General features: G+C 38.8%; 3 protein-coding genes across 3 annotated transcripts; 1 reads left to right on the plus strand and 2 right to left on the minus strand.

The window, feature by feature from the left end:
* Positions 1-17,366: 17,366 nt before the first annotated feature.
* Positions 17,367-45,272, plus strand: LOC143635354 (protein NUCLEAR FUSION DEFECTIVE 4-like). Its single transcript, XM_077103210.1, has 3 exons — positions 17,367-17,675; positions 38,760-39,619; positions 44,828-45,272. Exons 1-3 carry the CDS (start codon positions 17,367-17,369, stop codon positions 45,270-45,272), a joined length of 1,614 nt encoding a protein of 537 aa, XP_076959325.1.
* Positions 45,273-45,524: 252 nt separating this feature from the next.
* Positions 45,525-47,021, minus strand: LOC143635370 (uncharacterized). Its single transcript, XM_077103223.1, has one exon. It carries the CDS (start codon positions 47,019-47,021, stop codon positions 45,525-45,527), a length of 1,497 nt encoding a protein of 498 aa, XP_076959338.1.
* A 13,996-nt stretch (positions 47,022-61,017) lies between these two features.
* On the minus strand, positions 61,018-61,389 carry LOC143635371 (uncharacterized). Its single transcript, XM_077103224.1, has one exon. It carries the CDS (start codon positions 61,387-61,389, stop codon positions 61,018-61,020), a length of 372 nt encoding a protein of 123 aa, XP_076959339.1.
* Between the last annotated feature and the right edge of the window lie 10,700 nt (positions 61,390-72,089).

Consider the following 72,089-nt stretch of genomic DNA (forward strand, 5'->3'; position numbering starts at 1 on the left):
ACGCACTGGAGTCGATATTTCAGTGTTGCCCACACCGCGCACCGGGAGCTCACACTTGAGTTGTACTTTGCGTTTTGTGTTAGGTATCTATAAGTTTTTTAGTTAACTATGTTATGTAATATTATATTATATAATATTATTTTATATTATATTATATTATTCAATATTATATTATAATATACTATATTATTATGTTTCAGGATGCGCGCAGCGGGTACGGAGGAGATCCGGATGAGGCAGCCAAGTGTAGATGTTCGTCATGCGGAGATTTATTTTAGCATGTTCCGGGACAATATCCACCTCTCTATGGAGGATTTCGCCGTGGCACTCGGTCTATACACGGAAGCGGAGGTACGGCTTCCTCTTTACACAGAGAGCATACACAAATTGCCGGACGACGACTTGCGGATCTGGTGGAGCACGACTAGCGATGAGGCTTTCTAGGCTAAGGCCACGAAAGCGAAGGTTTCCGCCATCAGGGACCCATTGCAAAGGTATGTGAATGATGTGTAAAAGGTAGTTATATACAAACATGCTAATCTAGACACTAAGTAATAAATTCTAGACTCTTAACTTAACTAAAACTACTAACCGGCAAGTAAACCGGTCGACTCTAGTACAACTAAGTAAGTTCAGATATCGAACCCACGAGACTCTTTAAATTATGTAAACTAGCTAACTAGACTCAACTAATACTGGCACGACTATTTGTTTGTTTAAAAGGGGGTTTTGTTTAAAATACTAAATTAAAACTAATTAAGAAAAATAAGTAAAATAAAAGAAAACACAAGTTTGATTAAATCAGATGTTGATGAGAAAACTACCTAGGCTAGAATCCCCCAAATTTTAGTTGTTAATTAACCGGGAAAATATTTAGTTATGGACTAGGATCATACAATAGACACTTAAGAGAAAACCCGAACAGGACCCCTGACCCTTCTCAAGAAGACACCTATGGGTTTCAATTAAGTTTTAACGCACACCAGTATTAAAAATCAAGTTTCCGTACGGACATCTAATTAATTATGACTTAGTTCCTTTATACGAAATCCTACCTTACAGCGCGGAAATCAAAGGCAATTTAATATATTTAATTGATTCAATAGACAATAATAAATAATCAAGCCTAGACGGACTCCTTACGAAGAACTAAATCTAGCAAGATTAATTAATAAAGATCTATCAATAACCTAGCACTTTACAGATTTTAGGTTAGAAGCACACTTAGGCTTAATTAATTAATTAATAATTATTATTCTATGATCTTAATGCATATCAATCATAAAATAGTCAAAAACACAAAGTAGATGACCTAATAGCAACCTATCATAATGACAAACAATAATCAAGGCAACTATGGAATAATAACAATCAATCAAACAATCCTAGCATCCATATGCATCAATTTAATATGATTAAACCTTTTACTAAATCATAAAACCATAAAGATAAATAAATCCCAAATCAAATCACAACGTCAAAATAGGTTCATCATAAGCCAGGGCGGTCTATAATGTTTAGCCTAGCATCATAAAGTCGAACAAAACAATGATAAAGGAAATCATGGTGAAAAACAAAAGAAACAAAAGATTAAAGGCGATAAAACCCGTGGTCTTCATTCTTGAATGATAAGCACGTCACCGAATGATTCCAAGCCTTCAAACCCTCCAAAATATCACCTATTGAGCTCCAAATTCATCCAAGTTGGCTAGGGTATTCAAGTTATGTTTAAGGTTGAGTTTATGGGACATTAAATAGGAAAAAATCAAGCCCAACCCCACAAAAACGAACATTCTGGAATATTTGAGTGGCCGCACCGTGCGACAGGCTCTTCTCCTCTTGGCCCCGCGGCGCTCCGGCTAGGGGGGGCGCCTGGTCCGGTCCGGTCCGGTTCACTCCTGATTTGGTTTGGTTCGTTTCCTGATGCTCCGGTTCGCCGGTTTAGCTCATTTTTGCTTGTTTTCCACTCTCTTTAACCACGAACAAGTCCTGAGACCTATATTATTCAAATGTGTTAGTAGTATACAAATTCTAATAAAAACCAAAAGAAAACTACTAAAATATTATATTAAATATACAAGGGATTTATATATATTTAGCCTTATATCAGTGAACATGTGTGTATTGCATTGTATTGTATTGTATTGTATTGTATTGTATTGTATTGTATTGTATTGTATTGTATTGTATTGTATTGTATTGTATTGTATTGTATTGTATTGTATTGTGTTGTTTCATTTTATTTTAATTTATATTAATATTATACAGATATCTTCATAGACTACTTGCGACGTCTATTACGGGGCGTAGTCAGGGAGCGGAGCACCATAGCCTCCGTGACCTATTTTTTTGCGGTGCCTATTGACCGGCACGGCCTACAACCTCGCTCGGGGGTTTGCAGACTAATTTGTCGGGTGCTGTCGACGGCAGTCGCGAGGGTCTTTGCTAGGTGGCCCGTATGTCACCCAAATTGCGATCTCATTGGGGTACGGAGAGCAGATAGATGCTTTACCTATTCTAGGGATCCCTCCGTGCCCGCTGGACCGCAGCCATTGCTCAAGCATGCATATTGTTCTGTCGTTTGAGGGGCCCAACAGCCCGTACGACCGTATCGTGACCAGGGTTGGGGCACGCGCCCCTTACATCTCAATGCCTTTAGTCCAGCCTCCCCCACTCGTGGCAGCGGAAGTGCAAATTGTTGACCAGCTAATCGAAGACGGTGCTGAGGCGGGGGTCGGCGCGGATGCGGATGATGGTGGGGACGTGGCTCCTGATCTGGACGCACGTGAGGTACGTTTATTATATTGTTTTTAGGGTTACATTGAATTTGTTTAATTATTAAATGTTTTATTATTGTTTGATATTAAACGCCGTAGTACGTTCCCCGTACTTATCGCACCATGCATTTGGATAATAGAACTGATACCCGGTTACATCCTATTGAGCGGAGGATGCTACAGATGTAGTAGAGGATGCTACAAATGCAGCGTCAGATGATTTGGGTCGTTAGTTACCTGGGCGCTACTATAACATCCCAATTTTCATGAGGTATTTAAAAGAATCGAGTTTAAACAAATTACAAAGGATAAATGTAATTATCTAATGTATGAGGGGATTAAGTGTCATTAGACGAAAAGTTAAATATGAAACCCTACCCCCTTCCTATAAATATAGCCACCATCTCATTTTATAACAATCTTCACCTCTAACCTCCCTCCTTACCAAAATCCCGTTTTTGTGAGAGCTACCTGCAAAGATTCGATGATTCCCGAAGATCTAACCATCGGATCAGTCCCAAATTTTAACTGAGTGTTTATATCATATAAATGAAGATTCCCACCAATAAGATCTTTGATCAGAGGTTGGAAGGTCCAGTTTGTATCAGCAAAAACGTAACAGTGAAAAAATGAAGTTTTTCGGAAACTATTTGGGTTTTCCGGAGACGGTGGCAGTGGATTCCGGCAGCGGCAGAAAGAGGCACTGGTAGAGCTCGGCGAACCGGTAGCTTGACCGCTTGAATCACTCAATTCCGAGTTCGTCCGATATGGTTTTGGGCTATTTAAGTGATTTCGAACTTAAACCTCAAAGGTATGTTTTTATTTAAAAGGCTTACTTTTCGTGTACGGATTTGCATAAAACTTGGTAGGATGTAGATCGGGCCACGATTAGTGATAAAGTAATGAACTTGTTAGTAAATGGGTTAGTTGGTTCGGTTCGGGTAAAATGAGTAGCATTCGGTTCATTAAAAGGACGGGTAAACAAAGTCGGTTTTGCATGAAATTTGAAGAGAAAGTAAATCGGGTCTTAAGTAAGGACCTCGGAGGAATATGGCTTTAAAATGGTTTCCATGAGAATTGTTTTCATGAGAATGGTTTTCATGAGAATTGTTTCCATGAGAATAGTTTTCAAGAGAATGGTTTCCATGAGAATGGTTTCATGAGAATGGTTTCATGAGAATAGTTTCATGAGAATAGTTTTCTTGAGAATGGTTTCCATAAGAATGGTAATTTCCATGAGAATGGTTTCCATGAGAATGGTTTCCATGAGAATAGTTTTCATGAGAATATTTTCCATGAGAATGGTTTCCAAGAGAATGATTTTCATGAGAACAGTTTCCATGAGAACGGTTTCCATGAGAAAGGTTTACATGAGAATTGTTTACGTGAGAATTGTTTTCATGAGAATGGTTTCTATACGAATTGTTTTCCCATGCGATGCGATTCGTTAGGAACTTCACTAACCTAGAAGAATGATAGGGTTAGAAATATTTAATTAATACTATAAATTATTAAACAGATAGACGTGGGCAACTAAGGAGAAGTGTTACAATTAACTCCAAGAGGAACAACATCCAGGTGAGTTCTAGACCCTTTCTCTGTGACGTTTTTCGGGGCTGTGTGCATCCATCTAGGTGATAGTTAACACTCTTATATTAAGTGATAAGCGTATGATACGTGTATGATTATATTGAACGTTATTATTATAGAATGTCGTATGAATGTGCGTATATATAATTGTCACATATGCAATTGAAAGATATGTGAAGTATGCACATATGATAGTAAACGTATGAAATAAACGAATGGATGATAGATAGGACTTGTATAATCGTATGGTTATGCGAAGTAAAAGGGACCAGACCCTAATCATATCTGAGATAGAAAGGATCAGACCCAAATAATATCTGAGATAGAGGCAGAAGAGACCAGGCCCAAATAATAACTAAGATCGAGGCAGGAGGGACCAGACCCTAATAATATCTGAGATCGGAGGGACCAGACCCTAATAATATATGAGATTGGAAGGACCGGGCCCTATTAATATCTGGGATAGAAGGGACTAGTCCCTGCAAATATCTGAGATAGAGGGACCAGACCCTAATAATATCCGAGATAGAAGAAGTAGGATAGTTCACGGTATACCATAGGGAATTATGAAAGAAAGTACGTAAGCGCGTATGTATGTATGTGTGTATGTATGTATGTATGTACGCATGCATGCATGCATGTATGTATGTGTGTAAGTATGTATGTATGTATGTATGCATGCATGTATGTGTTTGTGTGTGTGTGTGTATGTATGTATGTATGTATGTATGTATGTATGTATGTATGTATGTATGTATGTATGTATGTATGTATGTATGTATGTATGTATGTATGAATGTATGTATGTATGTATGTATGTATGTATGTATTTATGTATGTATGTATGTATGTATGTATGTATGTATGTATGTATGTATGTATGTATGTATGTATGTATGTATGTGCGTACGTACGTACATATGTATATACGTACGTACGTATGTATGTATGTATGTATGAAAGAAGTAATAGTAAGTAAAGTACGAAATACGTATCTTCGGACACGTATGAGTAAGAATATGAATGTAATGTATGTTAACTGATTAACTAGAACTCACTTAGCGTAGCTGACTTTTAGTATGCACGCAGGTAAATAGATTAAAGGAGCTGGCTTGAAGATGACACATGGTAGGGATTGGAAGGCTAGCATTTTGAGAAGAAAGATTATGAAACTTTTACGTTATGTTTAAGACAAGTTAACCTTTGTTAAGACAAGATGTGTTGTTTTGTAACATATTGATTGATGTTTTGAGTTATTCTGCGAAAGTTTTAATTCACTCTGATATTTAGAACTGCGTTTATGAGTAAATCCAACATCCAATGTAGGTCACCGGGACCGGGGCCTTACAAGTTGGTATCAGAGCATAAGTTCGAGAGAAATAAGCATCCTACATGCTTAGACTCGAACAGAGAATAGGACTTAAGGAAGAAAAGAAGGATGATGGCAGTCCGAGAAAGCCTTGTGTCGCTCAAGCAAGCTCGAGAACAGTAAAGTACATGATTAGGTTCATGTAAAGATTTAAGAACATATGTATATGCATGTTAAATGAAACTAGAAGAATGTATAAATTCTAGCTTAAATTGCTAGAGAAGAATGTGTGTATGTTAGCTTAATTGCTAGAGAAGAAGGTAGGTGTGCTAGCATGATTTTTAGGGATAAGAATGTAGGTTATTTGTATGTTTGCATGATTAAGTAGTAGAAACTAGCACAAGTGGAATCATAAAGGGAAGTATCTAGGACCTGAGGAGTAATGTACAGAGTTAATTGCACCTGGCCACTGTCATTAACTACTTACCTTACAAATCATGTGCTAAATAATTCCTGGAGTGATAACGTTTGTGTTTCCTTAGAAATAAGATAGGACGAATGTTGAAAAAGGGACGAGCACGAGGACGTCGTACTGGATGCTATGGAAGGACACGTGCCAACCAGAAACCTTTTGAAGGAATGTGTGACAGAACGCTATACGGATGCAGTAGGATTACAACTGCAGAAAGTAATGAAAAAGGATTACACTTCGAGCTTGTAGTCAAATACACTAAGGGAGTTGCTCAACCGTTTCGCATTTCAATGCCAACAAAGCTTACTGAAGCATTAAAGGCTACCCAGATTAGGAATCCAAATGGAAGAAACATGAAAGAAATAGAGATAAGTCAAATAAAATGAGCTAAAACACATAGTATACCTGCAATAGTTAACTTTATGAGGGAACTTGTTGGAATCGTGAGTGATAAAGCGAATGTTGAGAAAGTATAGATGATCGAGAATTACAAGTGACTGTCAAGGAATTCTAATTGAAAAGGCATGAAAGGATGAGGCTACATGGTGTAGCGAGTGTGAAAGTAGAACACTAGGAAAAATGTAGTTGTGTACATGAGACTTTTATGTTGAGACTACTAGCGATACCTCCGTTAAAATTACGAGAATGATTAAGAATTGTAAGAAAGAACTAAAGGGACTCGATTTCCCTGCTATGGTTTTAGGAGGGTTCGATGCAGTTTGGAATGAATTAGTTGTCTGAGTTTGAGGCTCAGATAAGAATAAGTTGGTAAGATTAAAATTTTTGGATGGTAGTACGGCGACGGTATACGGTGATAAAGAAAGTTTATGGCTTAACATTATTTCGATGATAAAAGCCGAAGGTTTAACAAGGCGAGGGTGAAGTGCCTACCTGGCGTAGTTGTCAAAGCTACGACCAAGACAAAAAGATTGAAAGATGTTCCTGTAGTTCATGACTATCCAAAAGAATTCTCAGGGAACCTTCTAAGGTTCCCATCGGAACGTGAGGTAGAATTTCAGATAGAGTTAATACCAGGAGCACAACCGTCGCAAAAGCGTCGTTCCGTCGGGCGCCATCCGAGATGAAAGAGTTAATGTCCCAACTTCAAGAACTCCTCGATAAAGGTTTTATAAGGCATAGTGTTTTTCCGGTGGGGTGCACCGGTGATGTTCGTGAAGAAGAAAGAAGGAAGCATGAGAATGTGTATAGATAACCACGAGTGGGTAAGCTTACAGTGAGGTATAGATATCCGCTGCTACGGATTGAAGATCTGCTTGATTTGTTGCAAGATGCTAGTTGAAAGATATGTGAAGTACGCACGCATGATAGTAAACGTATGAAATAAACGTATGGATGATCGACATGACTTGTATGGTTGTATGGTTATGCGAAGTAAAAGGGACCAGACTCTAATCATATTTGAGATAGAAGGGACCAAACCCAAATAATATCTGAGATAGAGGCAGAGGGACCAGACCCAAATAATATCTGAGATCAAGGCAGGAGGGACTAGACCCTAATAATATCTGAGATTGGAGGGACCAGACCCAAATAATATCTGAGATTGGAGGGACCGAATCCTATAAATATATGGGATAGAAGGGACCAGACCCTGCAAATATCTGAGATAGAGGGACAAGACCATAACAAATATCCGAGATAGAAGAAGTAGGATAGTTCACGGTATACCATAGGGAATTATGAAAGAAAGTACGTAAGCACGTATGTATGTATGTATGTATGTATGTATGTATGTATGTATGTATGTATGTATGTATGTATGTATGTATGTATGTATGTATGTATGTAAAGTATGTATGAAAGAAGTAATAGTAAGTAAAGTACGAAATACGTATCTTCGGACACGTATGAGTAAGAATATGAATGTAATGTATGTTAACTGATTAACTAGAACTCACTTAGCGTAGCTGACTTTTAGTATGCACGCAGGTAAATAGATTAATGGAGCTGGCTTGAGGATGACTCATGGTAGGGACTGGAAGGCTCACATTTTGAGAAGAAAGATTATGAAACTTTTATGTTATGTTTAAGACAAGTTAACCTTTATTAAGACAAGATGTGTTGTTTTGTAACATATTGATTGATGTTTTGAGTTATTTCGCGAAAGTTTTATTTCACTCTGATATTTAGAACTACGTTTATGAGTAAATCCAACATCCAATGTAGGGCACCGGGACTGGGGCCTTACAGCCACTTAGTGTAGTGAGATGTACACAGTAACACCCCCCCCCCCCACCTAGTTTTGACCATGAGGCGAGCACTTCAGACACAAACGAGGCGACGATGTGGACGACACCGATCAGGGATCGGGCATCAAACGCAGGGGAGACGACCACGGCAACATTCATGATGCGGCGTTTACGGGCAACAACGATACCAATGGGCTTTTGTATAGATTTTTATATTTTGTTTTATTCGTGGTTTTGTATAAAGTACATGTCTTGGTGATATATGCATTTATTGTTTTGGTGTAATGTGTTTATTGTTTTGAACGAACTCCTAGAAATCGAGCTGATTGTTAATAACAACTATTTAAAATTTATTAATAATAAATCAAAAAACAAAAGTGAAAAAAACAAACTTTTTTTTAAATAATTTATTATATAAAAACAAGAAAAAATGGAAAGGAAACAAACAAGAAAAAAAACATAATAAGACAAAAAAATGTGGATTTTTGCTATAAAAAAAAAAAGAAACCCACCAATACGCCGCGTATAGAATTGTACGCGACGTATTCGTGAGATTTTTTATCAAAAACCCACGGTGTCCCTAGAATTTCCATTTAACAATACCTCGACTCTCCTAATCTAACACTTGCCTTTAGTACCGAATAAATTACCCACTGTCAGACACGGACGAGGCGGCGACATGGACGACGCGAGTCAGGGATTGGGCGTCAAACGCAGGGGAGACGACCACGACGACGTTCATGATAAGGCGTTTACGGGCGACGACGATACTGTCGATGGGCGCTTATATAGATTTTTATATTTTATTTTATTTGTACGAGCTCTTTGTTTTGTATAAAATACATGTTTTGGTGATATATACGCTTATTGTTTTGGTGTATATATGTGTTTATGTTTTGAACAAACTCCTAGAAATCAAGCTGATTGTTAATAACAACTATTTAAAATTTATTAATAATAAATAAAAAACAAAAGTAAAAAAACAATTTTTTTTAAAAACTTATTACATAAAAACAAGAAAAAATGGAAATGAAACAAAAAAGAAAAAAAAAAACATAATAAAACAAAAAAGGTGGGTTTTTGCTAAGAAAAAAATAAGAAATAAATAAACCCACCAATACGCCGCGTATAGAACTATACGCGACATATTGGTGGGTTTTTTTAGCATAAACCCACAGTGTCCCTAGAATTTCCGTTTAACAATATCTCTGCTCTCCTAATCCAACACTTGCCTTTAGTACTGAATAAATTACCCACTGTCAGACACGGACGAGGTGACGATGTGGACGACGCTGTTTAAGGATCGGGCATCAGACGTAGGGGAGACGACCACGGTGACGTTCATGATGCGACGTTTACGGGCGACGACGATACCGACGATGGAAGTTTATATAGATTTTTATATTTTGTTTTATTTGTACGAACTCGTTGTTTTGTATAAAATACATGTTCTGGTGATATATGCGTTTCTTGTTTTGGTGCCTATATGTGTTTATTGCTTTGAACGAACTCCTAGAAATCGAGCTGATTGTTAATAACTATTTAAACTTTATTAATAATAAATCAAAAAACAAAATTAAAAAAAAAACAAACTTTTTAAAAAAATTATTATATAAAAACAAGAAAAAATGAAAAGGAAACAAAAAATTAAAAAATTAATAAGATAAAAAAAGGTGGGTTTTTATTAAAAAAACCCACCAATACGTCTCGTATAAAACTATACGTGACGTATTGATGGGTTTTTTTTAAACAAAAACACATGGTGTCCCTATAATTTCCGTTTATCAATACCTTCACACTCCTAATTTAACACCTGCCTTTAGTGAAAAAATTACCCACCGCCAGTGGTACAAATTTGACCAAATGGTAATAGAACTAAGGATTTGTACCAAAAAATAATGATTGAGATTGATTTGTAGAAAAAAAAGTAATTCTTAGAAAAATTAATATAAAATTCATAACTCAAAATATAAAAAAAATAAAAATAAAATAAAATGTTTTTTCCGTCTTCCTCGTTCAAAAAAAAAGTTAAAAAACACACAATCACTATAAGAAAACTGTGTATTAGCGGCGACATATGTCGCCGCTAATGGTAGTAAAAATCACCAAAACACACAATCAAAAGTGCCATCATGTCGACAATGAGCTTTCCTAAAAACTTGGATCTCGTTCAGGCGCTATATAACATTAAATATTAATATGCAGACAATAAATATATATATATAATTTTTGTATGTGTGTGTAAAAATATAAATCATTACGTTTTTGTAGCCATAGCTACTATAGGATGCCGTCCCCCCCCCCCCCCCGGTTTGTGTATTGCTGCTTTTGTCGGTTTGCTGTGTTGACCGACGACCGGTTTTCATGTGACACGGTCTGGAAAAGGTCGACAGATTTCTTCCAGTTTTCTTCACTCATCTCCATCTCCGTGGGGGGTTTGCTCTTTGTTAAGTCTATATTAGCATTTCCACCCACAGCCTTATAATGGCCTTTTGCTTTGCTTTTTTGATCTCTATATCGCTTTGAGATCACAAAGTCAATGCCACCCTTTAGCAGATATTTTTGTGGATCTTGCTCTATCTCTTGTAAATTGAAGTATCGCTAGGAAACAAATAAAAGAAACTAGTTAATTAAGCAAAAGACAAATAATTAAATGAAGAATATTCAAATTAACAAATCACTTACACCAAGATGCTCGAACAAAGCATTTTTCTCCGCTTCAGACACATTCGCCCAACTTTCCTTGTCAAAGGCGATGTTCCTCCCCATGTATATTCCTACCTTGCGAATAAACATGTTGGCAACCTCACCAATCGGAATGAATGTAGCACTCCTTTCAAATATGAGAGACAAAGGCCCCCCATTTTTCTTGTATGCAGCTGCCAATTTCTTATTTTTGGCAGGACCTCGTCCCTTACGTCGAGCAGGTAATGCTACAAATAAAATTAAAATCTATTAGTCACAACATGTATATTTATAACAATATATCTATTTATAATAAATGAATAAAATATAGTAAATAAATAAATTATACTAACCCTTACAATCCTCCTTGTGAACATCTCGCCGAAAACCACCTGGAGGTGGCGGATCCTCGGCACCATCGCCACCATGTCCTCGAGGCATGACGTCCGCCATGATCTGAAAAGTTATAAGATATGCAATACAAATATATAAATACGATTCAAGTTTTCTATTGCTACATAAAAATACAAAGTTTTCTTATAACCACATACAAATACAAATTACAACTATTATTTTAATCAAACTCTCCCTCGGATTCTTCAGTGTCTGCCTCCGATCCCTCCGTGTCGTACTCAAAATCATCCTCGTCATTATCACTCTCGTCATCAGACAATGTATTAGCGGTAACCGTTGGCGGATTAACTTCAATTGACTTCTCACCCACGGTGACATGAGAAAACGTGTTTAACAAGTATTGAGTAAAGTCAATGGAAAGTAAACAATTAGATGAAGAATTGTTATGAACAACGTCAAGATCTTCTACTAAGTCATTGTCAACATTTTGAGCATTTTCAACGCGGCCATCGTTTAATGTAGGTAGATCCCAAATTTTTCGATGATTAACATTCTCGACAACCCATCGGTGGTTATTATTTTGGTTTCCTCGACAAGGTTCTTGAATGTAAAACACTTGTTTAACTTGCGAAGCAAATATGAGTTGATCTTCTTTGTCCCATTCGTGCTCTGTGTTGATACTGGTGATATTATTATTATGTCTAACACCCCTTCGAGTATCAAACCACTTGCACCGAAATAGGACAGTTGAATACCCATTTCCATAACACAACTCAATCATCTCTTCTACTTGGTCATAGTATTTCTCATGGTTCACTCCTTCTGCTAGAACCCCAGATTTTTGCGTTGTTTGTTCTACGTCACGACCACGCACCATAAACCGAACACCGTTGACTATGCAAGCATTGTAAGTAAAGGCATTTATTTCCGCACCCATTGAAAGAGCATACAACTCTGGGTGGAATTCAGGAGAATTTTGTACTTTCATCGAATATAACTAACAAATATAGAATAATGTATTACTTCATTAGGTAAATGCATAACTAAATGAAAAGAGAAATGCCTAACAGATTATATGGATTACCTTCTCGAGAAACCACTTCGGAAATTTAGTTTTAACATCATCTTGGGGATGTTCATATTTGAATTCACTAAGTCGACGACAAAAATATAGACCCAATAAAGAAAGAGAAAATACTTAACAGATTATAAAAAGTTAAAGAAATGAGCACTTACTTCATATAGTCCCTAACTTCTTGACAGCTATCGAGGACAAACCATTCGAAATTGAGCTTCTCGTTGATAGTAAGATATTTGATCTTCTTTGCGCTAGTCGGGCGACATTTAGACTCAAACACCCACAACTTAGTTTTTTCGACAACGGCATCTTCGTTTCTGTCGGGGTGATATAGCCTCTTCAGCAACATAACCTTCAGCTATAGAACCTTCTGGCCTTACCTTGTTTCTGACATAATGTTTTAGTTTTTTCATATACTTTTCAAACGGATACATCCATCTCATACAGACTAGACCTCCACGAAGTGCTTCATCTGGTAAATGCAAAACTAAATGAACCATAATGTTAAAAAGGCTGGAGGATATATCAACTCTAACTTGAACAATATCAAAAGAATGGCTTTCTTTGCTTTCTTCATATCATCTACCAATAGTGTTCTTGAACAAAGCTGCTTAAAGAACGTGCAAAGGTCTACTATAGGCGTATAAATATCTTTGGTCAAAAACCCTCGAACACCAATCGGTAACAAGCGTTGCATGAGAATATGACAATCATGAGATTTCAACCCAGTAATGTTAGAGTTGTTATCTGTTACTCTCTTGCTAATATTAGATCCAAACCCATCCGGCAGTTTAACATCCTTTATAAATTGACAGAAAAGCTTTCGATCACCGACCTTTAATGAGTATTTTGGGTGGGGCCTATAAAACTTGTTACCCTTTCGTTCCAACCATTGTGTTCTTCGAATATTTAGATTTTTCAAGTTGACTCGTGCATTTGCCGTGTCTTTGGTTTTATCGTTCATTAGAAGAGTACCCAGTAAACTATCGCAGACATTTTTTTCGATATGCATTACATCAAAGTTGTGCTTCAGCTGGAGAGAGGACCAATACTCAAGTTCAAAAAATATGCTTCGTTTGTTCCAGTTCAACTCGAAATCCTCTCGCTTTCTCTTAACACCTCCAAAATCGGGATGCTTGCCCAGTACACGATAAAGTAGACGACTGAGTTGATCTTCTATGTCAGCAGCACTAAATTGTTTCGGAGGGGATCTTGTCTCGGGCTCGCCGTTAAAGTCCAAACTTTTTCTCCACACATGGTTAGCATGTAAGAATCGGCGGTGACCGACATATACGACTTTATTTGTTACATGCATTAAAGGAGTGTCTTCATTACAAGTCGGGCATGCCTTGTAGCCCTGCCCGCTCCAACCAGATAGACTACTACGAGCTGGAAAGTCGTTTATGGTCTATAATAGCACCGCCTTCATTGTGAAGAATGTGTTTGTCGCCGCGTCTTTAGTATGTACGCCTTCTTGCCACAAATACTTAAGCTCACACACCAAGGGCTTAAGGAAAACGTCCATGTCCTTTCCGGGTGATTTAGGGCCAGGAATTAGCAAGGATAACATGAATGAGGACTCTTTCATGCATAGCCATGGAGGCAAATTGTATGTGGTGAGTACAACTGGCCATGTGCTATGAGCCTAAGACATGTTACCAAACGGATTGAAACCGTCAGCTGCAAGCCCTAGGAGAACATTTCGGGGTTCCCTCTTCTGATCGTCCGGTACTGTGCCATATCATTTCTTTTGCCGTATGCCTTGAACAATACAAACGTCTTAGTCTGGGGTCAAAGGAAAGTATCGTAACACCTTGTGAGGTACCTTTTAGCCCTTTGTTTTTGTATCAACCCACCGACTCTCGTTACAAACAGGACAATTCTGCAACGATTGGTGTTCTGCCCAGAAGAAAGCACAGTCATTTTTGCACAGATCTATCGACTCATACCCCATGCTAGTCTTCTTTATTGTCTTTTTCGCTTCATAATGCGAAGCGGGAATCTTGTTGCCTTCTGGATGTGAAGATTGCAACAGCTCGAAGAGCTCATCAAGCGAACTGTTAGTCCATTTGTTTTTCACCTTTATATGCATAAGCTTTGCTAAAAAGTCGAGGGAAGAAAACTTGGTACAACCAGGATATAATTCTGACTGGGCTTCCTTTAACAACTCTTCAAAATCATCACGGACATCGCTACTGTCTGAACCCGAGTCCCTATCATCAACGTTGGTATCCTCTTCCCTACGCTTATTCATAACGTCTTCGATAACGTCGGCCATATCGTTAGTTGGCGTAATCTCGTCTACAATCACAACTGGAGGAATTAAACTTTCGCCATGATAGATCCACTCAGTGTACGTCCGGCAAAATCCATATTCACGCATATGACCTTTCATAGTTTTGTAAGGTATTACTAAAGAATTCTGACATTTTGAACACGCACATCTTACAAAGCCTCTGCTATCAACTTGGTTTTTGCACATCTCCATAAAAGACTGGAGTCCTTGCTGATACTCAGTTGATCTAATTCTTGGATTAGTAATCCAATTTTTATCGGCGGCCATGATCATACAACTGAAACATAATTTAGGGTTTCATGCTACGGGAAAATATTAGAAGATTGTTTGGACGGCCGATTAAGTATTTACAAGGGTAGGCTGCTAAACCCACCTTTTGAATATTTTATCTCATATATGAATATATATTACACGATTGTTTGTTTAAGAACAATTCGGCAGCATTTCCCCTTAGCTCCCAAGTATATATATATATATATATATATATATATATATATATATATATATATATATATATATATATATATACTCGAGGAGCAAAAGGAATATGACAACCGAACCTTTCTTAAATGAACAATCATGTAATACACATTCACATCCTAAATGAGATAAAATATTCAAAAGGTAGTCCCAAAACGGGGACAACCCTAAATTGATTTCTAAATCAATTTTGGGCGGGTATTCTAAGTTCGTGATGATTAAAATGAGTCAGTTTAATCTTCTATTTTTTTATAATAATTTCATTACACTAGTAATATTTGAATAATAAAATTATAAATAAACTTTGAATACTTGAATAATAAGTAAACTTTAAATAATCGGCACCATTGTTTATAAAATAATATTTGAATAATAAAATAATAATATTTGAATAATATTTAAATAATAAGTAAACCGTGAACCAAACCGTTAATCACGGTTTTTTATTATAAAAACCGAAACCGAACCATTGAATTTCATAACTGAACCAAACTACAAACAATATTACAACACAAACTACAACCGTGAAACCAAAAAAAATGTATATATATAACCGACCGACCAAAAGTTAACAAAAAAAAAAAACAACCGTGAAACCAAACCGTGAACACCCTACTAATTAACACCACATATTAGTCCTAATTAACACCATTGTTCAAACACAAAAATAAGTCCTAATTAACATGTTAAAATAAACAGATATGCTCACTAGCTATTTATAAAATAAGCAATCTCAAAAATTATAAATATACAAAGATTAAAACATACATTTCCCGGTGTCGGAGTGGTGGACGGAGTGGTGGCTAGAAGTGGTGGTAGCATCGGAGAGGTGGCATCGTCGGAGTGGTGTCTGGCGGGGTGGTTGCATCGGACTGGTGCACGGAGTGGTGGCTGACGTCGGAGGTGACCTCAATCACAAAACAAACAAGAAAAATGAGATATAAAACATACCTAAGATGCCGGAAAGTGAAATAAAACATACCGAAATGGAGACGACGGGTGGAGACGACGGCGACGAGTGGCAGCGTCGGAATGGAGACGACGGAGAGAAGAGAGGGAGTGGCCGGGAGAGAAGAGAGGTGTGGACTGTGGAGGCTGCAAAAAGAGAGGGAATAGGGTTTTGTTTTCCCGCTAACACTATTAGCGGCAACGGTGGTAACAAAAAAACCCCAGCTGTTGGATCAAATCAATTATCAACGGCCAAGATTAAAACAGACGCGGATCACCAAATGTCGTCGTTAATGATTATGTCGCCGCTAATAGTGTCGCCGCTAAGAATCATTTTTCTTGCAGTGAATGTTGAGGTAAATGATCATTGTGTCTTTTATTTTATTATTGTGGTTATTGTTTATTTTGTAATTTGTTGTGTTTTTTTCCTTAACATTGTGTTTTTTTTTCTTGATATTGTATTTACTCAACATAATGTTATATTTTGCTCGAAATTGTGTTATATTTTTTTTACTCAACAAGAGAAAAGTATTATTCATTAATTAAGTATTATGTAACTAAATATATTTACTGTTAATTATTTAAAAAGTTAAAATGCAATAAAATTTTATGGCTCGGTTTGGTTCAGTTTGATACAGCCGGGTTTTGGTATAAACGGCAAGCCAAACCGTTTATAGCAGTTTGAACCTTTTAAAGTGACCGACCGAAATCTAAAAAATAAATTAATCGTTAAACCAAATTGATGACAGACTTAAACAGTTTCGCTATTTTAAATCGAATCGTGAACAACCGTGGTGTCAAATATGTAAAGATGGTTAAATATTATATTGTATAGTATAACATTTTATTTGGTAAAACAGGATATGGTGTTCAAACATAAAAAATATCTCAAAAAAGTAATGGTATTTGATTATGATTATTGTTCAAATAAAAACCTCTAGCTTTCTTAAGTTTAAGTAATAAAAATTGTGATTGGCGGTTGAATTGTGATCGTCTATAAATAAGGCCACGTAGATTTCATCAAAACCAACCAATTACCAACTACCATTCCCGCAAATATTCCTTACCTTAGTTGCAACAACCATCATCACTCTACCAGTCAATACAATACTCAACAACCAATTAATACTTATTAAGTTATTATCATCATCTATTTCTATTTCTATTATGGCTGGGCAATCTCGGAAATGGATGATTCTGATGGCTGTCATATGGATCCAGGCCTTCACCGGCACCAATTTTGACTTCTCGGCCTACTCGTCTGAGCTAAAGAAGGTGTTGGGAGTGTCCCAGATGCAGTTGAATTACTTAGCCACCGCCTCCGATTTAGGGAAGGCGTTCGGTTGGTCATCAGGGTTGGCGCTCATGTACCTGCCGTTATGGCTGGTTGTCTTCATCGCGGCTTCGATGGGCTTGCTTGGCTACGGGGTTCAGTGGCTCCTAATTTGCAGATTTCTCACTTTGCCTTATTTTCTGGTCAGTTACGTCCATCAATGCATCATGCATGTATCTTCATTATCAACAAGTTCAAGTCAGTTTAATTGGTAACCGAATATCTAATATATAATGGTTATATCCAATGTTTCAAAAACGGGTTTTTGAACCTAACTTGGTTGGGCTCATAAATGGTACAAGACAGTTAACCCTATAACTCCATAAAGTTACAATTTCAACTCAAAAGGACATAATTTCATGGTATAGGAAAGGCTGCTAGGTTAGCCAATCTTACAATGGGAGGTAAATATAAGCCGCTTAAAGTCTTTAGTCTAAACAATATAATTTACCTTAGGCTTAAACTGGTGTGTCTGTATGTATTGGTAATACCGGCGTTTCAAATTACAAACAGTTGGCATAAATTACATACACATGGCCAAAACATATGGGCCACTTGCCTAACATCCGGTATAGGCTGGTTTTTTAAACTTATTTCTGAAGTTTGATTAACTTCTATTGCGTTATTGTCTTGCATTTGGTTGTTTAAATGATCAAAATCTAACTATCAATTATTAATGCTACTGTTTGGCTGAAATCATGTGCCAACAAAAATATAAATACTGAAAGTAGTCTATTCTGTATTGCCGGGTTAGGAGTATACAGGTTAGGTTATTAACCGAAAATCGGGTCTCATTGTTGGTCTGGCTGTGCAAACCCTTTAATACCTACCTGCACAAAGTTAAAACATTTGGTCCTTTTTAAGGCTATTATTTTACTAAACTTGAGAATATTTAATGGTAAGATTTTATGTTAAAAGCCCGACCCATACTAAAAATCCACCAAGACCACCCCTTTTGGGTCTAGTCTGGTCCAGCTCGTTCGGTTTAGTTTTTTTTAAGAAACATAAGAACCATTGTCACCGCTCATTAGTTCGACCCAAAAACTTTCTCCAAATTATATTTAAGTTATTCATAAAAAAAACAATATGAAAGTTGTTGAAAGGTAAACTTATTTAATCAACTAGATAATTGCACATTTTGATGTGTCATTGTCTAATATCAAGAACTATTTTTCTCTTCATGCCACATAATCGTGTTAGTGAATGAAGAGATAAAGTTCAAGTTCAAATTTTTGTTTGTATAATGATATCGAGCATTAAGAGAATTGAACATAAATTGTATTACTTTATTTCTAATGATATAAACAAGGAATCAAGCTACAATATAAAGACTTTACAAGGCATAAATATGGAAATATAAGAGCTGTCAATGGGCTGTGATTGTGGAGGACAAACAGTTCTTTAGGCCCTTTATTTTGGGAGATGATGCATGCTCATAATAAGTTGATCTCTTGATTACCAATCAAATATATTTTACTTTTTAACACTCCCCCTCAAGTTGAATAGTGGGATCTCAAAAATTCAACTTGGCTAAACACTTTGTTGAAAGCTTTTTCGTTAACGGCTTTTGTCAGTATGTCGGCTAGCTGGTCTTCAGATCGAACAAATTGAAACTTTATGATTTCTGCTTCTAGTTTTTCTTTAATGAAGTTCCTGCCTACTTCCACCTGCTTTGTTCGATCATGTTGTACTGGGTTTTCTGAAATCTGAATGGCTGCTTTATTATCGCATATAATACTACTAGTTTCTTTTGAGAAGAGACCAATTTCTATCAGGAGTTTTCGTATCCATAAAGTTTCCTTTACCCCCCGTTCTATTCCTCTGAATTCAGCTTTGGCACTTGAAAGCAACCACTTTTTGTTGTTTGCTTCTCCAAGTAACTAAATTTCCACCGACCAAAGTGAAGTAACCCGATGTTGATCTTCGATTTCCCTTGTCTCCTGCCTAGTCTGCATCAATATATAATTGGGTTTTTAGATGCCCATTTGATTTAAAAAGAACTCCGTGACCAGCCGTTCCTTTAAGATATCTAATAATTCTTCGAACTGCTTCCATATGGGAAGTTTGAGGTTGGTGCATGAATCGACTAACCACCCCTATTGCATAGGCTATATCTGGACGAGTGTGTGAGAGATATATCAATTTCCCCACAATTCGTTGGTATCTTCCTTTGTCAGCTAGTTCAGCTCCTTCTTCCATATAAAGTTTTTGATTTGCCATCATGGGAGTTTCTGCGGGTTTGCAATCGATCATCCCTGTTTCGGCTAATAAGTCTAAGACATATTTTTTTTTTTTTTTGACAAATAAAAATTCCTTGTTTTGACCTTAGCACCTCTATCCCAAGGAAGTACGTAAGTCTACCCAAGTCCTTCATCTCAAATTCAGTAAACAAGTTTCCCTTTAGCCTTTTCATTTCTTTTTCGTCATTTCCTGTAATTATCATATCATCAACATAAATAATTAAACAGGTTATGAGGTTACCTCTTTGTTTAAGGAACAAAGTGTGATCTGAGTTGCTTTGTTTGAAACCATATTTTTTCATGGCTAGGGTGAATCTCCCAAACCAGGCACGAGGAGATTGTTTCAATCCATATAGGGATTTTTTTAGATGACACACTTCTCCTTTTTTAAAGTTTCCCGTGAACCCAGGTGGAGCCTCCATGTAAACTTCTTCCTTTAATTCCCCATGTAAGAAGGCATTTTTAACATCAAATTGATGACGTGGCCATCCTTTATTTGCAGCTATAGAAAATAGAACTCTGATTGTGTTAATCTTAGCAATCGGAGAGAAAGTTTCAGAATAGTCGATACCATATGTTTGAGTATAGCCTTTAGCGACTAGTCGAGCTTTATATCTTTCAATTGTACCGTTTGGTATATGTTTCACTGTGAAGACCCAAGGACATTCCACTGGTTTTTTTTCTGATGGAATAACACATTTTTCCCATGTGTCATTTTTAATCAAAGCTTCCATCTCTATTTTCATTGCATCTTCCCGGTTCCTTATCTTTAAAGCTTGTTCTACATTGGTTGGAACGTTTTCTGAACAGATAGAAGAGACAAAGGCCTTCGCTTCGTCAGAGAGATTTCCATTGGCTATATTGGCCATAGGATACCTAGATTTTTGTGATTCTTTTTGTGGAGACTATCGTTTGGGAGGGATTCCTCTGTTTGCTCTTGGTGGTAGCACATACTCTCTTGGTGTTTCTTCTTGTGTTGGTTGTTCCTAGAAAGGTTCAGCCTGTTCTGTGGTAATATGATTGGAAATAGCAGTATCCTCAATAGACTCAGTATGAGAATCAGAAAATTGTGAAGAGTGAGTATTACTTACCTCGGGTACCAGGTTGGGAGCCTCATTGGTGGCACTAATATTTAGTTCCTGAGTTCCATGAGTATTGATGTTTGGATCTTTTGTTGTGGGTGACTCATTCTGGGTACTGTGATTGTTCTCCGTTGAGACAAGTGAAACATACTTCAATCAACTCAGTGTGTCAAGGCATTCCTTCTCCCCCTGACCACTGTTTTGGGAGGTGTAATAGTATTCGGTCTCAAGAAAGTCACAGTTCATTGTGGTGAACATGTGACGTGTCTTTGGATTATAACATCGGTATCCCTTCTGATTTACTCCATAGCCAACAAAAACACATTTTTCAGCACAAGGATCAAGCTTGTTTCGATGTGCTTTTGGTATGTGGACAAAGACTGTGCAACCAAAGATTCGTGGATGGAGGGTAAGAACAGAAGGAAGTTTAGTATATTCGGATAACGTTTGTAATGGCGTTTTTATTTTTAGAACTTGGGTAGGAAGTCGGTTGATAAGGTAAGCGGCAGTAGCAAGGGCTTCAGGCCAAAAAAACCTTCGGAACTTGTGATTCGATTAGAAGTGCCCGAGTTATTTCTAATAAAATGCGGTTTTTTCGCTCAGCTACACCATTTTGCTCCGGATTATGTGGGCAGGAAGTTTGGTGAATTATTCCTTTGGTTTGAAAGAATTGTTTCATAGGGGTGTTAACAAATTCTCCTCCTTTATCAGATCGAAAAAATTGAATGTTTTTTTGAAATTGAGTTTGAATCATTGCATAAAATATGGTGAATTTATCAAGGACTTCAGATTTGTTTTTCAAGAAATAAACCCACGTCATCCGAGTGCAATCATCTACAAACATTACAAAGTAACGAAAGTTTTGCCCTCCAATGATTGGAGCAGGACCCCATACATCAGAGTGGATTAATGAAAAAGATGAATCCACCCTTGTGTTAGTTGGTTTAAAGGTTTTTCTATGGCTTTTAGCTCAAACACACGTTTCACAATGTGACGTACAATTGGAAGGAAATAATTTAGGAAACAAAATATGTAAATAACCCGTAGACGGATGTCCCAATCTTCTATGCCATAGCCGCGCTTCTCGTTCATTTGTTCCATGAGCTAACATCACAGTACCGCTTTGAGTCACCTTGTCCACATAATACAGCCCTTGTCTTTCAGTGCCACGCCCAATGATCGCTCCCGTCCTGATATCCTGTAAGATACAAAACGTTGGTTGCATAAGTACTGAGCAATTTAGTTCTTTTGTTACGTGGCTTATTGACAAAAGCTTATGGGATAGAGAAGGAGCATAAAGACAATTGGAAAGTTTTAGAGTTGGGGAAATCTCGATGGTTCCCCCTTTTTTTACATTCATTCTTCCACCATTCGCGGTTTGTATATACATTTTCTTAGGTTTAGATAAATCAACAAGATCAGATAGTTCGTAGGTCATACTATCCGTAGCCCCACAATCGAATATCCATGACTTATCTTGTTTTTTGTTATAGATTTGAGCAACGTTTGCCCTTCCTTCAAATTTTGGATTGTTTTTGCAATTTTTAAAACTCTCCTTTATATAAAAAACAAATGAGGTGTTTTTAGATTCATTTATTTCCAAAAGGTTAAAATTGAAATTCTGATAAGAATAGGGGTCTAAGGTTATCTCCACAAACTCGATACCTGTCATGGTCTCCTCTCCTCCATCTTCTGCTGCAAATTCACCGAAACCATCTGATGTGTGATAAGTGTGTATATAATATTAATAACCAAGTTTTACCGAATTCACCTAAAAACCACACAATCGGCAAGTGTTCCGGTCGTTATGTAGCTAGCAAGTAAAAACGGATATCGAACCTAGGACACTATGGGTAAACTCTAATTATTAAACCTAATTAATTACTTATCTAGACTCTCTTTTGATTTTTTTTTTAGAATTTTTTTAACTATTAATTAAATTAATATTACTTAACTAATTATAAACTAAACTAAAAATGAAACTTTATAAAAATTGGGTTTTAACCAAATGCAAGAAACGACTACCTAGGTGATGGAATCTTACTAGTTAAATTAATAGCTAACGAACTTGACTTGGTTGAAAAACAATATCTAAAAAAATATGACACTAAAGACCAATAAAGTATGTTAGATCGCCTCCCGGCCTCACCAACGACACTCTAGAGCTCTAATGACATGTGAAGCTCAATTGTTAAAGTTTTGGATCACCTCCCGATCTCACCTTACCTAATAATACTATGGTACCCCAAAATCCAAATCACCTCCCGGTCTCTTCGAATACAATATAGTAATATAAAGGGGATATTTTTAATTTATTTGAACACAACTTGTATCACAATAATCTAAAGGAACCTAGGCTAACTCACTTCCGTGCAATTAGTACCCAAACCCGCAAAAGACAAAGATGACACAACACTAAATTGCCTCCCGGCCTCTCTAGAGATAGAATAATAAAATCTAATCTGCTCTCTATAATTACTCCTACGATTTTTTTCGACCATAAATCGCAAACAAGTTGAAAACAAAAGTAGACAACCTAATCATGCATCTAACAATCACCAATGACTATCAAACACAAGTGGAATAATTGTTAAAGCCAAAATCGGATTCAATTACGCATATATATTGTGAACAAACCAATTAAAAACTTTACCATAACACTAAATCAACCAACGTCAAATACTAGTTCGTCAAACCATTAATATAACATAGTACTCAACCAAAACTTAGGTAGTTCAAAGTATTTAGCTACTCATAAAAATATATGAAACAAGAATTAAAAATGTAAGTTATAATTCATAATAAAGAAAATAAGAAAATAAAAAAAAATAGTTGCCTGCTCCTTATCTTGGTTTTTACTTTCTTTTGATCTTGATTGGCCGTGAGATTGGATTGAGCAGCTTGACTTCCTTTTTTACTTTATTTGGCCGTGAGATTTCACCCACCATGTACTGTTCCGGCTGCTTTTCTTCTGTCCTGATGTGTAAGTTCTCTGCTACCTCCCTCCGTATGATATATTTTTTTTTCTTTTTCTTTCTTATATAATAATAATAATCTTCTAGGGTTCTTGTTCTTTTTGCCCACAATAAAGCCTACGGCCCATGAACTAGTTAACAGCCCAAGAGTAATTCATGTTAGCTCCATCCATCTACAAGTCCAACCAGATAAGAAAATAAGAAAACCGTATTGATTCAAATAACTTAAGTTTAGGTTTCTTTCTTTTCTTTCTTTCTTTGTTTATACTTTATTTTAAATTACTTGAAAGCATGAATTATTGGCATTATGTAAACTTGGGTTTATTATTATTAAAATTACTATTTAAATAATCAGTTTCAAGTTTAGTAAAAATTGCTCTAATTTAGCTCATTGTCTCTTAAAACCTTAAAAACCCACATATGAACCAATTCGGAGTATATACAATAAAAACATGGCTCAAAATACTTGAAAGAATAGGAATATTTATATAATATTATATATATTTTTAGACCACATCAAATATCCCCACACTTAAACCTTTTTCGTCCCTGAAAAAGTAGTCTGCACAGGATCATAACCGAGATATACAATATAAACCCACAACTCTTGAATTTTTATTTTTTTTTATTTAAAACTAGCAAACACATTAATCACGATTTCTGATATACTTATCCGCTTTAAACCCTGACAACTACACAGCTGTCCACTTATCGGAATTCACCTAATAAGATAAATCTGGTCGATTGCCAGTATTGTTGTCCACTTAAACCCATGTCCTTTAATACTTACCGAGACAAGTAAGATGTGACAAGTTTATTAGTTTAAATGATTTAGTGGGACCCACAATTAAAAACAATTTCACACGGTTTTACCGGACCCAAGCCACCCCAACTTGATTTAAACCTTATATCCAGTTTATCAAAACATGTTATGCCAATATAAGAATAGCTAAAGACGATCAAAGATATTGTTTATCCACCTAAGCTTAAGCATTAAGGTCTACCCGGCAGCCATTAGATACGATTAAGGTATGTATTAAGTAACTAACTAGTAAGTGTTCCCCACTACATGACATACCCCCGTTATCAAGCAACACCCCAAAGTCCCTCTCCATGGGTGAGTATGCACGAATTCATCTATAGGGCTTACATATGGCGTGTCCCTTGTGGTCCGTTTCTTAATGGTATTAGGACGCGAGCAAGGGGACCCCATATGACTAACAGCGTGGATGATCAAGTCAGTAGTGTATTTGTACTTTGAAGTACGTGATGATCATGTTTAATGACTTATATATGGCAGAAAAATTGCGGGTTTGCTCTTTGAGCTCTTTTAATATTCATAAATCCACTTAGAAGATATGAATACCCAGATGAAATACCGCATAAAGACCCATGGTGTCCGAACCCCAAAACATCCCATCAATACAAGATTTAAGGTTATAAAACCATACGCCTATGAAGGGTTAACCACTAAAACTAGAAGTATGAAATTTATGTTTATATCACAGGCTACTTAGGCATACCCTAACGTTAAAGCTCTCCAAGCATCGTATGATTAGTCTATTCAGATTTCTATAAAATTTTTAATTTTTTTTTACGATCAAACTAAACATAAGGCTTGAGTATGGCCCGAACTTTCATCCCATTTTCTATAGTCTAATATGTATCCCACTAAAAATCAAGCAATTTAAGTTCAATTAAGTCTACAAGCATAGTGTCCTTTCATTCTTAAGGGGCTAAGCCTACTGACACATCAAATACAGAGTCTACCTGTTCAGTTAGATCCCAGTATATGTGTTGATTAAAAACTTCTTTTTTTTTCATAAAAATTTTCAAGAGTGTTGTCAAAATTCATCGGTAAATTAATATCATCTCCTGTTTAATGCAGAAAAACAATTTCAAGGACAATTTTTATTTATTATTATTATTATTATTTTATTTTATTTTTTTACATTTTTTTTATTATTATTTTTTCTTTTAAGAAAAACATCAGTTTCCCATTCCCACACTTAAAATCTACATTGTCCCCAATGTAGGAATAGAAAATGACAAAAGAATAAAGTAGTATTAAAATCTAAAACAAGTAAAGTGGAACAGACTCCCCTGGTAATGATGCAATTCTCTTCACAAGTGTTGTTCCTAGGCGACCGTATAGCATTTCATTCGCGGCCGCAGCTTATGGGTGTCCTCTACAATATGATAGGCTCAGAAAAATCCTCATCCGAATGAAGATTGCGTACGTACGAGACAATTCAATCCTGCAAAATAAAACTCAAAACAACCCAAAGCAGACATCAGACAGACTCTAAGGACTAAAACAGACTCAAAGGAAAATAAAATAAAATAAAATAAAATAAATGAGAATAAAAATAAAAGAAACTAATGCAACTAAGTTTTATACAAACTCTACAACTCGGGCAAAGTCCCGAGTGTGCTCTCATCCTCTACTCTCCAGGCGGATCAAGGTAGATCGCCTCCTCCTCGCGATCTCTAAGTGGACCTCCAACATAATGCTTCAGTCTATGCCCATTCACTTTCCAAGAATGTCCATCATCAGCCTCTATCTCGACCGCTCCATACGGAAATGCCTCCTTCACAACGAACGGACCAGCCCATCGGGATTTCAATTTACCCGGAAACAACTTCAACCGGGAATTATATAAAAGAACCTTATCCCCACACTTAAATTCTTTGGCCCCTTAATATGCTTATCATGAAGTTCCTTTGTCCGCTCCTTATACCCCCAACTTCTTTCATACGCCTCGTTCCGTAACTCCTCAACCTCATGAATTTGAAGATAACGACTCTTTCCCGCCGCAGATAAATCAAGATTTACGGCTCTTAAAGCCCAATACGCACGATGCTCTAACTCGACAGGAAGATGGCACGCCTTTCCATAAACTAGCCGAAAGGGAGTGGTCCCGATAGGCGTTTTAAATGCAGTACGAAAGGCCCAGAGTGCATCATCTAACTTTTCAGCCCAGTCCGCTCAACTGTTCCCCACTGTTTTCTCTAAAATCCTCTTAATGCCACGATTGGTATTTTCCACTTGACCGCTAGTCTGAGGATGGTAGGCTGTAGAAAGTCGATGGGTGACCCCATAACGTTTCAGAACCTTATCCATCTAAGCATTACAAAAGTGGGTACCCCGATCACTGATCAGGGCCTTAGGAGTACCGAATCAAGCAAAGAGTTTCCGAAGGAATCCCACTACAACCCGTGCGTCATTTCTAGGTACGGCCTGAGCCTCCACCCATTTTGACACGTAGTCAACAGCAACGAGGATGTATCTGTTCCCTCTGGACATAGGGAACGGACCCATAAAATCAATACCTCATATATCGAAGATCTCAACCACCTGGATGGGGTTCTGGGGCATCTCATTTCGGGATGAGATGTTACCAGCTCTCTGGCATGCATCGCACGAACGAACAAACTCATGCGCATCTCGAAAAATAGTCGGCCAATAGAATCCCACATCAAACACGCGTTTGGCGGTATAAGTCGCACCAAAATGGCCACCAGTTGGGCCCTCATGAGAATGTCGAAGAATGCTTCGAGCCTCATCACCAAAAACACATCGACGAATCACCTGATCTGCACCAATACGGAATAAGTACGGATCCTCCCAAATGTAGAACTTGATATCTGCAAAGAACTTCTTCTTTTGCTGATATGTCAGTCCAGGAACTAACTCACCAAAGGATAGATAATTAGCAAGATCAGCAAACCATGGAAATCCCTCTTCACTCGCTTTTAAGTACAGTAGAGTCTCACCTGGAAAATCATCACCAATCCCCTGTTCCCGGGTCTCATCCATGTCGGGATTTTCTAGCCGCGATAAGTGGTCAGCGGCGACATTTTCAGCTCCTCTTTTGTCTTTAATTTCTATATCAAACTCTTGAAGCAGAAGAATCCATCGAAGGAGTCGGGGCTTCGCATCTTTCTTAGCGAACAGGTAACGCAGAGCCGCATGATCAGAGAATATGATAGTCTTAGAAAGCATGAGATAGGAACAGAATTTATCGCACGCAAAAACAACTGCAAGAAGTTCCTTCTCTGTCGTGGTGTAATTCTCCTGAGCATCGTTAAGGTTCTTGCTAGCATAATAGATGGGATGGAAATGTTTCTCTCGACGCTGCCCTAACACGGCTCCAACAGCAAAGTCGCTCGCATCGCACATGATCTCAAACGGAAGAGTCCAATTAGGAGCAACAAGAATAGGAGCACTCACCAACCTCTCCTTAATCAACTCAAAGGCCTTCAAACACTCCTCACTAAAATTAAACGACCTATATTTCTCTAGAAGTTGGGTCATCGGACGGGAAATCTTCGAAAAGTCTTTAATAAATCGGCGGTAGAACCCCGCATGACCTAAGAAACTACGAATAGACTTCACAGAAGTGGGCAGTGGAAATTTTGAAATGGTGTCTACCTTAGCTCTATCGACCTCAATCCCCGCACTAGAAATCTTATGACCTAAAACAATACCCACACGAACCATAAAATGACATTTCTCCCAATTAAGCATAAGGTTTGTCTCTTCACACTTAGCGAGCACTCGATCTAAGTTACGCAGACAGTCATTGAAGGAATTCCCAAAGACAGAAAAATCATCCATAAATACTTCCATGGAATCCTCGATAAACTCATGGAAAATGGCCACCATGCACCGCTGAAATGTAGCAGGAGCGTTACACAATCCAAATGGCATGCGTCGGTACGCAAATGTACCAAAGGGACATGTAAATGTGGTTTTCTCCTGATCTCCCGGGATGATGGGGATCTGGAAATAACCGGAAAAGCCATCAAGAAAACAATAGAACTGCTTCCCTGATAAACGCTCAAGCATCTGATCGATGAATGGAAGCGGTAAATGGTTCTTTCGTGTGGCCTCGTTAAGTCTGCGGTAGTCGATGCAAACTCGCCACCCTGTCACGGTCCGTGTCGGTATGAGTTCATTTTTTTCATTCGTGATAACTGTCATACCGCCCTTATTAGGGACCACCTGGACTAGGCTAACCCATTCGGAGTCAGAGATCGGAAAAATCAAACCAGCATCAAGCAACTTAATAACCTCCTTTTTAACAACCTCCTGCATGTTCGGGTTAAGCCTCCTCTGTGGCTGCACCACAGGTTTAAACTCGTCCTCCATAAAGATTTTATGCGTGCAAAACGACGGGTTTATACCTTTGATATCCATAAGCTTCCATGCGATGGCATGCTTATGAGATTTCAGAACAACCATCAACTTCTCCTTCTCCTCCGTCTCCAAACTCGAAGAGATGATGACGGGAAGTTGAGACCCCTCCCCTAAAAAGGCATACTCGAGATGAGATGGTAAATCTTTCAGCTCTAAGGATGGGGGGTTCTCAACAGATGGTTTTTCGATCGGAAACTCTCTCTTCAACCGCTAGGACATCAGAAAAAATCTGAGAACTCATGATCGGCTCGTGTCCTCCTGACTCAGGCAACTGCTGCTTCTGATCAAAATCAAATACTGTCATCTCGACTAACTGATTCTCCACATCGATGATCTGAGTGTCGGATGTGTCTCTCTCGCAGAACTTCGTAAGATAATCGCCTACATGCGTCATGAAAGTGTCAATGAAGTAGAGAGTGTCATCCTGCTGCTGAGTATGTCTCATGGATTTCTGCACGTCGAATGTGACCGTGTCATCATGAACTCGAAGAGTCAATTTTCCATCAGCAACATCAATAAGAGCACGTGCGGTGGCTAAGAACGGACGGCCGAGGATGAGCGGAACATTCGAGTCCTCATCCATATCGAGAATGACAAAATCGACGGGGAAAATGAATTTGTCCACCTGCACCAACATGTTCTCCACAATGCCCCTTGGGAACTTCACAGATCGGTCTGCCAGCTGGATGCTCATTCGGGTGGGAAGCAGCTCTCCCACGTTAAGTTTGGCAAACACAGAGTAGGGCATGAGGTTAATGCTTGCACCGAGGTCGGCCAAAGCATTGCTAACATTAAGATTACCAATCAAACAAGGAATGGTAAAGCTGCCCGGATCTGTCATCTTCCTAGGAAGCTTGTTCTGTACGGCGGCAGAACACTCCTCACTAAGAGTAACAGTCGAAAGCTCCTCAAGTTTCTTCTTATTAGTGAGCAAATCTTTAAGAAACTTGGCGTGTTTGTGCATGTTCGCTAGAGCTTCGATAAACGGAATGTTCACATGGAGATTCTTAAGCATTTCGAGAAATCTAGAGTACTGCTCCGAATCATTCTTCCTCACCAGACGACCTGGGTATGGCGGTTTTGGGTTATAGACGTGCATCGGTACCTGCTCAACCTGCTTCTCCTTCTCAACTGACGCACCACCTGACTGTGAGGTTCTTGCTGGGTCTCGCCTTCGGTTCACCTTGTCAGGTGGCGTCTCTAACTCCAACTCCTCATCAACTTCCTCCTCCTCTCTTGGTGCGCTGCTGACAACTCCTCTCTCACTTCGGGTGGTCACTGCCTTGGCATGAGCATTTGGAAATGGTTTAGAATAGGTAGGACCGGGATAAGGGACGGTGTCACTAGGAAGACTCCCCGAGGGTCGTTGATCAATCTTTACGGACAACTCACCAAACTTGGCCTCAAGATTCTGAAATGCAACCTATTGCCCCTTCATAAACGTCTCATGCTGCAAAAGAGTGGATTTTATGTTGGCCTGATTCTGTAAGAGCTGATTTAACAATTGAGATTGGTTAGCTAATAGCTCCTCGATCTTGGAAGTATTATGTGGCACAGGAGCAGGTTCGGGGGCGGGTTCTTGGAACAAATTCTGGCGTTGCTGATAACCGGAGTTACCTGCTCGCCAATTAGAGTTATTGTTTCGCCACCCGGAATTGACAAAACGATTTTGATTAGTAAGAAAATCTACCTCCTCCTGAGAATCAACGGGACAATCGGCTGTCTCATGATTTTTGTGACAAATCTCGCACTTTCATTGCAGCTTTAAATCTCTAACCTCCTTCGTCAACTCCTCCAACTGTGCCGACAGTCTCGTATTCTGATCAACATGATGCACTCCACGGGATGATGCGATAGCAGCGGCCTTGGCAGCCGACACGGACCTTCTACTCGGTGTATGCTGGTCTGCTAACGCTATGCTCTCGAACATTTCTTCAGCCTCCTCTATGGTGAGCTTATCGAGCATGCTTCCTCCAGTGGCGGTATTAAACAGCTGTTGAGTTTCGGGGGTAAGACCATTATAGAATTTTTCAACCACAGCCCAATCGGATAGGTCATGTTGAGGACAACGGTTTAGAAGAGTTTGGAAACGCTCCCATGCAGAAAAATAGGACTCATCGGGGTCCATGTGGAACGAATGAATTTGCTCGCGGAGACGTCCGGCCTTCGACGGAGGGAAATATTTTCTTAGGAACTTGAATTGAAGGTTGGCCCATGTGGCGATTGAGGCGTTTGGCAACGATTCGAACCATGAAGCAGCACGACCGGAAAGTGAGAATGGAAACAACTTAAGATGAATGACGTCGGATGAGATATTATTAATATTAAAAGTTTCGCAGATCCGAACGAATCGGGACAGGTGTCCCGGAGCATCTTCGTCATCCAAGCCGTGGAACTGAGCAGAATTGGTGATGGAATTCATGACGTAAGAGGGGATTTGCCAGTTTTGGTTATTGGTCGTAGCTGGCCGGACTATTGCAGATCGGGCTCCCACGATGCCATCGTTGGCTTTAGCATGAACGGTCTGTCTCAGTGGTGGTGGAACGGCGTCACCCATATCTATTCTAGGAGCAGGGACGTGTACCTGGATGTCGGGTATAGAACTCACGCTTCCTCTAAGCTCCTTAAGCCTCTTGCTAAGATCTCTCTCGGGTTCTTCTGATGCAGAATACGGAGGTGGTCCTTGTGAACGAGTATGGTGCATAAACTAAAAATTATTAAAAATTCGATTATTTATTTATTTATTTATTTTTATTATTATTATTTATTTTTATTTTATTTTATTTTATTTTTTTTTAAAGAAACCAAACCAAAAGGCCCAAATAGCAAGTAAAGGCACCTAAAGGCAACTAAAAAAACAAATGAACAAATAAATAGATCAAATAATCAACTCAGTTAAAACAAAGAATTTACTAGTGTCCCCGGCAACGGCGCCAAAAACTTGATGTGTGATAAGTGTGTATATAATATTAATAACCAAGTTTTACCGAATTCACCTAAAAACCACACAATCGGCAAGTGTTCCGGTCGTTATGTAGCTAGCAAGTAAAAACGGATATCGAACCTAGGACACTATGGGTAAACTCTAATTATTAAACCTAATTAATTACTTATCTAGACTCTCTTTTGATTTTTTTTTTAGAATTTTTTTTAACTATTAATTAAATTAATATTACTTAACTAATTATAAACTAAACTAAAAATGAAACTTTATAAAAATTGGGTTTTAACCAAATGCGAGAAACGACTACCTAGGTGATGGAATCTTACTAGTTAAATTAATAGCTAACGAACTTGACTTGGTTGAAAAACAATATCTAAAAAAATATGACACTAAAGACCAATAAAGTATGCTAGATCGCCACCCGGCCTCACCAACGACACTCTAGAGCTCTAATGACATGTGAAGCTCAATTGTTAAAGGTTTGGATCACCTCCCGGTCTCTTCAAATACAATATAGTAATATAAAGGGGATATTTTTAATTTATTTGAACACAACTTGTATCACAATAATCTAAAGGGACCTAGGCTAACTCACTTCCGTGCAATTAGTACCCAAACCCGCAAAAGACAAAGATGACACAACACTAAATTGCCTCCCGGCCTCTCTAGAGATAGAATAATAAAATCTAATCCTCTCTCTATAATTACTCCTACGATTTTTTTCAACCATAAATCGCAAACAAGTTGAAAACACAAAGTAGACAACCTAATCATGCATCTAACAATCACCAATGACTATCAAACACAAGTGGAATAATAATTTAAAGCCAATATCGGATTCAATTACGCATATATATTGTGAACAAACGAATTAAAAACTTTACCATAACACTAAATCAACCAACGTCAAATACTAGTTCGTCAAACCATTAATATAACATAGTACTCAACCAAAACCTAGGTAGTTCAAAGTATTTAGCTACTCATAAAAATATATGAAACAAGAATTAAAAATGTAAGTTATAATTCATAATAAAGAAAATAAGAAAATAAAAAAAAATAGTTGCCTGCTCCTTATCTTTGTTTTTACTTTCTTTTGATCTTGGTTGGCCGTGAGATTGGATTGAGCAGCTTGACTTCCTTTTTTACTTTATTTGGCCGTGAGATTTCACCCACCATGTACTGTTTCGGCTGCTTTTCTTCCGTCCCGATGTGTAAGTTCTCTGCTACCTCCCTCCGTATGATATATATTTTTTTTTTCTTTTTCTTTCTTATATAATAATAATAATCTTCTAGGGTTCTTGTTCTTTTTGCCCACAATAAAGCCTACGGCCCATGAACTAGTTAACAGCCCAAGAGTAATTCATGTTAGCTCCATTCATCTACAAGTCCAACTAGATAAGAAAATAAGAAAACCGTATTGATTCAAATAACTTAAGTTTAGGTTTCTTTCTATTCTTTCTTTCTTTGTTTATACTTTATTTTAAATTACTTGAAAGCATGAATTATTGGCATTATGTAAACTTGGGTTTATTATTATTAAAATTACTATTTAAATAATCAGTTTCAAGTTTAGTAAAAATTGCTCTAATTTAGCTTATTGTCTCTTAAAACCTTAAAACCCACATATGAACTAATTCGGAGTATATACAATAAAAACATGGCTCAAAATACTTGAAAGTATAGGAATATTCATATAATATTATATATATTTTTAGACCACATCACCATCACCTGCTGCCATTCCACCGAAGCCGCCGCCGCCACTACCTTGATTTTCGCCGGAGGTTGAAGTAGCGCCGGTGGTGGTGGCTTTCCCTTTTTCTGGTGGTCCGGTGGTCTTGCCCCCTTTCTTGTGACCATCAGTCCACCATTCTAGGTACCCAACGATTCTAAAGCATTGTTCTTTAGTATGTTTTGTCAAACCACAATGGGTGCACTTCAGGTGAGATTTATCTTCTTTGATTGGCCCATTCTTCTTACCAAACGTTTCTGACCAGCGATTCCCTTTAGTCAAGAACTTTGACCCATCTGAATCGATGGCTACTAACCCTGCAGCGATGCCTTGCGTATCACTAGGAACCGTCCCCAGAATGGTCTGGTGAGCGGCTTCTTTTCGGATATCAGCATAAGCCGCCTCTGCGAATGGAAGAGGATCCCACCGGAGTAATTCTCGTTTTATCGGATCATATTTCCGGCCAAAGGCATTCAAAAATTGAAAAAGTTTATGTTCTGACATGATTTTTGTATATGCTGTGATGTCTTCCGGACATTTCATAGGGTTGGGATCAATTCTTTCGATTTCTCCGCGTATCCCCTGTAATGAAATCCAGAATGTTTCAAGTGATGTGCCATTTTTTTTAATCTCATTAGCTTTGACATGGAGATTAAACGCCTGCAATTTATCTTTTCCACTGCTGTAAGTAACCACCAAGGCATCCCAAAGCGATTTCGCTGTGGGAAACTCGGTTAGGTTGCCGACAATTTCTGGTTCTATATTTTGTATGAGCCATGAAAACATGACCAAATCGTCTTGTTTCCACTACTCTGAACTTCCATCATTCTGATTTGGAGGATTTGAGGTCAAGTGGTTTAACAGGGCTTTTGACTTTCCGCCTATAGCGACTCGAATCATTCGGGTCCATAGAGCGTAGTTTTGGTTATTGAGTTTGAGGTTATTTGTAAACTGTCGGATAGTTTTGGATTTTGAGGTTGGGAATTTCTTATCACATTTGCGAGTTGTATGGACAAATCTGAGTTTTTGTCACTATTCCCGGATATGGTGGCTTGAGTTTGAAGAAAAAGATAGGAAAAAAGTTGGGATTGATAAGTGATGGGCATCTTAGGTTTGAAAAAAACTTAACACTGCTTTGATACCATGATATCGAGCATTAAGAGAATTGAACATAAATTGTATTACTTTATTTTTTGATTTGATGATATAAACAGGGAATCAAGCTACAACATAAAGACTTTACAAGGCTTATAATATAAAAGCTGTCAATGGGCTGTGATTATGGAGGACAAACAGTTGTTTAGGCCCTTTATTTTGAGAGATGATGCATGCTCATAATAAGTTGATCTCTTGATTACCAATCAAATATATTTTACTTTTTAACATATAATACTTAAAAGATTTAAAAGATGCTTATTACGAGCTCATGACACGTAATTGTGCCACATAAGAATTTTTTTAGCAACTGCACGTGTCACGTGATCAAGCAATAGACTAACGGAGTTAACCATCTATTAGTCGCAGACCATTGAAAAGAAATTTACCTTTAGTTGAGACCGTCACTAGTCAAGTGTGCAGTTGAGACTGTTATTTACCAATATCACATAATTAGAATTATTTAAATTAAACCAAATTTCCTTTTTGAGAAAAGATAAACTTTTGTTTATGTTCATCACACAACCTATAATGTTTTTAACAAATCATCCAAATTTTCTATTGTATTACTAAATTAAAGATAATATAAGTAATTAGTTTAAATTAAAATCCTTCCGACCTTCGAATGGACCTTCGAATGGAGTAACTTATTTTATTTAGATCGCAATTAATTTGTCCATAATAAAACTAGAACCATCAACCATGTAATAGCTAAATATACGTACTTTGCCAAAAGATGGGACATGGGTCAACTCAATACACTATCATTCGATAATGATTTAATGAAATGAAGTCATTCAATTAGACAGGAGTGAGAAATAAGCAAGATGAGTAGGGTGGGTTTGAACTTGAGCTCAATATTAAATGAGCCAGCTCAGTTAGGCTCGAGATTGATTTTGAAATTAATCGAGCTTAAGATCGAGCCAATGAGTCGAGCTATGATCCGGGCCAAAATTGAGCCCAGTTTGGCTCGGTTACAAAAAGGATCCAATACAGCTCAGGTTATTTCAAATCAAGTTTATTTTAACTATTTTTATTCAAGCTTTTATCAAGCATGCCACGAGCCTGAACTTCAAACAACGAGCTTTTTAAACAGCCCTACAACGAACGAATGAGGTTAATTTCTTTCTTTGTAGATAAGGAAAGAGAAATTGGTTAGTTTGGATTTTGGCCTTATTTGGTGAAAGCACACACATCTAAACATTTTTTTAATACTAGGTAGTTTAGGAGGACCATTTGTATATGTAGATGGTTTATTTAATTTTTTATAAAACTAGATAATTCGTAAGGGGGGCTGCGAGTTTAATCACAAATTATAAACTCGTAATGGGGGCAGCGAGTTTAAAGACAATCTGACAAAACTTTTCAACTCGTAAGGGGGGACAGCGAGGTTTGAATACATCAAATTACTTTCATAAATGACCCATGTTCTTATCCTTATATATGTTTTTTAATATAGTATATGCTTGATATATTGGATCTTTCTCAACAAAGATTCTCATTATGAGATTATTGGAAAAAAAAAACAAGATGTGGTCACGGGTTCTTCAAAAGCTTTTATGCGAAACTTTTACAAAAATAAAAACAAAAACATCTTTTGTTTCCTCTTTTATTATTTATAAGCACACAAGAATCCGTAATATGTTTTAAATAAGTTCACCAACATAACATATCACTACACTACACCAACTGTTGAAGCTAGACATTTTTTTCTATGGGTTTGGGATTTTTTGGTGCTCGATTTTTTCCGACGCCAAATTTTCGGACCCGGATGAGTCGGGTCGGTCAGAAAAATAAAATGCAATATCACTATCATAACAAAAGCATGTCGTCAACAATTTAATAAATACAAAGTCATATTATATAAAAAAGATATTATATACTATAATTGTTCTCTATGCGCTTTCATGTTTTGAAAACGGCTCATAAAATCTTCAATCACGACTTAAAAAAAACTCTTTTTCAATCGCAACTTTTATTTAAAATTTATTTAGGTATTATGTTTAAAAACGTTAACTGGTTATTATTGGTCCGTTTAAAAACGTTAACTGGCTATTATGTTTAAAAATGTTAACCGGTTATATATAAAATCAAAAAGACGACGGAGCCCGATGGGCACTGTGGGGCTCCACCACTGACTATGTTTTTCTTTTAACTGGACCTATATTTAATTCAACACCAATGTGGAGAATGATTTGATATATAAAACATATGGAGGGAATGAAAACATATGATTTTTGAATGGGTTGTAAAATTCCTACTCTAAACATATGTATGGAATAAAAACATGAGTAATTTCGAAAGATGATTTGATGTATTCAAACCTCGCTGCCCCCACCCCTGTGAGTTTAAAAGTTTTGTCAGATTTTCTTTAAACTCGCCGCCCCCCATTGCGAATTTGTGGTTAAACTCGCAACCCCCCTGCGAGTTATCTAATTTTACAAAAAAAATTAAATAAATCACCTACATATATAAAAGGTCCTCTAAACCACCTAGAATTACAAAAAAAATCACATCTAGAGGGTATGGTCCTAAGACCACTCTCATTAACAAACTTTTATGAGTTTGTAACACTATTTGGAAAAAAAAAATAATTACAAAACTTTAGTTTGCACCAAACCGTTTGTGAGAACAAACTAGTTTGCAAACTTGTCTTGCCAAATATCAATACAACTTGTCTTGCCAAATATCAATATATGTATGTACCTTTAATTTCTTTTTCTTTTTTCTTTCATAACAATTAATTTTAGCTTAAATCTTAATTTTTTCTAATAATGTCTAATAATTAAGTTTAAAAAAAATCTAAAAACATAGTCATACTAAGTATATTTTTATGAACACACCGATAAAATTTTTTATTAAAAACAGAGTTCTTTTAAAAAAATTTATTTTTCAATATAAAATAAATATTAATTTTAATGATTTATCTTGTTAGCATTTGGCATCATATTGGTTTGTATGATTTTTTGGATAAAACTTATTTGTTTTAAATGAAATATTTTATTTATTTTAGAAATAAATTATTATTTTTTGTATTTCTAATTACTTTCAATTAAAAAACAACAATTATAAATAATATTTATTTAATAAAGAATGGTAAATTTGGGTTACTAATGAGTGTGAAAAGTTTGGATTTGGTTGGGTTAGATAGGTAAAAGAGAGAGAAATTAGTTTTATAATAAAGATTGAGTTGGGTAGTTTATGAATGGGAATAGTCTAATCATTATCACCTATCCATATATGACAATATTATATTATAATTTTATAGAATCCAATTTTTATAAAAGATAACTAAATTTAAGTTTTTGATTATACTATTTTATTGAATTAACTAAAACCCGTCCCAATTTTATACAAACCCGTTTCACTCTCTTTTCAAGTTATTATTTACCGGTTCATCTGAATCTGTTTGGAACTATTACCTAGTATTCAATTTCTAGATGTGGGTACAGAGCTAAACGGGTCTTTTTGTCGAGTTTTACCTGACACGAATCCTAAAATCATGTTAATAAAACAAACACGAATTTACCCAAGTTTCTTTTTTAACTACTTTGGCAAATTAATATACTTGAAATTATAAAAATTTATGCTAATCTCTCTTTGAAGTATAAAATTTGAACATATAGTATTCACCCAAATTAAACTATGGCATACACATTTTAAAAATATAAAACAATTATGTCAACCAGTAAACCCCGCAAAATGCGAATGGACACAATCACGACCTGTTTAACTAAACGGGATTTACTGATTTTACCTGAAACTAACCCAAACCTGTTTAGAAATTCACCAACAACTAAAAACATATAGCAGTTGAAAGTTATCCAAATGTCAAAAATTACATATTTTTTTTTTCAAGACATGACTTATTTATGTGAAGCAATACATTACAGGTATTTCTACTATGTTTGTTAGCAGGATGCAGCATATGTTGGTTCAACACAGTTTGCTTTGTTCTTTGCACCCAAAACTTCCCAACAAATCGGTCTCTGGCCATCTCACTAACAGTAAGCTTCAACGGAGTCAGTGCGGCGCTATACAACCTTGCAGCCGAAGCAATAAACCCGTCTTCTCACTCACTTTACCTCATTCTCAACGCCCTCGTTCCCCTTTTCATCTCTTTTGCAGCCCTCATTCCCATTATCAGGCAGCCCGCTAATTTAAACCCGATTCCTTCTGGCCATGATCGGCTCATATTCATAACCTTCAACGTGTTTGCTGTCTTCACCGGCCTCTATCTACTTCTCATCCCATCAGTTTCAAACCATGCAAAACTCTTCTTATCTGGCGCCATTGTCATTCTCGTGCTCCCATTGGCCATCCCAGGCATTGTATATGCTAGGAACTGGTTTAAAACCACTATTTACCCGAAAATACTTGTGAGCCCAGGGTCAAGGTTTTTACTTGTTGATGATGATGATGATGATGATGATCGTTATGAAGATCTCGGTGGTGATGCCATTCTGGTTGAAAATGGTGTGAGAGGGTGTTTGGATATGGTGATAGAGAGTGATAGATTGGGAATGCTTGAAGAAGAGCATGATGCTAAAAGGCTCCTTCGCAGGATCGATTTTTGGCTATATTATTTTGCCTATCTTTGTGGTGGAACGATCGGGCTAGTTTATAGTAATAATCTTGGACAGATAGCACAGTCACTTGGCTTAGAATCAAGTACTTCTACCCTCATTACGCTTTATTCGTCTTTCTCGTTCTTCGGGCGGTTACTTTCAGCAGCACCGGATTTCTTGCGAGCGTAAGTCTATTTACTTATGAATGGGTACTTTTACCTTAATGGGTCAAATGGTTGAAGTCAAGAAATTTAAGGTTAAAAGTAATTATATTTGACACAGTGATCAGTTATAAAACGTGCTTTGCTTGCTGATTGTGATCCCGAACTAGGGTTTTGCATAGGTCTGTTTAGGCTCAAACCGAACCAAAAATCGATAATTTGGGTTGAGTTGATTGGTTTCAACTCTTTCTAGACTCGTTTCGGTTTGCCAATTGGGCTTGAAACGTTTTGAAAAAAAATTTGACAAAAATAATAAATTTGGTCCAAAATCATTTTGTTAATTAATAGTTAATTTAGTGGTACACATTGGAGCTAAAATATATGGGTAACGCTGTTATCCAGTTCTTGTATTTTAATTAAAAAAGAAAACCCAAACACTCGTTCCAATCAGTTTTTAAAGGAAATTATTATGATATATTAGCTGTCATATTTAGTTGCCTGTTTAGTTTATCTGTTTCCTTTTTGTTCTCCTTGATCTTAGGATCTTATTTTGTATTTAACCTCTTGTTATGATATGAAAAACCAAGATTGAATACCAAATTCTATATGGTATCAGAGCGGGTTCTCAAGAACCACCGCTCGTAACCTAAGATGGCCGGAGATAATTCCAGCGGCAGTGGCAAGAATGAAGCCATCGACGCCAACTCACCCTATTATTTATCCCCTTCTGACTTACCCAAACAGATGCACGTCAATGAAACCTTAACCGACGGAAACTATAGTGACTGGGCGAAGGAGATGACAAACTTTCTGTTTGCAAAGAACAAGATGGGATTCGTGGACGGTACGATCCCTAAACCAGAAAAGGCGGCAGCCAACTACATGCTGTGGATGCGTTGTGACGCCATGATCATTGGATGGCTCACGACAGCGATGGATAAAGACATCAGGGGGAGTGTGAAGTATGCTAACGCCTCCTCTGAAATATGGAATGACTTGAAGGAAAGGTTCGGGAAGGAGAGTGCGCCTCGAGCCTATGAGTTAAAACAATCTCTCTCAATAACCCACCAAGATGATTCGTCCGTTTCGGCGTATTATACCAAGCTCCGTGGGATATGGGATGAGATACAATCTGTCTTTCCCATCCCGCGATGCACTTGTGGAAATTGCACTTGCAACATTGGGAAAAGACTCACTGAATTCAAGGACAAAGAACGATTGTATGAGTTTTTGATGGGTCTCGATAGGGATTTTTCAACAATAAGAACTCATGTTCTTTCCATCAAGCCCACTCCCACACTTGGAGAGGCCTATCGTCTAGCTTCTGAAGAGGAACAGCAGAAACAAATCACCATGATGAGAAAAACACAGGTGGAGCCGGCTGCGTTTAGAACTCAAGGACAACGGGAAGGTTCTTCCAGCTTTCAACGAAGCAAACAAGTTGATCATTGTTCTCACTGCGGGAGAGATGGTCATAAACGGGAAGGCTGTTTCAAATTGATAGGCTATCCCGAATGGTGGTCCAGTAAAGGTAAGATGGACAAAGGGAAGCCGAAGGCTGCACACGTTGAGACCGAATCCAGTCTAGCGGGCCTAACAGAAGCACAATACCAAACTCTCATGAAACATCTTGGTGGCAGTGGGCAGCATACAGAAGGTGAACCTACTCGTAAAGCAAACATGGCTGGTAAGCGTAATGAACCTGATTATTGGATCTGGGATTCGGGTTCGACCGAACATATTGTACATAAACAGGAGTCTCTTGAAAATGGCACTCGAGCCATACGAGAGGCGCCTGTTATGATACCGAATGGCGACAGTATACCGGTAGAAGCTAAAGGGAACTGCACCCTAATTGGTGGAATTAAAATCAAAGATGTTTTACACATTCCTAACTTCAATTGCAATTTGCTTTCTGTTAGTAGACTATCAAAGGAATTACAATGTATTGTAAGTTTTTTTCCGGATTTTTGCGTGATGCAGGACTTACACTCGAGGAAGTTGATTGGCACGGGTAAATGCGTTGAAGGTCTATATCGGATGGGGATGGTGGCTCAAGAAAGGAAGGCTATGGCAACGAAGGTTGATGCAAAAACTTGGCATTCAAGACTGGGCCATGCATCTGAATCCAAGTTATCGCATATTTCTTTTTTAAGAGAATTTTCTTTCAATTTTAAGAACAATGTTTGTGATTCGTGTACTAAAGCAAAACACACACGGTCTCCTTTTCCTAAGAGTTTTATTAAAACTACCGAATGTTTTGAGTTGATTCATTGTGACATTTGGGGTAAATATCGTAAACCATCCACAACCCATGCAAGTTTTTTCTTAACTATTGTGGATGATTTTAGTAGGGCTCTTTGGATTTTTTTAATCAGGCACAAGAGCGAAGCTAGTGATTGTTTGATAAACTTTCACCAAATGGTTAAAACCCAGTTTTCAAAAACCATCAAACGGATAAGAAGTGACAATGGAGGTGAGTTCACTTCCAACCGCATGAAAGAATTTTATGCGCGTGAGGGTATTTTGTCAGAAACTACTTGTCCTCATACACCCCAACAAAACGGAGTGGTTGAACGAAAACATCGACATCTCCTCGAAACGGCTCGGGCTCTCATGTTCAACGGGGGCATTCCAAAGAGATTTTGGGGAGAATGCATAGAGGCGGCTGTCTACATCATTAATCGCCTTCCGTCTAAGGTTATTAACAACCAAACCCCTTATGAGATCATTTTCGGACAAAAACCCGACTATGAACACATGCGGACTTTAGGGTGTTTAGCCTATTATAGCAGCATAGAGACAGGAGGTGACAAATTCGAATTCAAGGGAAGACCGGGAGTGTTTATGGGTTACCCACAGGGAACGAAAGGTGTCAAAATTTTTGATCTTGAGCACGGAAAAATGATAGTCTCACGTGATGTCAAGTTTGTTGAGAATAATTTTCCATTTGCTTATCTCAAATCCAAGGATCCAACTTCTGATATTTTTGAGCTCCCCATGTGGCATGAAGATGTTTATGCCAAGCATATGGAAGACGACAATGGTGAAGAAAATGCCATGTCCGATTTCTATCAGGAAACCGAACCCATTGAGACTACTGAACCGACTGAAGAGACACAAATCGAGGATAACATTGCCATTGAAGAATTTCATGTTGACCCTCTGGCTCCACGGGACACAAGGATCAAGGTGCCTCCATCCCGACTACAAGATTACAACGTGTCACTACCACCATCCATAGACCACGCCAAACCCGTGCACAATCGAACTTCTTCTACGGTACATCCTCTTTCCAATTATGTTTCTTATAACAAATTTTCGGAATCTCACAAAGCTTTTTTAGCGGCCATTACTGTTTCAAATGAGCCAAAATCCTTCAAAGAAGCTATGCAGGATAAAGATTGGCGTGATGCCATGCAGCAAGAGATTAAAGCTCTTGAACAAAACGAAACATGGACGTTAGAACAATTGCCAGAAGGGAAACACGCCATCGATTCGAAGTGGGTTTACAAAATAAAATACAAACCCAATGGCGAGATCGAGAGATATAAGGCCCGTCTAGTGGCAAGAGGATTTACTCAGATAGAGGGAATTGATTACCATGACACTTTTGCCCCAGTTGCAAAACTGGTTACTATTCGAACTCTGATCACGGTTGCTGTCAAGAAAGGATGGTCACTACACCAATTGGACGTAAATAACGCTTTTCTTCATGGTGATTTAAAGGAAGAAGTATACATGAAGATACCGCAAGGTTTTTCCAATCCAGAAGAATCTAGAGTTTGTCGTCTCAGAAAGTCCCTATACGGATTGAAGCAAGCCTCGCGTACTTGGTATCAAAAGTTCACAGTCTCGCTTCTAAATATTGGTTATAAACAATCTCATGCTGATCATTCCCTTTTTACCTATCAAAATGAAAGCAAGTTTGTGGCAATTTTAATTTATGTTGATGATGTCGTTATTACTGGTAATGACGAAGATATGATTCAAAGAACCAAAGCTCATTTGGATACGAATTTCAGCATTAGGGATCTTGGCCCATTGAAGTATTTCTTGGGTATTGAGGTTGCTCGGACTGAAGATGGGATTGTTCTAAGTCAGCATAAATATGCCATGGATATACTAATTGATTGTGGGCAGCTTGGATGTCGACCCAGTGGTTTTCCCATGGAGCAAAATCTAAAGCTTGATAAATGTCTTGAAAGTCACAAGGTCGATGCCTCTCTTTATAGGCGTCTTATCGGGAGACTGTTATATCTTCAGGCCACGCGTCCTGACATTGCCTATGCGGTCAATGTACTAAGCCAATTTGTCTCCGATCCCAGAGATAACCACATGAATGCAGCTCTTCGCGTGCTTCGTTACATAAAATCTAGTCTTGGTCAAGGTATATTTATACCAAAGGATGGTGGAATCCAACTTGTCGGTTATTGTGATGCCGATTGGTTGGGTTGTCCTTTCACCAGACGCTCGCGGACGGGTTATTTGCTGCTTTTGGGTGGTGCTCCGGTATCCTGGAAAACAAAGAAACAGTCAGTAGTTTCCCGTTCCTCGGCGGAAGCTGAATACCGTGCTATGGCTACTGCAGTTAGTGAAATTCTTTGGATTCGTTCGCTGCTTAAGGATCTTACAGTTGACATACATGATGCTACACCTCTTCATTGTGATAATCTAGCTGCCAAACATATTGCAAACAATCCAGTTTTTCACGAGCGCACCAAACACGTGGAAATGGACTGTTTTTTTGTCCGAGAACGTGTTGAATCCTGTGAGATCTTGCCCCTTCACGTGTCCAGCAAACAACAGATTGCAGATCTTTTTACCAAGCCCTTGGGAACTCAGCCTTTATGTGATCTTCTTGGCAAGCTAGGTGTTCGAGATCTCCACACTCCAGCTTGAGGGGGAGTAAAGGAAATTATTATGATATATTAGCTGTCATATTTAGTTGCCTGTTTAGTTTATCTGTTTCCTTTTTGTTCTCCTTGATCTTAGGATCTTATTTTGTATTTAACCTCTTGTTATGATATGAAAAACCAAGATTGAATACCAAATTCTATAGTTTTTGGGTTGTAGTTATATGCAAAACCGAAAGAAAAAAACAAATTGTAGGTTTTCTGGGTTACGGATATATAGCTTTTCTCAGTTTTATGCACGTACACCCGACCCACCAGCCTATTTTTCCACTGTAATTAATTCTTGCGTGGTAATTTGATTTATACATGTGTTTAGGAAACTATCCTTGGCAAGGACAGGATGGCTAGCGGTTGCACTCGTGCCAACAACACTCGCGTTTCTCGTGCTTTCACTGACAGAAACCAAGGTGGCACTTCAGATTGGAACTTCCCTTATTGGTTTAAGCTCAGGCTTCATTTTCTCAGCAGCAGTGTCGGTAACATCCGATCTTTTCGGCCCTAAGAATGTGGGTGTGAACCACAACATTCTGATCACCAATATCCCACTTGGGTCACTCGTTTATGGTCTTCTTTCGGCTCTTGTATACGATAGTAATGCAAGGAAATCCTCGGTTTGTATGGGGAGAAACTGCTACTTTGCAACATTTGTGTTGTGGGGTTGTGTTTCGGTTTTCGGGCTAGTTTCAAGTGTGCTCTTGTTCTTAAGAACCCGACATGCTTATAATAGATTTGAGCATAAACGGACTTCACTGGAATCGTAATTTATGTTCAGAAAGTCCAATTCGACTTGTTCGAATGGTTTTTGTGTTTTCATTAACAACAAAAGAAAATAACAATTTAAACACAGTTAATTTATTGAACAAAATATAAAAAATGTAGTGGTGAAAAACAAGCTGTTTATCTGCATATCTCTACAGATCAAACAATAAATATTGTCTCAGTTTTGTTAAAAACTCTTACATATAGTAATATAGTATAAGTATAATCCAATAAATAACCAAACGGTATAAAATCTAAGGGTAAATACAAAACCTTTCACTCTTTATACATAAAAACAATCTCTCATAAGCCAAGGCCATTTTCCGGGCCGTAAACATGGAGATCGCGAATCTCCGACACGCCTCCCCTCTCCGAGCAAGCCGCCTCGGGCCTTCTGCCACCACCAACTCCAACAACTCCACCAACGACTCAACATTCGGTGAAAACATAAAGCCATACTCATCATCAACAAGAATAGTCCCTTTAATGCTAGGAAACCGTGACGCCATCACGGGTTTCCCAGCCATCATGGCTTCCATAAGCGTTAAATCGAGCCCTTGCGGTCTAAGAGTCGGGTTGACAAAGATATCAATCCCGTTATAGAACCCACGAAGCTCGGACGGGTTCATGGACCCCAACACTATGACTTGGGACCCTAGCTCCATGTACCTTTGTTGCCATGGTCCAGCCCCAGCCACAACCAAAAACACATTTGTGTAGTTTTTAATTAGTTTAGCAAAGGCTTCATAAAGCAAAGGGTGACCTTTATCTTTCACTAGTCTCCCGGCCACCCCTAGGAGTAAACTTGCATTATTCGGTACACCGATTTTTGATCTAAACTTTTTCCCTGATTCGGGATCCTCACGAAAGTCGTTCTCGTTAACGCCGTTGACGATGACGTGTACGCGTTTACTAGGGATCTGGTACACGTCTCTAAGCATTTCGCCACAGCTATCGCTTATAGCAATATGGTGTTGGTAGTTTCTAAAGAAGCGAATTTCGGTCAAGACTTTGGGAATCATGAGTTGTAGACTCTTGTTGAAGGATTGGGAGATTGGCTCGTCGGGTCTTCTTAGGAGATCTTGATAAATGCTGGATGAGACGCTCTCTAGCGCGATTCCATGCCAGGAGACAGCAAGATTCGGGATGTTTCGGGCTTTGTAATGCGGCAGGGCGACGCTCTCGGTGTGGATGACGTCAAAGGCGCGTTTTTGGTTCTCTTGCTCATATTGCTCCCAGGCCTTGTTGTAGCGCCACTGGCCGGGCTCGGCGTCCTCGTGAAAGTGCACAATGGGTGCATTGGTGGTTTTCGTGTTGATTAAGCTAGCATCTTCATGTTCATGTTCACCTGGTGGTGAAGTGAAGATGTGGATCTCATGGCCGCGGGTGGCTAAAGCTGTGTAGAGCGTGTAGGCGTGGCGCTCCATCCCTCCGGGCGTTGTCCCAAGAGGCCATTTTCTTGTGAAAACGGCTATCTTGAGGGCAACGGGCGGAGGGATGTGAGGGGAGAAGGTTAGGTGGTTCCAGGAGAACTCGGCTGAGCGGAGGTCACCCGAGAAAGCAGAGGCGGTGGTGGTGGTGGAGGAGGAGGAAAAGGGGTTGCATATAGAGGAAGGAGGGGTGTGGAGGAGGAGGAGGGCTGGGATGGTGAAGAGGATGATACAAAAGAGGGTGGTGGCTAGGCTAGATTGGATGGAGCAAATGGGTCTCTTGGACTTGCTTCTAGGGGTGGTGGCAATGGTAAAGGCCATGGTGGTGTGTGAATGTGATGGTGGTGAGGTCTTTTTGAGGATATTTGGTCTGGATTTTGTAGTTATGAACATGTTTCTTCAAGTGGGATTAATTAGGATATAGACAAGGGTGAGGTGGGAAGGTATGCATGCACTTCAACAAAGTGCTTTTTTTTTTCTCTTTTGCTTTTCCAAGTGCTTTTCTCACGCATCTTTTAGGAAATTGGATGACTTTCATGTGTATTCATTCCTATGACTCACATTTTCTTGTTGACTTAATAATAATAATAATAATAATAATAATAATAATAATAGAAACATAAAATCTAAATATTCTCTGGATATTTTAATGAAAAGAACATAAAAGGCTAAGAAGTAAATATACAAAGAGGAAATGGTAAAAAATTCTCATAATATTTTGGTAAGTACTTTTGAATCTTATGACATTAATCCATAGATTTAGAAGTAACAAGATATGTTTGCCATTATTTTTTTTTTATAAAAAAGCGTGTGTTTTAAAATTTGTAATACTTTTTTATTTGGTTTATAAGTAAGGTTAGAAACCTAAAGACTACAATTTTGGGACCACTTAATCGTCTTGTTTGTATATTTGTGAAAAATAAAATTATTAGAAACAAAATGTATTAACTTTTTTGATAAGTAAAATAATAAGACGTATCAAGGATAAAAAACTTGATGTGTGTCTAATAACCCTATAATAATGACCCTCACAACTAAGCTTTAATATTAAAGCGAAAATCCTAAAACCACACACAACAGGCAAGTGTACCGATCGCAAGTAGTATAGACTTAGGAAGTCCGAGTATCGAACACGTGGACACGTTAGAACGCTAAAGAGCACTAACCCTAGACAAGACCTACCTTAAAATAATATTATATTGATTTTTGATTTCTTTTAACTTAACTGAACTAACTGGATTAACTAACAAAACTTACCAAAAATAGAAAACTTAATGGAAAACTAACTGTAAAGGACAACAAAAATGAGAATGCCGATAACAAATCTAATCTATTGATCTTATATTTGAATAGTGAAGATTAATTTAAAAATAAAAATTGATAAGAATGGCATGAAGGTAATAACCCATTTATGATTACTTTCTCTTTCCACATGTAAGTCACATGTCAATTCCTCAATCATTTTAAAACGTCTATATAACTTTTTCCTACGACATTTTTAGGACAAAAAATTCACCATGATAACAGAGGTTTATTTATCTTTAATATGAATATCATATTGTTATATAGAAATAAAAAAAATAGTGGGTTTTTTTATATTGTGTTATCGGTTGCTCATTGTGTGTGTGTGTGTGTTTTTTTTTTTTAATTTGGTTTTTCTATGCATTATGTTATAAATTTTGGTCATTATGTTTTTCAATTAGTACTCATATTAAAGATAAAAATTAGAACAAAAATTACGTCATTGTGTCTTTGTGCTCAACATTTGTCTTTCTACTTATCATTATGTTGTAGTCATTATGTAATATGTTTATTGTCTGTTCGGGATTGACATATAGCATTCACTAATTTGAGAAAAATAGTATTACGTTCAAGTCGTTGTATAATATGAAGTTTCCTTTATGTTTTATGTTTTAGACCATTGTGTTATATGCATTCACCATTGTGTCTTACATTTCAGGTCATTGTGTTATATGTATTCATTATACATGTTTTACGTTTTAGGTTATTGTCTAATATGTATTTATCTTTGTGTTTTATGTATTACAATTTTTTTATTTTATCATTATATTTACATATTATTATTATTAAATAACGGTGTTATTAGTATTAAAAAAAAACACAATGATAAGTTGAAAGACACAATGACCAAAAAAACACAATGACAAACAGAAAGGCACGATAACGAAAAAAGACACAATGGTAAGCAAAAAAAATACAATGATGTAATTTTTTGTTTTAATTTTTATAATAAAAAATCATACTTATATTAAAGATAAAAAAATGCTTGTTATTATGGTGATTTTTTTTAAACATCATATAAAAATTTATAAACGCTTTAAAATGATAAGAAAATTAGCATGTGACTTGCATGTGGAAAAAGAAAATATATACTATCACTTTTATACTATTTTTTCTTTATTCCCTACTTGGCACATGTCAATTAATTATGACTTCTTACGCTTCTTATTTTTGTTGGTCTTTATAACATAACTTAACCCTCATATAACATAGTGTTTATTTAAAGATTTTGTGTTATTTGTTAATACTGGGGTTGTTATATAAAAGACCGGAAGCTTTATGTAAAATCCGGATAGGAATCAATTTAATCTTATAAAATATTGAGTTCCCTTAGGTCAAAATTAAAGTTGATGTGATACCATTGAGTATTGACAAATTAAAGCTCAATATTATTCTTTAATTTAAGTTAAAACACGAAGTCAAATTCCCTGAGAAATAATTTACTCTATTGATCTTATATTTAAATTGCTATGATTAATTTAAGATGAAAAAAATAATAAAAAGGATATATATGAAATTGTCTATATTTGTTTACTTTCTTTCTTCACATGCAAAATGTTAATTTCACTGTCATTTTAAAACGTTAATTTTTTCATATGATAATTTTTTTAAAAAAACAAATATCACCATAATAACAAATGTTTTTTTATCTTGAATATGAGTATCATATTGCTATAGAAAAAATTAATGGTTTTTATACATTGTGTTATTGGTTGTTCATTGTGTTTTCAATTGGGGTTTTCTACGCATTTTGCTATAGGTTTTGGTTATTGTGCTTTTCAATTGGTATTAATATTAAAAATAAAATTTAAGACAAAAATTATGTTATTGTGCCTTTATGCTCACCATTTCTCTCTTGTTCATCATTGTGTCTTTTTACTTATCATTATTTTAGTCATTGTATATTATGTTCAAGTCATTGTGTATAATGTATTTACCATTGTGTTTTACATTTAACACCATTGTGTTTTATATGTCAGGTCATTATGTAATATGTATTCATTATGTTTTGTGTCTTAGATAAATTGTTGTTACTTTATCATTGTATTTACATATTATGATTACACAACAGTGTTATTTCACTATTACAGTTTTTAGATTTCATCACTTTTGAAAAAAAAATACAATGATGGCATAACGACACAATGATAAATAGAAAAATATAATAAACAAATTTATACTAATATTAAAGATAAAAAAACATTTGTTATTATGGTGAACCTTTTTTAAATGTTGTATGCAAAAGTTACAGGTATTTTAAAATAATGAGAGAATTGACATGTGTTTTGTATGTGAAGACAGGAAATATGTGTTTTTCCCTTTATATCATTCCACTTTTGGTGTTCACTTGACATGATAATCAGTTATGGCCTCGCAACCTTCTTAATTTTGCAACCCTTTTGTAGATATAATCAACCCTTATAACATGGGAAAGATCACTGTAACATTTTATTAAAAAAAAATGGCATGGTAACTGTCACCCCCCGCCTTCAGGCCTAGGCGAGTGACTCACAGTTGGTACCGTTTCTGTCAATTTATCAAAGTTTGCTCAGTGGGTCTCAATCCTATCTCATCGGAACTAAACATACGCACAAACCACATAATCGGACTTCACTCGCCCTAGAGACAGTCACTTGCCTCATGGTCAGTATGTCTGTAGTGTGCCCACTACAGTACATATATGTAAGGATCCAGACACATGTGTATTTTAGCCTGAGTGTTTAGTAATACCTTGCATTAAAACGTTTTAGAGGATTTGAACCAACCCTTATGCAAATATTTCCATAACTCTTTTACATATGGATAACAGTCCATAGTTTTAAAGAGTAAATATCTTTTCAAAATATACAGTACATAGACGTATTTACGTCATAAAACATTTCATACTATAAAAAAAATTTGGACGTATTCACCTCTTGTTATACCAAGGTATCTTTTTAACAAATGTCTGTTCTTTATCTCGGACCTATAGTACGAGAATAATATTTCATAAATAACTAGATCTACAATCTAGCTTTAAACCTTTAGTCTATTTGTATAACATTTACCTTGATATCCTTTTCTTTTTATTAAAACATTTTCTTTTTATTAAAACATTTATATGTTACATTTCTTCATCATGAAGTAACGTATATATATATCAAGTTTTCTTCTTTCATAATATCTTTATAACATAAAGAACAACATTTCATCTATAATCTTTATCTTATGAAAGTTTATATTTCACTTACTTATTTGATCAAGGCATAGACTATACCCTTGACAACGGTCTAAGCCATATAAAATAATAATAAAATAATAGCTTAAACAGAACCCCTACCTTATGCGGGTATTCTTGTTTGCCTAAGCGTTACACGGGCAGCACTCCTACTTCCTTATCACTTATAGAATCTTAAATCGTTAGAACCTCGCTTCCAGCTCGCTTAACACCTCTACGGATCGTTTAAACTCTAGTTCTTATACGAATTACTAGAAATCGGAACCACGGAACCTCACACGAGTTGGGTACGCCTCCCAAGGTTGTGTGTGTGAAAGTGAGTGTGAAAATGGGATGAGAATGCTTCAAACCTGTAGCCCCCTTTTATAGGCAAAGTTTTGACCACCATCGCGTAGCGCGATGGGGTTTTTCCCCCTGGCCATCGCGTAGCGCGACGCCGCAATCCACCAGAGGTTGCCACGTGTTGACATGTGGTTGATCCGGTTACTTAACCGGGTTATCGCATAGCGTGATACCCTTTCTTTCTGAACCATCGCGTAGCGCGACGCCCCTTTTTCTAAACTCATGGGAAACTGCATCGCGTAGCGCGATGGGCCTAGAAATAAAAATTTTATTTTTAGTCCTTGAACCTTAGTATCTTGTCACTTCTTGGTATATTTTCCATAGTTCAAAAATACTTAAGCGGCCCTTAAGTGGCTCGCGGCGATGCGAGCGTGTGAAGTGCCAAGTGCACCATCAAAACGCCACATTACTTTTCCTATTACCTTTCTCATAATTATTTTTAGTCCTTTATCTGTATAAACTTGTCAAATTTGGACCTAAACTTTGTGGATGTTACAGTAATGACTAATAAAATTTTAAATAACAGGAAGTTACACGTCTAAGTAGCTCATAGATGAATACTAAATGAAGTGTGCATGATAGAGAATCATAGACTGGGTTAGATTTCAAGAACAAAAGCTTTAAATAATTTTTTGATTATTTTATTTCTCAAACACGAATATTATGATGGTGCTTCTAGTTCATTGTAAATCAGTTATAATCTAACAGACAATCTTAAATACATGTCTGAATAACCTTTCGTACTTACCCATGCAGCCACGCTAAAAAATCATTGTCAAAAATTATTAATCTTATGATTTTCAAATAAGATCTAAAAAGCATGTTGCTTTAAATATAAAAGAATAAAAGGTCAACATTGTGAATGAGTGTTTATGTGCCTGAAATTGGAGGCGTTGAATATATGAATTGAGAAATTGGCCATGTGGATTGTGGAGTAGATTAGGCAGATTATATATGTATCAATAGTAATGTTTTGACTAGTATAAAGTCTAGCCCCTTTACTTTTATTTGTTTATTTAAAAAAGGTGGAAATTAATTAAGGTTATATAAATAATAACGGTGCTTGTTCAGCAATTTAAGGATATTGCTTGGCCTTAAATAAAGCACCCCATGCAAACTAACTTCAGTTTTACACAACTTTTCTTTCTAAACTTTTGGCATTTTGAATGCTTTTTTTTTTATTTTAAATAAATATTTATATATAACTTAAAAAGTTAGAATCTTACACTTGCCATCAGCAGATCTGGTTGATTAAGAATCTTAAATTTACATTTTAATACACCATATATAACATATAATACACTATATATAACATATAATTTATTATACGCTAATCACAAAAATGTGATCGCATTCATATTTCATATAGCATATATTCACGACTAGGTGACTTAGGGGTGTTTGGGATTTTTTATTTTTATCTTCTTATAACTTATTAAAAAAGTTATCAAAAAGGTGTTTGGGATTACTTAATGTGTGATTGAAAAAGTTTCATAAATCATAAGAATGTAATTTATGACTTATTGATAAGTCATAAGAAGATAAAAATAAGGAATCCCAAACACCCCCTTAAGACAATCTTTATTCATAATCCAACTCAAACAAACCTTTGATAAAAAACTAATTTTTCCCTCTTCAACCTGTACAACCCAACTCAATTCAAATTTTAGCTTTCATTTACAATCCAACCTAAACCAAATTTTTTATTAAATAAATATGATATGTGAATTGTGATTATTTAATATATAAAAATATACATTTTAAAAATAAACAAGTTTGCGAACCAATAGTTTTATATCGGAACCATATTAAATACAAAGATATATATTTTTAAACGAATTGGTTTTTAATAAAATTTATATTGCAACATTCGGAAAAAAAATGTTAAGCAAAAATGTTCACTTATATTTTTTGAAATAAAAAATGTAAGAAGTTATTACCATAAAATGAAATTATAAGTAAAACTATTTGTAGAAATAAAAAACGAAAAAAGGAAAAATTAAATTGAACCCATGATTTTTAAGAGTGTATTATTCTAAAATAATAAAAACTGCAACAACATGCTATGATTCTGGGTTGTGGCAGCAACCGGGTTATGGGGTTGGATCGCAGACAAATGAAGTTATTATTTTCTTTAATTCCAGATGGCAACCCCCTTCTAAAAAATGTTACTGAAGAAACACAAGTCCGAACCGGATAGTCCGAACCTACGTTTACCTCAGATGTGAGTTTACTGAATAACAACGAAGTTAGGTCCAAGCGAACTGCCTGCAAAACAGAATACCGTGAGTCTCGTCACGGGAAGGACACGATTGGGGGGGGGGGGTCTTCCCGTAACCACCCTCCGACGTGAGAATAAGTAACTTTATTGATCAGAATAATCGATACGAATACAAGTAATTGCATAGCGTGTGGGAGTGAATAAATAACTTAAGTAGATGATCTTAGTATTTATAGCCGAAGGTGGGGGAAGGTGATTGGTGGAGTTGTCACTATCGTAATATTTCTCTTTCACCTGAATGGACACGTGTCGAGCCTTTATTGGATGTGACAGCCTGGACCCGTTTATGGGATAGCCATTATCTGTGAATGTCGTAGGATGGTCATTACGTGTCCAGGTGCCATCTTTCCATTGGTCGATGTCGCTATCAGGGGGTATTGGGGGAATCTTTTAGAAATAGTTTGTTACAACTGCTCTTCCATATCACGTGGGGATCATATGCGTGATGATTCCTTGTGTTGCTTGCGGGTTCCTCCCGTGGATGCTCATTGGTAATCCGCGAGTTGCGAAAAGACCCGCGAAGCGTGTCTTCGGAACCGCAGGTGACTTTGCTAGTCTTGTTATGACTGCAAGTGTTGTGGTCCACATGTTCCTCTCGCGGATGTTTATTGACAATCCGCGGGTCGAATTAGGGATCCACGGGTAGCTTTACAACCCTACCTTTATAAGTCCCCCCCAGTCCATTTTTGTTTTCGCAATGCGTTGTTGCGGGTGGAATTATGGACTCACTACTCTAACTCTTTGTTGCGGGCTGAATTTATTAGTCCTCGGGATTCCTGTTGCTTTTTAAACTGGGGATACTGTTTTGTCGTCTAAGACATGACGTCTTCAGTTCGAGTCCTATCAGGGGGTGGTGCTCGAGGTGCTTGCACGTAGTTGTAGGCGGTTGATTCAAAATCATTTTGCTTTTGTCAGTTCCCGCCTAACGTGTCCCCTTCTAATTGGATGATTGATAAAAGTGAGTTGTACCCCTTCTCTTCGCATTAATTGCAATGTGTATATAAAGGATGAAGCGTTCCACTTTTCTTATTTACTTGCAAAAATTTCTTTAAAACTTTTCATCTTCTTCGCCTGTTACTTCTGTAAAGAACTTTTCTTCTGGTTTTTGATTATCATGGCTGGTGGCAAAAAAAAAGGATTGAAGAGTAAAGATGGTTCCAAGGGGGCTGTGGAGAACATCCACATCAACTGGAAGATGGCTGAATTCCAAGACATCACCCATCTTTATGGGTTAGTGCCGGTGTGGGAGCCGGTGCTTCCTTCTCCGGGTTCTACGGCCGATAACCCTCCAGTCGGTAAGATCGCTCTTTACGGTGAGTTCTTCACCACTGGCAACTTCCAGTTGCCTGTTACGAAGTTTCTAGGCGATTTCCTTGATGTCACTGGGATCTATATATCCCAGATGCATCCATTTGGGCTCATGAGACTTCTTCATTTTGGTTCTGTTGCAGGGCTTTGGAGGTGGAGCCTTCTGTAGATCGTTTTCTTGTGATCTACAATATCCAGGTCCGCGGTTCAGCTTTGCCATTCAGAAAAAGGCGATAGGAACTGAGCCTCTGCGGAGTGCTCATGAATGGAAAAATAAGTTTTTCTGGATTAATGCGGACGTTATTCTGAACGTTATAGTCCGCCGCTCTCTGGTCCAGAAATTCTCCCACCTCCCAGTTGCCGATGTGGAGGGTCAGGAGTGGTACGCCACTCTCACGCAGACTCCTACTCCCATGGGCCTCATTCCGGAGTCTGCGTTGGTGTAGGTGGGGATGAGCTGTTTATGGCCATATCCTGAAGAAGTCCCATATTTTTCAAAGGATGATGGGGGTAAGCAATTGTTACTATTCCATCTCTCTCTCTCTCTCTCTCTCTCTCTCTCTCTTTTAACTTGCTTTTGTTGCAGGAGGGAACAAAATTTTTGAAGTCCTTATTCCTAATGTTGTTGGGAACATTCCGGCTCCCGCTGGAGCATCGACAGCTGCCAATTCTTGAGTAGACGAAGGGGAATTTCCTGTTCCCTATCCCCGGGCGGATTGAGCCAGAGGTTAATGACTCTACCGTGGCCCAAGGTGTGTATATCCTGAACCCTCGACCTCTTACAATTATGCAATCGGACGGGACGACCGTCCTTTCTTCTAGTGAGGAGTTTTCTAGTGAAGACTCGACTAGTGAGGGATCGCTGTCCGGTACTCCAGAAAGTTTTCATGCGGGAGTTCTGCGTGCTATTGCAGATATCATCCGCCGTAACAAGAGGAAGGCAGATACCGCTGGTATATCTGACCATAGCAGAGATTCCGATGCTGATGATCCTGGTGGGGAGGCCACTAAGGGTGCTGAGGATCCCGCTGGAGGGGAGGCATCCAAGACTGCCCGTGAACCTGCTGGTGGGGAGGCATCTAGGTCCGTAGGGGAGGAACCTGCTCCCAAGAAGTTGAAGTTGACCCGTCTTCATGAACGGGTCCGTAAGACTACTACTATGGAGCCTGCAGGTACTTAGTCTTTATTGTTTACTCTCTATTTGCCAACATTACAAATTTTCCCTCTGTGGGCTTTTGGATCAGTAACAGTTGTTGCTCCTCGCCCGCCGTCACCACCTCAGTCTGTGTTGTAGACTGAGGGTACCAAAGACGCGATTGTGCAACCCCCGGTGATTGTGGTAGAAGCGGAGGTTGTGCCTCTAAAGGATACAACTGAATATCCTCTTGCTTCTACGGGCGGGAAAGTAGGTCCTCCCAACCTTCATCTTCAAATCTTCAAGGGAGTTCTTCTACCTTTCGCCCCTCCTGGAACTTGGGCAATGACACGCTTTTTTCTGACCCGCGTGCTTGCCTAGAGTTTTTCGAGCACTGCCTCCCCCCAACAGAGCATGATCGCATCCGCTCTCATACCCAGGAAAGCTTGGCACAAACAGCTAGCTATTATTTGGCTAATGTTTTGTCAACTGGGCGTAAGATGTTTGAGGGATGGGCCACCGGGGAGAGGGATTTGTTACATGCTGCCCGCTTCTTGAAAGAGGCCGAGGAAGCTAAGGATGCTACCCGGGCAGAGGCTAGAGAAAAAGACACTGCCCTCCAGTTGATCCAGGACAAAAATAAGCGTTTGGAGGACCAGGTCACTGCTCAGATTAGTTCTTTATCCGCCCGGGATGAGGAGATCCGGAGGCTTTAGGATGAGCTAAAGGCCAAGGATGAGCGTCTCTCTTCTCTTTCTGAGGAGAATGAAGTCCTGCAGAAGGCCAATGAGGCTGCTGCTGATGAGAGGCATTGGCTTCTCAAGTTCGAGTTTCCCAAGGTAAATGTTCGAGTTACTCTGCAACTTTCTTCTTTTCTTTTCTCTTGGAACTATCATGCTGATCTTGCAACGTTTATCAAGTTGTCCGCCTTGTCAAGGATGGACTAGAGCTTGGGGATTGTCATGCTAACCTTCTTGTCAGTTCCTCGCGGGCAGGGCGGAAAGCTGGCTTCGAAGAAGGCTATTCCATAGCCCGCGAGGGAGGTCCGCCTTTCGAGTTTGCGCTTCATGGAAGAGATTGTCAGAGTGAGTATAATGCTGACCTTAATTCTTTTGACGATCTCAAATTTGACATTCTGAAGTATATTGAGGAGCATCATCACGACGCCACCTGTGTTGGCGACCTAAGGCTCCACGTTAACGAACTACTCGCCCAGGCGGAAGCTTCCAAGGAGGATTAAGAACTTAGGAATTTTGTGTAATTGTTATTTCTATCTTCCTTGTATTGTAAATATGTTTTAGTGAAATGAAATTATCTTTCCACTATCATACTGTATGCATCGTGTTTTCTGGAATGCTCTTTTGATTTGTCTATCTGCCGGTCTATTTTAATCATCCACGCTTTCTAGTCGCGGATGGCTTTATTGTCTACGACCATTGCCCGCGACTTTCTATGACTTGTCGTTTTCTTGTTCTTTTTTTTAATTTGAACTTCATTAATGCCTGGCGTTTCAGTTCCAAACATTTAGTTTGTCTCGTTATTGTGTAACTAGGAATATGCCTGTCATTTTTGGTGGCTGACGTGACAGGACTGCTCCGCACGAAAATAGGATGTGATAGGTCTGCAAGTTGTTGACAGCTATGCATCGGGATTTTAAATTTTGAAATTTTTATCTCCCGCCTGACGTGTCATAATCTGAATGGCCGATGGTTATTTTACTGTTCACCCTATTTAATGCGGTCAGTATAAATACCCCATGGCCGTTCGCTTACTTCTTCACCGTCTTTGAGAAATGATTTCTCCATTGTCGAACTTCTGAGATCTGTCATCGTCCATTCTTGTGAAATTTCTTCTCTGTCACTTATTTTCCACCATTAATAATAGCTTGTTCAAATTGGTTTCTAGCAGATTACATGATGTCTTCGAGACCAGTGCTTCATACCACAGATCACGTCACCGTTGATTGGAACAAAAGGGATTTCTAGGCTATCGTAAATGCTTATGGTATCGCTCCTAAATGGGAACCAGAATTCCCAATTCCAGGTTTGACGACAAACCGACCTCCGGTGGGGAATATGGCCCTTTATGCCGAGTTCTTCAGTTCTGGGAATTTTCGTCTTCCGATTACTCAGTTTCTGGCTATCTTATTACTGGGAATACGCTTCATCTTTCCCAGCTCCATGCATCGGCGATAATGCGCATATGCCATTTTGAGTGATGTTGTAGGGCGCATGGCATTGTTCCTACGATTGAGAACTTCTTTGTCTTCTACCACATGCACTGTAAGGGCGGGTGGTATGTTTCTTGCCAATTGATAGGAAGGCGGTTGCTTCGAACGCACCTTCCCGAGATCCCCAATGGTCAAGCAAGTTCTTTTGGATTCGGGGGGACGTGGTTCCACTGTCCATGTACTGGCGTTCGGCAGATCAACCATTGCTTGCCTTGCCTTACGCTGAACGTCTGGAGAGGCATGAATGGTATCACAAACTGACCCGCACCACCACTCCGATATGTCCCATCCCTGAGGCTGCCCTTGTGAGATCTGGGATGAGTCGCTTGTGGCCTTATCCGGATCGTATTTCCGGAAGCCAAATGGATGTAAGTATACTAGTATTTTCTAAGTGTTTATCTAGGTATCTTACAGTGGCTTTTTGTGTAGCTGAGGGAACTCTTTTATCCGTCCTGATTAATGAAGTACCTGGGACGATTCAACATGTCGCGCGGGAGAAGAAGGATCTTTCGATCCTTGACAAGACCAAGGACCATTTCCTATTTCCTCAGAGGACCCGCCAAGAGCCTCTGGTTTCTGAGGGTTTACATGCGACATGTAACGTGTTTTTATACTTTTCTTCATGCAACCCGTTTACTGATAAATGCTTCTTTGTACAGCGTTTGGTCGCAAGAGGAAAGAAGCTTCTTTATCTGGTAACCCTGTAGTGGTGGCTAGTGGAGGTTAGGGTTCGGACCCTTCACCTCCTGTCTCTCCTCCATGGGCGGCGAGGACCCGCCTCCACGACCGGGTTGCTATTCGTACGCAGGGCTCGCCAGGTATTCTTTAGAGCTAACTCTTGAAGTGCTTTTGTGGGTTTCGGCTAATTTTGTGACTAGCCTTTATTTTTCTGTAAACAATGTTATCCTATTGGATACGCCTCCTGCGAAGAGTGATCCTAGCAGGTTGTCTATTGCTGACAAATGGAGGCATACGAGGCGGCTGTGCCTGAGTCTGTTGCTCGGGAAATTAACATCCCTATGCCCCTACCTCTGTTGCCACTAATTGCACAGGAGGTTGATGAGAAGGCGGGGCAATCATCTGGACTTCCTCTACCTCCTCACTCCTTGGAAGATGAGGTAAGGGCTCGTGCTTTGCAGGAGGTCATCGCACGCCATATCCTAGATTGGGACTTGACTCCCTCTTCCCGATTTTATGATAGGGAGGTGTGTTTCGAATTCCTTCATGAGGGCCGGCGTACGTCCTGCAGAGCGCGAGTTCCAGAATAAACGCGCCCGAGTATCTCTTGGGAATTCTTATATATATATCATCTGGCCAATCTGGTCTCGAAAACCCAGGAGATTTACTGGGATTGGGACTTTATGGGCTGAAATTGGAGAGTGGAAGATAATATCCTCGAAGAGCTCCGAGCTGAGAAGGAAAAATACCGTCTCAAGGATAACACTGAGAAGTGGAAGCTGAGGGACGCTGAAAAGGAACTAGAGCAGGAGAAGGGGCGTCAAGCTTCTGCTGCCAGGGATTGGGAGGAGGCGTGCCGGCCACAAAATACCATTTTTGAAGCCGCACATGCTCAGACCCGTGCCCGCGAGGTCAAACTCGCCAAAGCCGTGGAGGTGAAGCAGGTTCTTGAAACCTGGCTCGCCGCCCAAGAGGATGTCATCAGCACTCTTTGTGTTGAAGATTTTATCAAGGATAACACTCGGCTGATTGGTGAGTAGGGCGCGTTGAAGTTGAGTGTTGAACAGGCTACCTCTGACCGGGCGTGGTTGATGGAGGAAGGTCTCTCCAAGGTATGGGTTTCTTTCCCCCTTTTGTTCTTCGTAATATGTGAATCAGATCCTGATCGACTTTTGTTGACACAGGTTATCTCCCATATACATGGAGGATCTACTTTGGGAGACTGTCTTGGTGATCTTCTTCATGCATCAAGTGACTTTTGTTGACACAGGTTATCTCCCACGAGGGAGTAACCTTTGCTCGGGAGGATCGTTCCTTGGAAGATTTTGAACTTCATACCGTGGATGTGGATGGGAAATACGATAAACAGATGGATGCTTTTGACGAACTATATTTTCCCATCCAGGACGCTATTCAAGGCTTCACTACTAAGGCGGATGGTGTCCAACAGCTGCGTGATTATCTTTGTGAAGAGGAATGATCTTATGTGATGTATATTGTTTTTTGTTTCTGTAATCCCTTTTTTGGTTGTATATATGACAATGGGTTTTACATTCTGTCTTTTATGCTATTACAATATAAATGTGTGTTATCTAAACGCGCCATATATCCAAAATATAGGATTAGGATGATTATTGGCACGCAGGCCTGTCCATATAGAAACACAAACAAAAACATTGAAAATTGAAATTGGTCAAACTACGCGTTAACTATTTTTGTATTAACGGCTATTTGTGATAAAAAGGAAATATTTGGTACGCAGACTAAAATTCATTGCACGCAGGCCCATAAAGTGGCGCGCAGGCCTCGATTACATATCTAAATTTAACATCGCCTTAGTTGTGCGACGTTCCAAGTTCTGGGGATTGGCGTTCCGTCTAATTTCTTTAACTTGTACGCGCCCTTTCCCAGTACTTCGTCAATTTCGTAGGGGCCCTCCCATGTGGGAGCTAACTTCCCCGGTAACTCGGCGTTTGATGCCTCGTTATTCCGGAAGACATAGTCCCCCTTGTTATACTCACATATCTTGACCCGCGCGCCATAATATCTTTGGAGCTGACTCTTGTATTTGCTTTCGCGTATGAATGCCAACTCTTTTCTTTCCTCTAGAAGGTCTAGATTCAACCGGAGTTCTTTCTTGTTATCTTCAATCAATAGCATTCTTGCGGATGGGATACCGATTTCGGCGAGAATCATTGCTTTCGTGCCGTATCTTAAGCTTAACAGGGTTTCAGAGTTGCTAGTTTTCTTGCTGGTTCGATATGCCCATAACACATGAGGCAACTCGTCTATCCACTTGGTTCGCTTGGTTCCCAGTCACGCTTTGATGCTTCGGTTGGCCCGTTCCACTTGCCCGTTGGCTTGCAGATGAGCTACTGATGTGAACACTTGGTTGATGTGTAGCTCGGACAACCACTCTTGGATGCTTTTGTCGGTGAACTGGGTCGCTAAACAGTGTTTAGGGGAGACTAAAACGGCAAATAATATATTCCCACAGGAATTTTTTGACGATTGCTGCCGTGATGTGAGCCAACGGTTTGGCCTCCACTCACTTTGTAAAATAGTTGATTGCGACTAGCAAAAACTTCACCCGCCTAGGTGCTTTAGGGAATGGTCCCATGATGTCTATGGCCCATTTCTGAAAAGGCCATGCCGATGTCACTGGGACTAATTTATTCTTGGGTCGTAGTGTTTGTGGCATGTGTCGTTGGCAAGCATCACACTTCCGGATTTCTTTGACCGCGTCCACATGCATGCCTGGCCAGTAGTACCCAACGTTTATTATCTTGGCCACCACCATCTTCGGCCCTGTGTGTAACCTGCAGATGCCTTCATGAATTTCACTGATAGCGTAATTTGCATCTTCTGCGTCTACACATCTGAGTAGTGGGTCGAGAAAGGATTTCCGGAATAATACGCCTTCATGTACTTGGTAACACAATGCTTTATTGAGAATCTTCCGTGCTTCGACCTTGTCCTCTAGTAGAGTACCGGAAGATAGGTATTCTATGATGGGTGTCATCCAAGAACATGTTTTCATTTGGATGACCATGATTTGGTGTTGAGGGATGGATTGGTTGTCTAGGACCTCAATTCTCACGTCTCTACCCATGTGTTCGAAGTTGGTGGATGCTAACTTGCTCAATGTGTCTGCGGGTCGATTTTCACTTATCTTTATTTGAACAACTTTGCAAGAGGTGAACTGTTGCATAAGGTCTTTAGCCTGGGATAGGTATGAAGCCATTACATCGCTTTTTTGCTTCATAAGTCCCTGAGACCTGATGCGAGATGAGCATTGAATCTACCCGGGCTTCCAAGAACTTGACACCAAATTTCTTTGCAATCCGCAGACCGGCCAAGAATGCCTCATATTCTGCTTCATTATAGTACTCTTGAAGTTCAGCTTGATGCATATGTGAACTCTTGGCCGTCTGGATTGATTAGCTTCAGGCTTGCGCCTATGCCTTCCCCGCTAAATGCTCCGTCTGTGAACAAAGTCAATTTTTGACTCTCATCTGTCGAGGTCGGGGGTTGTTGCTCATACAAGCTTTCCTGGATTTTTTTGGTTGGTACCTCCGTAATAAAATCTGTCAAGACCTGGCTCTTGATCGCGGGTCTGGGCTTATACTCTATCGAGTGCTCTCCCAGTTCGATTGCCCATTTAGCCAATCTCCCGGATAGTTTAGGCTTTGCCAATACACTCTTCAACTTGTAGTCGGTTAGCACATGTATGGGGTGGCCTTGAAAGTACCTTTTAAACCTCCGTGCCGCATATACTAATGCCAGTACCAACTTCTCCAGCCTTGAATACAGGGTTCAGTGTCCGCCAATGTTCGGCTGACATAATATATTGGTGTTTGCACGGTCTTTCTGTATGTCAAAAGAACTGCTCCCACCGCGATATCGGACGCGGATAGGTACAGTGTGAGGGATTCTCCTTCCTGGGGTGCTGTTAGCGTTGGAAGCTCCATAAGACACTTCTTCACCTCGAGGAATGCCTTCTTTGCTTTCGGTGTCCATTTGAAATGTGCTTTTTTCAGGCAATTCCTTAATGTGGACATGAAGGGGTAAGATTTAGCCGCAATGATTCGCGAGGAATCTGTTCAAGGCTACCAATCTACCGTTCAACGTTTTGACTTCTTTCAGTGAGGATGGGGAAGGCATCCGGGCAATCGCCTGGACTTTGTCCGGGTTTTCTTTGAACCCTTCTTCTGTCACGATCACCCCGAGAAATTTACCCTCTTCCATACCAAAGGAGAATTTTGAAGGATTTAGCTTCATGTTGATTTTTCTTAGTGTGGAGAAGACATCTTCAATATTTCTCAGCATTTGGTCTTCTTCCACGCTTTTGATGACTAGGTCATCCATGTAGACTTCTAGGTTTTTCCCAATTTGCTCCCGAAACGTGTTGTATATCAGACGTTGATACGTGGCTCCCACGTCCTTCAGACAGAACGGCATCATTTTATAGCAAAAAGTGTCTTGGTCAGTTCGGAAAGCTGTGTTGTCCTCATCGCGGGCAGCCATTCGTATCTGGTGATATCCTTTGTAGGCATCCAGGAGACATTTGAACTTGAAGGGTGCCACCGCATCGACTTTAAGGTCGACTTCCAGGAACGGATAACAATCCTTTTTCAAGTCTTTGAAGTCTATGCACATGTGCCACGAGCCATTACTTTTGGGGACCATCACCGGGTTGGCAACCCAAGTTTGGTATTGAATTTCGTGGATGATCCCTGCGTGTAATAAATCTTGCACTTTCTCGTTCATGGCTTTGGTTTGTTCAGGCCCCATTTTCCTCTTCTTTTGCATGATCGGCGTATAAGCTAGATTGACCCTTAGCCAATGTTTCGATATTTCCCTTGGAACACATGTCATGTCTGAAGGTGTCCAAGCAAAAATATCGGTGTTTTTGATCAGCAGCTGTTTCAAGAAGACCCTCTGAAATGGTTGCCCCAATAGTAACGGTCTGTTTAAGATACTTTGGATTAACAACGCATTTTTCTGGCTCTGTACGTAGTGCCTTCTTGGGGATTATCGCGGGTTTCTACCCTTCTGTCGCATAAAAATGTTTGTTGACCCGGATGATGACTATCCCCGTTCTCTTGGGTACCCTGACAGCGCCATGTGCCGTTGAAGGATTGGCAATGAAGTTGCCAATCACTTCTCGCCTCAGGATGATGTCATGTTTGGATCTCATGGGTAGGACGAGGAACTCGACATCCTCAGTCCTCGTATGGGTTCCATCGCTGAGTGTGACTGGAAACGTATGACCCTTTTAGGGTGCATAACTTCATACCCAAACCCGGAAATAGGGGCGTGACAGGCTTCAAATTTGCTTTATCTTCATTGTCCAGCTGCTCGAAACATTGTTCGTACATTATATCGGATGTACTCCCGGTATCAAAGAAGACATACTGGGACCGATAGTGTCCGAACAGTGCTGTGACAATCAGAGGTTGCTTCATGCAGGGGGCCTCTTTTTACTCTTGGAAAAATTACTGGTTCACTCTTCCACACATCCTCGTCTGCCTCTGTCCTCTTGTATCTCCATGCACGTCCGCCCTGAAACATGTGAACATTCAGGTCCTGGATCTGTTTCTTTGGCGTACCTTTGTCTAAAGGAGTTGTGTTCTTTTGTGGGCCTTGCCGCACAGTCTTGAGCAGGTGTTCAAGCTTTCCGGACTTGATGGCGGATTCGATCTTGTCTCTCAGTCTCACACATTCATTCGTGTCATGCCCGATGTCATCATGGAACATGCAGTGCTTACTTGGGTTCAGGTTCGCCTGCCTAGTCAATGGCTTAGGTTTCCTGAACTCGATGTTTTTTGTCGTCAGGATTTCTGATGGAGTTATCTTTAAGGGAGTCCAGTGCTGTTGCTCATTTTTACCCGCCTTTCTGTCTTTTTGTTTCTGCCCGATCAACGACCTGACATCAAATTGTTTGAAAGAGCTTTCCGAGGGGTGGATTTTGGACCAGATTGAACCCCTCTCTTCTTTCTTGGTTTGGGTGTTCTTGGATTCCATTTTTGTACCCTGTTTTGACGTTTCTCGTCCTAACAATTTCTCTATAGCTGTGAAGACTTTGGCCGCGGACATGATACCGTCCCATGTCTGGGGCATACCATCTCTCCCGGTCAAGTAGCGGATCAGGTCTGGACTCTTTACATTTACTCTGAATGCCCCCCCCCCCTCAGCATATCTTCACTAATTCCACCAATGTTCAAGCTTTCGTTGTTGAACCTGGTGATAAAACTTTCACCGGACTCGTTGTCCAGGCGAACGACGCTCAGGATCTCCGAGGGGTCGCGCGTATGTTTGCGCTATCGGCTAAAGTGCCGTGAGAACTTAGCCACCAAGTCATCCCAGCTCTTAATTTGGCTGTCGGGGAGCTTTTCAAACCTTTCTCTTACTGCCCTGGTTAGTGTCAATGTGAACATGTGGCACCAATAGGGTAGCGTCCAGCCACTTACTCCGCCCACTGCAATGAAGTTTAGCACGTGATCACTTGGATCAGTCATCCCATTATATTTTTCCAAGTTGCTTGGAATTTTGACGTTTATTAGGAAAGGAGCAGTGGCTATCCACGGAATAAACTTTGATTTTTCTGCGAATGCAGCGGGTCAGTAGGGCTTGGTGAAATCTTCCTCTGCGTCACTATAGTATTCAGTGTGCTTCACTGGTGTCCATGGATGACTGGTGCCTTCCCTACCGTATTCCCGACTATCTTCGCTTGCATAGCCTTCCTCTTGTTAAGTGACATCCTCCTGAAGCGTCGCTGTTGTCGTGTAGGATCTTGCGGGACTCTTGCCATGGCTTCTCGCTTGGGAATGGCTAGCTGACACAGAAATATCATCTGCTTCTAGATCCTGAATGCGCCGAAACGCCGGTGGCAGCGATGGAGATGGTGATTCGTATGTCAGGGTTCTAGCTTGTAACTGATTGTGCTTCACCCTTCGTTCATACTCCTCTTTAAACCTTTGTTGTTCACGCTGGTACCACTCGTCAGGGGTAAGAGTAGCTTTTCCAGATTGGGTGTGATAAAGAATTTACGTTTCGTCACCGTCGAGTCTGGGAAAATTTTCGGTTCTGTTTTCTAGAACTGGGGTACGAGTGGTACGGAGAGGTTCAATGTCTTCGTACCTCGGGAACTCTCTGGTCCTGTCTTCCAAGACAGGAGTTCGGTTGTTTTGAAAAGGTGCAATATCTTCAAATCTCGGAAACTCTCTGGCCCTGTCTTCCAGGACCGGAGGTCGGTTGTCCGGCAAGATTCTACCAGCGTTTGTCCTTCAAGGACAGGATCGTATAGAGTTCGGTATGTTGGACTCTTGCCGGAGTGGCGGCAGGTGGTTGTTGGCTCTGACTCATCTTTCAGATCACGAAAACTTCCCACAAATGGTTCAAATGACCGTATTTCTAGCAAAAACCGAATGAAGCCAATGAAGAACCACAAGTCCGAACTGGATAGTCTGAACCTACGTTTACCCCAGATGTGAGTCTATTGAATAATAACGAAGTCAGATCCAAGTGGACTGCCTACAAAACAGAACACCGTGAGTCTCGTCACGGGAAGGACACGATGGGGGGGGGTCTTCCCGTAACCACCCTCCATCGTGAGAATAAGTAACTTTATTGATCGGAATAATTGATACGAATACAAGTAATTGCGTAAGGCGTGTGGGAGTGAATGAATACCTGAAGTAGATGATCTTGATATTTATAGCCGAAGGTGGGGGAAGGTGATTGTTGAAGTTGTCACTATCGTAATATTCCTCCTTCACCTGAATGGACACGTGTCGAGCCTTTTGATAGCCTGGACCCGTTTATGGGACAGCCATTATCTGTGCACGTCATGGGATTGTCATTACGTGTCCAAGTGTATGTCGCTATCAGGGTTATTGGGGGAATCTTCTAGAAATAGTTTTTTACAACTGTTCTTCCATATCACGTGGGGATCATACGCATGATGACTCCCTTGTGTTTCTTGCGGGTTCCTCCCGCGGATACTCATTGGTAATCCGCGGGTTGCGATAGAGACCCGCGAAGCGTGTCTTCGGAACCGCAGGTGACTTTGCTGGTCTTGTTACGACTGCAAGTGTTTTCGTCCCCATGTTCCTCTCGCGGATGTTTATTGACAATCCGCAGGTCGAATTAGGGATCCGCGGGTAGCTTTACTACCCTACCTCTATAGTTACTAATATAAGTGGGCTAATTGGTTTTTTGGGTCTTCAACTCATGAATACAACAAGTTTCTGGCTTTTGCCAAGGCTAAAAAGCGGTTATGTCAGTGTGGCTAATTGCAACTAACACAACCCTAAACACGAATCGAATCTAACACATAAAAGAGTAGATTTTGGGTTGGCTGGCATAAAGTTTTCCTAAATAGATCAACCCAAAGACGACCCATTAAATAAATGGGTCAACCCAAACACGTCTTCTAAATAGGTTAACCCAGACACGACCTGCTTGATTTTAGATATGACAAGTGTTAAATTTTAAAGTTAAATATTAAAAATATTATTTCCATATAATTCTTTTTAACATTTTTATTATATTACTACTAACGGTCTATTCTCCGATCACCACCATTCTCTTATTCTAGTTAAAGGCGAAATATGTAAACCAAAGTTTGTTAACTCACACCAGACATGATAGAAAACGGGTGGGTTGGTACATCCATGGATTACTGGAAGGGGTGACAAATGGGTTGAGTTAGGTCAAAACGGGTCATGGGTCGTAACAGGTTAGAGTCAAAATGATTAGGGTTGGAATGGGTCAACTAAAAAAAAGGGTTGTTTTGGTTCGGGCCGGAACGGGTTAGGGTCAACAGGTTCCAGTCAGAATGGGTCCGGGTCGAAATGGGTCAAGGCCTGAACGGGTCAAAACGGGTTTCAGATCGTTTTTTTAAAGAACGAGAATAACGAAGGAAACCTTTAAATTTTTTTACATTTTTCGTTTTTGAGTTATGATTTTTTTATTAATATTTTTTAAATCTTTTTGAGGGGTTTTTATTAACATCAAAAACCCCTCACAAAAAATTCAGAAAAAAAAATAATAAAAAAATTATAACTTATAATATAAATCAAAAACAAAAAAAGTAAAATAACTAAAACGTTTCCTCCGTTATCCTCGTTCCAAAAAAACACCCGAGAAATGAACCGAAACCGAAAAGTCGACGAAAACGAAACAAAAAACCAAGCTGAACCGAATTGATCGAAAGAGAAAAATTCGATCAAAACGAAACTAAAAATCTGAAACCGAATATAAATGAAACTAAAGAAACCGACCAAAACGAAACAAAAAACTGAAAACGAATCTGAAACCGACCAAAAACAAATAAAAGAAACCGAAATCCAACCCGTCCAGTACTTTGAAATCGACTAAAAAGAAACAAAGGAAACCAAAACCCAACCCGTCCAGTGCGAAAGCTCGTGTCGGCTCGAAACCAAAACCGAACTCGTTTCAATTCAAAACCTGTTTTAACCCGAGCCTGCCACTTTTCCTTAAGACACTAATCCACATCGACCCATTTATTTAAATTTGTCGACCTATTTTGACTCGAAAATAAGAAGGTGGAATTTCAAGTGACCTATTTTGACCCATTTAGTTAAAATCTCTAAACCAATCCAACCCATATGATTTTTAAAACAATCCGAATTGACCAATTTAAAATGAATTGAGTCAATGCCACCTCTAATTATTGGTGTGTTATTTGGAGCCCCATGATGAATGATGAGAAATTCATGTAGTTCAAGAGAAACCCCACGTAGCCACCAACAATAGTCACAAAACCCATTTCTTTATTTTCTTTACAAGCTGTTTATGTTTTATGTTTTTCTAAGTTGTATTTCTTGTTTTATAGGTAGTACTTTTGTTTAAGAATAATTAAGAATATATTGTTAATTTTGTATAATGTTTTGTTTTCTTTTTATTTTGGTTGACTCTCCTATTGATTGTGGAGAGATTTATGTATCTTGTTAATATTTTAAGGAATGTAATTCTTCAATACTTGTGAGATTGATTCTACTATATCATCACATGGTATCAGCTAATTAAACGATCTTCTCTCTTTCCAAACCCTAATTTTCTCCTTCTTCCCTCTAATGGCAGATTCATCCTCCTCTTACCCTTCAGAATCGCTCTCCATGACCACAATTTTACACCTTGTCACTCTCAAACTCACCCCAACAAACTACCTGGTTTGGAAGAATCACATGCTTCCAATTTTTTATTCCAGAATCTGCTAGGCCTTATCGATGGCACATCTACCAGCCATCAGCCACCATCAACGTCGATAACAAGATTGTTTCGAATCCAGGAGCCTCATTCTGGGCAGCTCAAGACCTGAAATCTGTTACAATTCTGACTGCCTCTTTAACCGAAGAAGTTGCTTCGGAGGTTCTCGGCATCTCCGGTGCACGTCAAATCTGGCTTGCACTTGAACCGGATTTCAGTGATTCTTCTATCGAGTGGATGTATTCACTACAGGACACTCTCGTCAACTTATGAAAGGTACTTCTTCGGTTACCGATTACAGTAAAAAATTTAAGGCAATATGCGATCAGTTAGATGCAATTGGACATCCCGTTCTCGAGATGGACAAGTTTCACTGGTTTCTTTGTGGACTTGGACCATCCTTTGAGAATTTTTCTGGTTCCATACGAACTACTAAACCAGCCCCGCCATTTCGTGATCTTGTTACTCAAGCTGAAACTCACGAGATCTTTATGCAATCCATTCATGGGAGATCCACCCCACCAGTGGCTTTCACTGCTCAGCATCATCGTCCCTCTTCTGGTCGGTCAAATAATTACCGAGGGAACACTTATCGTGGGGGGAAAAATAATGGTCGAGGTCGTTCTTATGAAAAGAGACTTCCTCATTGTCAAATCTGCAAAACTTATTGTCATGCTACTACTACTTGTCCTGATCTACACAAGTATGCTAGGCAACACTCTTCTTCTGATGAGTCTTTGGCAAAAGCCTTTCATGCTCAATGTCATGTTACTAATAACACACCAGATTGGAATGTTGATTCGGGAGCAACTGCGCACATGACTCCAGATTTTGATTCTCTTCACCAATATACTCCTTATCAAGGTAATGCAAGTGTTATTTTTGGCAATGGTAAGTCTCTTTCCATTACTCATACGGGTACGTCTGTTATCTCCGATCATATTAAATTGCACAATGTTTTTGTCATTCCAAATCTAACAAAGAAGCTATTATCTGTTAGCAAATTAACATCTGATTATCCGGTTGATGTTTTTTTTATCTCAACCTTTCTTTCATAATCAGGATTGGATAACAACAAGAGTGCTAGCTAAAGGAGTTTGTGAAAATGGTCTTTATGTGTTCAAAGACATTCCACAAGCCTTGGTTGCTACAGTTTCGAGTCGTGCATCTTATGAATATTGGCATGCTCGTTTAGGCCATGTTTATTTTGACTGTATTTCCAATTTAAATAAGTTAGGGGCTTTATCTGTTACTTTCGTTTTGCCGAAACCAAACATTTGTGTTTCTTGTCAACTTGAAAAGGGTCAAAAACTCTCATTTGATGTTAATTTAAAACGGTCTTCACATCCGTTGGATCTTATACATTGCGACTTATGGGGACCATCACCTATTAGGTCTAAAGATAGTAATTTGTATTATGTGGTGTTTATTGATGATTATTCCAGGTTCACGTGGTTTTATCCACTAAAAACCAAAACAGGTTTCTATACGACATTGCCTATATTCATCAATCTTGTTCAAACACAATGTGAACGGAAGATTAAGGTTTTTCAAAGTGATGGTGGCACATAATTTGTCAATCACACTGTTTGAAAAATTTTAGAAGATAATGGCACCTTTCATCGGTTTTCGTGGCCATATACGCCTCAACAAAATGGGCACGCGGAGCGAAAACATAGGCATATTGTTGAGACAGGTCTTGCCATGCTATTTACTACACACGTTCCGGCTCATTTTTGGGTAAAAGCTTTTACATCGGCAACCTATATTATTAATCGGCTCCCCACTTCATTATTCGACAACAAATCACCATTTCAAGTTTTATTCGATCACAAACTGCAATATGCAAATTTTCGTGTTTTCGGTTGCCAAGATTTTCCATATTTGCGGGACTACTCAAAACACAAGCTGTCAGGACCAGGAATCTGCTGCAATCTTAGGTAGGTCGACAAGAGTACACAGATCCAATAACCCAAAGGCCGATCAAATATCCCAGCGGAATCAGGATATTCAACGGATGGGAACGAAGGTGTGATATAATGACAACGAAACAATAAAGTATAATCAGTAAGAACAAAGTCAAAGACAAAGATTCACTGTATTTAATACATCATTCAATGAAACAGTGAAAGGAATGTCTAGGGTTTCGTGAAAAACGGCGGCGGCTGTACGAGGAGACAAAATGAATATTTGTTAGAATGTTTCTCGTATTCCATTCCCTAAATGGAAACCTACCCTGACATTCCTTCTAGAATCCCTAATCATTACATAATGAAAGACAAATACAAATACAAGTGTAAGAGTCTTCGAGCATGATATATATCTTTCTCTAGCAGACTCAGTATGCATAGTATGCTCGATGAGTGTCATCGAGCATACTTTACTTAGAATATTTCCACAGAAAATATTCTCCTCTAGCAAGCTTCATTCCTCTTGATCAATCCTTGCTCGAACTAATCCATCGAGCAAGCCCATTCTTCTTGATGTCTTCAATCCTGTCTTTAGACTTAATGAACAATCTCTAGCATGCTCGGATGTAAATCTTGCTCGAGGGACTGAACCATGCTCGAAGTCCATTCTTGGAACATATGACATCTTCTTATTGCATCCATGCTTGTCACCTTGTGCTTGGACATCCTGTGCTCGAATCAATTGGTTAA

This window comes from Bidens hawaiensis, unplaced genomic scaffold, assembly GCF_021521415.1.
Source record: "Bidens hawaiensis isolate Kalapana, Puna unplaced genomic scaffold, B.hawaiensis_p1.1 tig00007455_1, whole genome shotgun sequence".
Taxonomy (NCBI): domain Eukaryota; kingdom Viridiplantae; phylum Streptophyta; class Magnoliopsida; order Asterales; family Asteraceae; genus Bidens; species Bidens hawaiensis.

Excerpts from the sequence above, each read along its gene's own strand:
- LOC143635354 (XM_077103210.1), top strand. The coding sequence starts at position 17,367 with ATGGCTGGGCAATCTCGGAAATGGATGATTCTGATGGCTGTCATATGG. Across the intron at positions 17,676-38,759 it reads TCACTTTGCCTTATTTTCTG|GTATTTCTACTATGTTTGTT; the intron begins GTCAGTTACGTC and ends AATACATTACAG. Across the intron at positions 39,620-44,827 it reads GCACCGGATTTCTTGCGAGC|GAAACTATCCTTGGCAAGGA; the intron begins GTAAGTCTATTT and ends ACATGTGTTTAG.
- LOC143635370 (XM_077103223.1), bottom strand. The coding sequence starts at position 47,021 with ATGGCCTTTACCATTGCCACCACCCCTAGAAGCAAGTCCAAGAGACCC.
- LOC143635371 (XM_077103224.1), bottom strand. The coding sequence starts at position 61,389 with ATGATTCTCGCCGAAATCGGTATCCCATCCGCAAGAATGCTATTGATT.